Consider the following 72,089-nt stretch of genomic DNA (forward strand, 5'->3'; position numbering starts at 1 on the left):
TTTTATTGAAACCTATCCTTAACTTTTGATGTTTTCCCTATAATTTTCCCTAACCTGCATTAAAATGCCAAAAGTATACTGCGTCATAGTGCCTATTTTGTTAAGTCCTCTGTTTACCTCACCCCCTCTTCATATAAAATTCAATTCAAAACTCTTAATAGGCCTCCAGACATATGCCAGACTTATATAACTGCTTTGATCCTTATATCTGTATGTCCTTCTCCAGCCCACCTGCTGACTCAATTTACCTATGGTACTGTTCAATACACTACACAAACATGAATGATTTATGCTCTTCAGATGCAGAAATCTGGATGCTAGCCTCTGTCTCAGAGACCAATGCTTGACTACCTGTTCCAAAAGAGAAGGCCTTTGTTCTATATCCCCAGTTAGCTCTAGGAAGCCAGAGTCTCAACTTCAATGTACACTATCCCTTTGGGTCTCCTCCACTACGTGCCTTTCCTAGAAAATCTTTCCTCTAGTTTCCTTTTCATGTAAACAAAAAACTGGAAATATAAATTATGAACATTCATTCAAGATATTGGTCACTCTAGTGGCCAAATTGCACGGCCTGCAGAAACCAGGCACTGCCCCCTCCTAGACTCACAGACCCCTATTAGGAAGATTAAAACACACAAGTCTCCAAAGGAGAAACAAACCCAAGACAAAGGAGACTTAAACATGCCTCCCTTGAAGCCTATGACAGAGCAGAGCAAGCAAACATTTCTCCCTATCTTTGCAGTCAGTGAGCTCGAGTTGTGGTCAACCTAATACTTTTAGCCACACGTCCTACATACCCCAGTCATATTTTTTCTAAAGTGTTCACCTCCTGAGGCTATATTTTAAAAGTTAGCTCTTCCCTTTGTTTTCTGGGACTTTGAAGAGTACCTCAGGGCCCCCAATAGGAGTGCACAGGTAAATAAAGAAGCCATTCTCAATGCCAGCCTATTGAGCCAGGTCAGTGTTTGATGTGGGATTCCCCTCTGTATGCTGTGATTACCATTAGTTAATAAAGAAACTGCTTTTGAGCCTATAGCAGAGCAGGGCAGAACAGAGTTAGGCAGGGGGAAACTAAACTGAATGCTGGGAGAAGGAAGGCGGAGTCAGGGGAGAAGCCATGGAGCCACTGCCAAAGACAGACATACTGAAACCTTGCCGGTAGGCCATGAGCCTTGTGGTAAAATATAAAATAATGGAGATGGGCTAATTCTAGATGTAAGAACTAGCTAGCAATATGCTTAAGTAATTGGCCAAGCAATGGTTCAATTAATACAGTTTCTGTGTGGTTGTTTTGGGAGTCTGGGCAGCTGGGAAATGAACAAGCAGCCTCCTTACTACAAGTGTTGTCTGGATACTGCCATGACTACTGTGTTTTCCCTTTTAACATATAACATCTCCCCCAATGGGTAACTATGACCCTAAATAATTTTTAATGTCATAGCACAATTTTTGCCAGTTTTGTCAGTTTTCATGTTATGGTCATTGGTGATGCATAAATGCCAACACATGCCATATTATAGTTAAAATGTTAAAAATACAAAGCAAAGAAACAATATTAAAAGTTATAAGGCAAAATTACCAACTAACCTTCAAATTTCAGAAATGTCACATGAGCGTCAGCTCTCTCACCAGCAGCACTCAAAGCCAGGGTATCATGGAACAATATATTGCAAGTCCTAAAAGCAAATAACTGTCAACGAAGATTGCTATATCCATCAAAGCTGCTTTTAAAGTTGACAGAAAAATAAGGACATTTCAAGGCCAGCACAAACTAAACCAGTTCATGAACACCAAACTAGCACAGGAAAAATAATAACCTTAAAAGAATGCTGTACACATAGTAGCAAGAAAGACCAAATTGCAAAAGCACAGAAAAAGATATATTTCATGAAGGGAATAACTAAACAAATAAGAGCTAAAAAGAAATCCCTCATGCTCATCTATCATCAATGATGAACAGATCTCAATACTAATAGCAGAGAAGGTAAAGAACAAGCAATAATCCAACGAACAAGAAAAATCAACAAATTTAAACGAATCATTAAACATTTCTTAGTATCCATGGAGAGGTTCTTCTATGGATGGTGTTCCAACTGCCTCTTATGTTTGAATGTCTGTTTCTTTCTCAAGATTTGGAAATTTTTCTGCTATAATTTCATTGAATTGATTTTCTGTGCCTTAGTTTCTCCCATCCTATGGATTCTTTTGTTTGATCTTCTGGTTACATACCAGAGGGCTTGTGTTGGGGACTGAATTTGATACCAGAAACATAGGTAAAACTAAAGATAGGACGGGGCTGGAGAGATAGGTGTCTCAGTGAGTAAGTGCACTTGCTGCTCTTCCAGAGGACCCCAGGCTCAATTCTCAATGCCCACATGACAGTTAATAACTGCCTGTAACTCCAGTTCCAGGGGATCCAACACTCTTCTGGCCTCCATGCTAAGCTTATGTGGTGCACATACATGCATGCAGGTAAAACACTTATATCCATAAAATGAAATTAGTTAATTAAAAACCAATAAATGAGGTGGCACATGCTTGTAATCTCATCATTGAAGAGGCAGAGACAGATTCCCTGAGTTCTGTTCCCAGCACCCATGTTGGGAAGTTCGCAACTGCCTGGAACTCCAGCTCCAGTATATTCCTTTTTCATGGACACCTGCACACACACACACACACACACACACACACACACACACACACACATCATGCATACATATCAACAAAAATAAAATGAATCTCCTTTTCAAAAGGTGAATAGTACTTATGAAATGGCACCTATATGCATGTACATGCATGAACACAAATTTACCTACACACATGTGCACACACAAATAAAATGAAAACTAAAAGAACAACACATAGAACTGAAGAGTTGTCATGGGTGCTGGAGAAATGGGACAGTGGTTATGGACATTCACTGCTCTTTCAGAAGACCCGGGTTTGGGACCCAGCACCCACATGGTGATGCACAACCATTTGTAACTCCAGGTCCAGGGAATCCAACACTCTCTTCTGACCTCCCCAAACAACAAGCATGCATAGGGCATACATACATGCATCAGGCAAAACATACACATGAACTAAATTAATTTTAAAATGTTTCAAATAATCAAAGACTTGGCTTTCTGAAAAAAATAGACAAGATTTTCAAACCCTAGCCACATAGCTAAAAGAAAGAGAAAGAACACAAAAATTAATAAATTAGAGATGAAAAGGGGAGATCGCTGCAATGAAATTCAGAGAATTATTAGGGAGTACTTTGAATACTTATATTTAAAAAATACTGAAAGAGTTTAGAAGAAAAGATTAAATTTCTAGGTACATATGATCCTTCAAAATTAAAAGTCAAGAAGATGTGAATAACTTAAACAGATCCATAACCACTCACAGCATGAAACAGTAATAAAATTATCCCTAACAAAGAAAAGCCCAGAGCCAGGTCAGTTCATAGCCAAAGTCAAGCAATCTTGGAAGAACAGCTGGCACGGATGCATCTAGAAAGAGAACAGACACCACCAAAATCATTCTGTGAAGTCAACATTACTGGTTAAGGATGCAGCAAAGAATGAAAACCATAAGTCAGTTTCTTTCATGTGTGTGGACACAAAAACTCTCAATAAAATACTTGCAAATTAAGTTCAAGAACACATGGAGATTATACATCATAACCAAGGTGGTTTCATTCCAGGGATGCAAAGCCGGTTCAGTATAGACAAGTGAGTAAGGGTAATTCAGCACATGAATAGATGTAAGGATAGGAACTATGTGATCATCTTAACCAATGTAGAAAAGGCCTTAAACAAAGTTCACTATCCCTTCAAGTCCTGAAGAAAGGAAGAACATATCACAACGATTAAGGGCTACATATAACAAACATAAAGCTAACATTTCCGCCATTTACTTTAAAATCTGGGAAGATACAAAGTTGTCCACTCTCTCCTTCTGCTCATTGTACTGATAGAAATTTTAGCAAAAGCAATAAAACAAGAGAAAGGTAAAAATGAAAAAAGAAGTCAGTGTTCTGTTTACAGACACAGCCTATTCCATAATAAATAAACAAATAAAATAAAATACTCTTGAGAAATATCTTAGGTATGATAAACTTTTTTGTCAAATATCAGGATATGAATCAATTTACAAAATTCAGTAGCTTTTCTATATACTAATAACAAACTTGCTGATTAAGAAAAAAGAGAAATAATCACGTTCACCATAGCTTCAAAAGATACCTATGATATGGTTACTACCGAGGACCCTGTAGCCACCGCATAGGTAGACTACCATTGTAGACAGACTAAAAGGAGGTGCCTGAAGTAGGGAGAAGCAGAGAAGGAGAAGCTGGTTTGTGCCATCTGTGGTTGCACAGGTCCCATGGTAGAAAGCACCTCTACAATGAAAACTCTCTCTATCTCAGCCCTACATGCTACCATGGGCCCTGTGCAACTATAAAGGGCACAGACCAGCACTTTCCTTCCCTGCCACTCCACCCATTCAGCCATCTCCTCTCAATCTGTCTTTTGCCATTTGGGATATATACAATCCCAGATGGATTGTCTAGCCATCACATGTGACTCAGTCACAAAGTCCTGTTGTTCTCTGCATGGAATTCTCCATCACCAGGCATGAGGACACAGAACCAATTCATACTGCTAGAGGAAATTTCATCTGGGCTTCTTAACCAAAGTGATGAAGGCACCAGTTGGTAGCAGAAAAAGAAGAAACCTAGATGGAGGCTGTATCCATAATACCAGATAAAGAAGGAATCAAGACCCCAACCCTGCTATGAAGTGAACACAGCAATGAGTAGGAGCAGTGAGGGGTCATCACGACCTCCTTCCTGCTTTAGCGTAAATGCACTCAGCTTCCTCCACTTACAGCACCACTCTAAACTTCTTTCCTCCTGCTGTGCCCTAGCAAAAGTAACTTAAGAGAGAAAGGGGTTAATGGTTTACAATTCCAGGTTACAGTCTATCACTGCGTGAAGGTCAAGATGACATGTACTTGAAGAGCTAGTCTCCTGGCAACCACCATCCAGAGCAGAGAGCAATGAATTAGTGTGCATACAGCCAGGGCACAGCTCTCTGTCCCCTCCTTAGACAATTCTAAACCCCTGCCTGGAGAGTGGTGCCACCCCTGAAAGAAGGAAGAGTGTGCTTCTGGCTCACAATTGAAGGGAAGGAAAGCCATGTCGGTGGGACTGGCACACAGCTGGCCGCATGGTATGGGGAGGCAGAGACAGATGAGTATTTACACTTAGCTTGCTTTCTCCTTTTCACACAGTCCAGGCCCAGGGACTGGTGGGGATCATATTTAGGGTGTATCTTCCCACCTCAATTAATTAATCTACAAAAATCTTTCTCATTATTAGAGGTCACTGTGGTGGTTCTAGATTCTGTAAGGTTCAATATCGATATTAATATTATCTATCAGAGACAGATCTTCTTATTGAGAAACCTCCTTGAATGAGTTCGGTTTCTGTTTCTGAGATAAAACACTGTGAGCAAAGGTGACTTATAGAAGAGAGGGTTTGTTTGGCTTATGGCTCCAGGGGGTAAAGAGTTTATGAAGGCAGAGTGGGGGCATGGCATCAAGTAACAGGCACGGAGCAGAAACAGGGAGCAAAAACTCGAGTCTTGAACCACAGCACAAAGCAGCAAGTGATGCGGCGTAATAACCAGGCTAGCTTAATATGAAATAGTAAAATTTAATGAGGGAATAGCTTACAAAGTCAGAAATCCAGCGATGAACAGGAAATACAAAAGGGACCTGCAGTGCTCAGCCTGCCAGATCTATATGAAAACATTAGCCCTAGGCAAACATGCCCCCTTGGGCTGGGCTTCCCCTACAGGCAAGTGTAACTGGAAATGGTGGGGCTTTAATCTCAAGGCCTCCCCCAGCGACATAATTGCTCCAGCAAGGCTGCACCACCAAAACTTCCCTAGAAAGAGCTACCAACTGGAAAATAGGTGGACAAATGCCTAAAGCTCTGGGAACATCTCTCACTGAGATCACCACAGTACTGCCAAAGGCCCGCTTCCCTGGTAGCACTACACGAGGAGAAGGCAAACTCTTTAAAGGCAGAAAAAACAAAAACAAAGTATTTCCCAAAGAAAAGCATTCCGATAAATGCATAAAGGTGACTGTCACGATCAGGTGTGGAGACACTGAAGATGAATTTGAGATTCAAACACACCAGAGGATTCAAGGCCATGCTGCTCAAAGGCGCCTTCACTGGCATTCTGGGAAGCTTTTATGTGGCTAGCTCAGGGTCCAGAATAGGAACAGAGAAAGAGTAAAAACCACACCAAGTACTCTCATCCCTGTCAGCAAGGTGCTCAGGACACAGAAGGCTGTTTGCATAACGTCCTTGAAAGCTGGAAGCTGCTCTGCTAAGGAGAGCAGAGGAAGCTGGTAGTGCGAATAACAAAAACGCAGAGACAGCTATGGGGGTTAAACTGAAGATGAGGGAAGCAGAGCAGGAAGCCACTAGGGAGGGATTTGACTTCTACCAATGATCAGACCAAAGGGGCGATTCCTCAGACTGCCTTGACTGCACTGTGTCTCCACCAAACCTCAGACTCCACACTCCACTGAGTTCCTGTCTCTTCCCCTTTATATGCCTCTCTCCACCCAGCCTCATGGCTCCTGTCTCCACCTCCCTAGTGCTGGAATTCAAGGTGTGTGAAAGCTGTGAGCCACCAGAACCTGGATCTGTTTCTGGATCCATCTTGTTTAGCCCAAGGCAGCCATGAACTCACAGAGATCCACCTGGCTCTGTCTTCCAGGATTTGGGATTAAGGGTGTGCGCCACCACTCCCTGGCCACTGGTGGTGTAGCCCTGGACTCAGATCTTCAGGCAAACATTGTTTATTAAATACAAATAAAGCATCACTACAGAAACATCTTGTCAAAAGCAGCCCTGGGAGAAGTAGGGTTACCTTCCAGGAGATTAAGCAAAGTTCTCAGGAGACAGAGTGTAAAGAGTAGGAAGGGGGAAAATGTCCACTAATCCGCATGGCACCCCCTTCTCTGTGAATTCACCGAGAGCAATAGAAAGAGCATAGCAGTGAGTAAGATGATATATGGAGTTCACGAGGAATCGAAAACTGCAGGGTAAAAGTCAAATCAAAGTTGGAATCACTGCCAGTGGTCCCAGAAAGGGAAGAAGCCAAGAGAACCACTTAGGCCAGCCCCACGCAGGGAGGAGGCTGGGATTTCATTGATCTCCTCGAGGACTTGATCCAGCTGTACTTGGACTAGGAAAGCTTTCTGTATTATTGAAGCAATACATACCAGGCTATGTTCATAGAACACGTGACATTTTAGCAGCAAAACCTCAACAGCAGCAAGTTCCTTCTTGTCTGTATTTAGTTTTCCTAAGATAGTAGCTGGGGCACTGGTAGTGCTGCTGAAGACACAGGCTAGTTGGGAGATTTCCTGCTGAAGGCGCACTAGCTGTCCCAGAGACTGGAAGGCGGCCATGACGGCAGTTTGACTCTGACATAAGGAGTACAGTTTGTCATCACAAGACGATGTGTGGTCACTCTGGGTGTTAGCTACAGACAGAAAGTGTGGATGAGTTCTGCCGACAACAGAATTCCTAGCGAATGGGCAGGCCATGCATGAAAGGCTGTGTGATTATAGAAAAGGTACCAGAAGAAGATAGAGCATTGCCCAGAAGGACAAGGAGATATCTCTTTCCACAGTAGAGTGAGGGGTCCATAGTCAGTATTAGGACAGTCAGAGCATAAGCGGTGAACATGCACGAAAGGCAATGCATTGGGAAGGCTGGATGGCAGTCATGATTGGATCACCCTGTGAAGTGACATCCTCACCTGTGACATTCACAGAGTCCTCATAGCTTATTGACAACTCAACCAGATTTTTCTGAGAGTAGACGATGAACAGGTTGTCCCTCCTGAACACAAAATGGGGTTTTGTTCATGGTATCTAAGGCAAAATTTTGTTGGTTAGAGCAACAGTGGATGCTAATAAGAAGTCTACTTTTAAAGTTGCATTAGTATAAAAGTGTCCAGATTGCCCTTTTGGAACAAGCATAATTCCCTGTGTCAGACATAGAGGTACGGACTTTTAAAATATCAAAATAATGTTATTTTTTTCAACTGATATTTTTTCAAGGACGTCTTATGTAATTTTATCCAAAAGACTCTAACCTATCCTTGTACACCGTCATGGGGCCAACAACAGCGTCATTACATAGGACAGAACATTTTCACAGCAGTGGACAACAAATTCCAACTGAACCCACAATGGCAGCAGATGGCTGAGAGTCCCTCGTACAGTGCTTACATGAGCAATAACTAACATCATGTGGAACATGGCCAGAGGGTGACAACTTGTCTTGCTCTTTGGATAAAGCTGCTAGCCTCTTATGTGAGTTTGTAAATAGTCCCCAGTGTGCGGGATGCTTGCTGTGTATGAGGCGTGCTTTCTTTAGGGATGGTCATGTGCATCCATCTGAATGACATAACCAAAGTTAAGTTGTTTCATGATGATGTTTAATCTCAGTGCCAGCAGCCAAATGCTCTTTTCTCCTGTGGAAACACAAGCACATTCTTGACCCCTCCCCTCAGCAAGGGCAGGCTTCTGAGCATCATCAGCTTCCTCTTCGTATCAAATTGTCTGAGAGCAAATGGCAGCATTGGCTCCTCCCAACACTGCCGTTCTTCTGAGCTTGCATGCTCATCCAAAATCTTAAATGTATACAGTATAGAGTAAGAGATAAGAAAACGCTGGAGGGTGTAAGATATTCCCCTGTATGCTTTTCAGAAACCATTTTGATGATATGATGTTTGTGTTTAATTATGGCTTGGCCCTGTGGGTTCTAAGGGATTTCTGTTACATGTTTAATGTGACAATCAGCTGAGAATCAAGGTGAGCGCTGGCATATAAGGGTGGGTTCTCAGTCTTTATAGTACTACCTCAGCTACAATAGTAACAGCACAGCAACTTATCTACCTGATCGTTTCCCTTTCCATGGGGACCCATAGCCCCAGCATGAGATCTGGTAGGAGGAACATATGTAGGATAGATTTCTTGTCTTGTCTAATGTTGAACCTGAAAACATATCAGAGAGATAAGATTGGTTGGGGACTAGCCTTGACAAAAATACCTCTTGCCAGGGCAAGGGCGTGGAGATTTAGAAAATATAATAAAGAATATGAGAGCCTGAATGAACATAATAAACTGGAGAAACATAGAATAGTATCGGGAGTGAATTCCAGTGAGTACTGAAATTCACCCACGTGTAATTTCCAATTGCTTTAAATACACCTGACCCTAAAGGTAGGAATTAGACAAAAGACTGCCTTAGCATGATACAAGGAAATGAACATACCAACTAAAAGCCGCAGGCTACATTCATAGTTTAACATTCTGTTGCTAGAACAAAACAAGTCACGCTCACATACTAGACCAGCACATTCTGTAGGCAAATCACTACCGGGGTGGAATCGCAAGTTATCTCCTCAAGGGAACTGGAGCTTAGTTGGATCCTTAGACTCTTGTTTGAGGTGAAAATGTATCTACTTCTCTATTCCTGGAGCACAAGGTCTGGCTATTAGCCTCACCTGTTGACAATAACCGTGAGAGAGCAGAATTCTCTGAGCTACACCTAGGTAGGACCTTTGTTTGAGGTAGAAGCACAATGACCTTGAGGGAACTAGAGGTAAATCCCAACTCTCTGACCTTTGGTCAACAGGAAATAAGCTCATAATTGTGGGCTTCCACAGTTTCACTTTGGATAATGTAGCTGTTTGTAAAAGTGAGCAAGAAGCTGTACCATACTGAAAAGCAGGCAGATGACGTGAGGTGGAAACATCCTTAGCAGTATCTGCACAGCACAGAGAACATTCTGTTGTGTTGAATAAAGGAAAAGGTTGTCTGTAAACGCCTCATGATTGGTCGAGCCTTAGCTGCCTGTCCTAGACTGGTACCAACAGGAAAGTAGGTAGGACGCTCCCTCAATGAGAAAAGTGAGAGCAACTTTGGGAAGGGTCCAATAGTAGATTTGAAAAAGGAGACTACCTGGCTTTTACGATGATGACAAATAAGAAGACTTCCTAAAGTCAGATCAAACATCAATCAGTTAACAAACTAAGTTTTGTAGTGTGAGCTCAGAAAGGTCTTAGCTGTTGACAATTTCATTTTCAAATATTTGAAAATTAAATATGCATTATTTGTAACAATGCAAATGGGCAAAAGAGCAGTGTTAGCGTAACACGTTGTACTGCAAAAGGAAGGGTCCTCCGTGAATGGCATGGTCAGAATTTATTCTTCAGTTAACATTTTACACAGTTTTGCAACAAACACACATTGATGGGAGCGGAACCTTGGTTGCAATGTAAAAAGAATTCAAAACATAAATATTTTTAAAAAACACATCAACTGGGTTCTGTTTTCAAAATGCCCAGGTTATATAGTTTTTTGTTTTTGCCTCAGAAGTCCAAAAAATAACCCAGAAAAGAACAGTAATGGATTTTACTTTCTTTTTGTTTGTTTGGGTTTTTTGTTTGTTTATTTCCGTTTAGTTTTCCTGACAGCGTTTTCCTGTGTAACAATTCTAGGTACCATGGAACTCACTTCGTAGACCAGGATGGCCTCAAACTCACAAAGATATGCCTGCCTCTGACTCCCAAGTACTGTGTATAAAGGTGTGTGCCACCACCACCTGGCTGACTTTTATATTATTATACGATTAGCAGTCTATACAAAGGAAAACCTATGAAAACCCTTATTTTAGAAAAAAAAAAAGTTCAGGCCCTTGTTTAATGAGAAGAAAAGATAATACGATAAACGTTTTCACAGCTTAAACAGCAGCTAGATCAAGAACACAAGTAGTCAGAACAGCTTGGTTCATTACACTTCACTAGGGCGCTGGCTGAGGAGCACAAAGTAGGCTATCATCTTCCTCATGTAAGGCCTACACCCAAAAGGGGTTCACGCAAATCTCCAATCCATTACCACAGACAGGTGCGAAAACCTGGCTTTGGTAAAACCAGGATCTTAACCTGTGAGTCCCAAGAGAGCATATAGAAAACAAATTAATCAGGAAAAAGGGGCTGTGTCTATCGAAATGACTTAGCCCCAGGTCTAGTACAGGGAAAGAAATCACATAAGCTGCTAAACTCTGCAATTGAATTTATTTATTGAGAAAATTGTTTTCATGCCTAAAATCTTCAAAAAATTATTAAATGAGGAAAAAATAAGCAGTATGATTTAAACAGTTGCTTTTTTAAATTATAAACCCACAATTACCTCTGTTTTAATAGAACGAAGCATGGAAAAATAAGGAGGCAGATTTTATTAAAGGAGACTACTACCTAGGGACCAGAAAACTGCCTGATCAAATCCGAGCTGTCAGTAATGTTGAAGGCTACTTTGGACAACAGCACTTTGAACACAGTCATTCCCTTTCCTAACAAGCAAACAAACAAAGTGAAAACCACTCTCGTGAGCCATCCTTCAGATTGGGCAGGACAAAGCTAGTTTTCACAGTGAAGCAACTGACGTGGAAATGGGAGTGAACTTGAGAGCTGGAATAGCATTTATTCATTTTCCCCTTCGTTATACACGTGGATCTGTTGAAGTGCATTTCCCTCTCAACTTTTATGTGGTTGAACATACCCCCTTCACACGAGAATATTCAGATCAATCAAACAGCCTGTGGCTTTTACTCCAGGTAACCATGAGATTTGTAGCTGGTTCAGACACCAGATTGCTCAAGGAGAGGCCTGCGGACACGCGTGAGACATCACCCTAAGCATCCCCACTGGTTGGCATCCTACCTGGCTCAACTAGCAGATATTTTACTGCAGAATATCAAATTGAGGCTGAAATGAAATTGGCATGAAATGCTGCCCTTTGTTGATTTGGTGGATTCCAATAAACTATTTCTGTTGTAGGCAGACCCTAATTTCACCAACCATCCATTGCTAGGTCAAGAACAGCTTTGATGAGAAAATACAAATCTTCTCTTGCCTGAGGTCCTCTAAAGTTGTGCCTCAGGGACAGCAATCAGATTCCCATCTATAGCATGGGTAATGTATGCCTGAGGGAACAGCTTTTTCCACAGGAGCCAAAAGAAAGCCTACATATAACTAACATCTATTTGGGCTGTTTAATTATGCCTTGACTTAGCACTTTTTATTAATATCTTTTCACAGGTGAATCTAATATTAATATTTCTATGGCAAGGCAAGTCTTTTGCGTTCTTGTGAAGTTAGGGGATGGTGAAAAACTCATCTTTTAGATCTGCAGTTCTCCATTGCCAATTGTTAGAATAATAGTAGGAAAAACGAAGCCCGGTTTGAAGGCTTCCATACATTGTAACACCTCGTTAATGTCCTGCAAATCTGGCAATGTTCTCCATTACCCTTGCCAAAGACTAACGTTTTAGATAACAGGTCTCTGAGATTAGATGGGAAAGTCTTTTTCAGATTGTTATCTAACTAACTTACTTCCTAAGTCTGTCTAAGGGTCATTGGCCCTTTGTCTGGTTTGTGAAAAGTCTGGAGTAGCATTTTCAGGTATTTAAACCATTTTATAGTCCCTGACACAGCAATATCCCATTTAACTTACTGCTTAAGCATCATCATGCATAGGCTGTTCAATGGTGATCACCATAGGAAGATTAGCATTTGATCCTGTGCCCTTTGAACAACACCCCCTTCATGCCACCAAGTGCTGAAATGAAGGAATTCCATCGAGGAAATCCAAGCCAGCATGTTCCAATCTCAGTGTGTGTAGTGGTTTAAATAAGAATGGCTCCCCAGCCATACGCATACGTAGGCTCTAAGATTTAATGCGTAGTCATCAGGGAGGAGTACTTCTCAGAAGGATTAGGAGATGCTGCCTTGTTGGAGTCCTGGTGGTCTTCTTGGAGGAAGCAGCTCATTGGGAGTGGGCTTGGAGGTTTCAAATGCTCAAGCCAGGCCCAATGGCGCGCTCTCTCTCTCTCATTCTCTCTCTCTCTCCCTTCCTGCAGTGAGCAATTCTGGATGTAAAACTTTCAACTACTTCTCCAGCACCCTGTCTACCATCATGATGTCAGTAGACTAAACCCCTGAAACTGTAAGCATGCCCCAATTACATGCTTGCTCTCATGAAGGTTGCACGAGCATGGTCTGTCTGCACAGCAACAGAGCAGTGACTAAGCCACTAGCCAGCTGCACATTGCTGTGGCAGACATGCTTCTTCTGAGCCGAATATGGACTTTGGAGCAGGAACGCAATCAACCACTTTAAGCACAGATTAATAAACCATACTGCAAGAGTTTTGGAAGATTGTGATCCTGAGACCCACATAGGCGGTGAATGCCCAGATCAAGAGCTTTCAGGGGAGAAGAGTATCAGTAAATGTGGTCTTGTGATAATTCAAAAAGATTGCTGCTGCATATTGCCATGGTTCATAACATCTGCCCGATGCTAACACGAAGAATTTTAGATTAATAGCACTGGAAGGGGAGATTTCAAGACCCTCTAGTGTGGCCTGTATTGGGTAACAATTAGTGGTCACTCTTTAGTTCCAGGTGCACACAGGAAAGAAGAATACTGGAGAAGGAGAGATGCAAAATGTGAAGTGGGAGGAGAAAAGGAGCACCAGGAAGTTCATGAGAGCTAAGTCCAGTGCTCAAAGAGATTAAAAAGTTTAAAGAAAAGCCCAATGCTGCAGAACTAAAGGTAATAGTGGTCTCAGGACGAGATCCCATCAGGCTAAGCCTTGTCTACATAGGGAGTCCCAGGACAGCCTGAGCTATTTAAGAATGAGCCTTCTCAAAGAAACAAAACAAAACAAAACTGTCATATTGTAGAAACACAGCAAACTAATGTTGGAGGGGAGAATTAATTGAAGGAGGTATTTAGGTTAGGAGGGCTCTCCTATAGTGGGTGGAGCAAAAGGACCATGAAGAGGGTGGTCAGGATGCTAAGCAGGCTGAATGGGTACAGTGCTTGCCAGGCAAGCGGGATGAGCACAGTTAAGATTCAGCATCCATGTCAAACCACGTGGCTCTGGTGAGCTCTTGTAATGATGGAGGAAGGTCATTGGCTAATAAAGGAACTGCCTTGGCCCATTTTATTGGTTAGAACATAGGTAGGAGGAGTAAACAGAACAGAACACTGGGAGGAAGAGGAAGAGAGCTCAGACTCCACAGCTCTCCTCTCGGGAGCTGATGCCTGAGAGAGACGCCATGCCCTGCTCCCAGGAGCAGACGCACGCGATGAAGCAAGCCGCCAGGTTAGACATGCTGAATCTTTCCTGGTAAGACCGGTGCTCACAGATTATTAGAAATGGGTTGATCGGGATATCAGAATTAGCCAGTAAGGGCTAGAGCTAATGGGCCAAGCAGTGCTTAAATGAATACAGTGTCCGTGTAATTATTTCGGGTTAAGCTAGCCGAGCAGGCGGCTGGGGTGTTGGGGACGTAGCCCCACCGCCCTTATTACTACATTGTAATCCCTGCACTCTGGAGGAAGAGACAGGAAATCTCTGGCTAGTTCTGTGTTCAGTGAGAGAACAGGACTCAGCAAATAAAGTGGAGAGTGGACAAGAAAGACATCAGTGCCAAGATCTGGCCAAATGCTGGGATATAACACACACAAAAAGAAACACAAGAAAACAAACTAAACAAATTTTGTGAGTGTGTTTGCCTCTGAGCCCAGTGACTAAACAGTTCACGTCCACGTGCCTTGCTGCACTCAGCCATTGGAGGACATGCAAATGAGTCCCTACTAATGCAAGAGAAGACAGCTCCTCAGTGTTGTTCTTCCTGGACTCCAGAACTGTGAGAAGGGATGGGTCTGGAGGATGGATGGGGACACCTATCCATTTGTGCTGCATTATATAGAAGAGTTTGTCTCCATATTATAGAAAGGAATCTTCATGCTTCTGCTTAGTAGCTGAATATGTATGCATGGTTACTGGTTTGCTTGTTCTTTGCTAATCCTGCCACCACCCCAGCCCTGAAGCCCCTGGAGGACCACAACGTTGATATCAGCAGGAACTAACTAGACTCTGTATTATTTCAAAACAGGCCTGAAGCCAGACACCAAGAGCATGCAGGACAGACACCAAGAGCATGCCGGAAACATGAGGAGGATGTTAGCAAGAGGAGCAGAGACATCACCAGCCTCAGAAATGTGGCTAATCAGAGGGGCTAGACAGAGCTCCAGAAGGATTGCCTGATCTCATCAATCCCCCTGGTCTCCAGAACACTTAGGTCTGGAGATGAGATGTAAGGCAGCGTGGGGCGTTCTGTTGCTGTTTTGGGAAAGTTGTTCTGTCCCCTTCTCAGCTCTCCTAAGAGGAGCAGAACTTAAAACATTAGCTTCCCATCTCTGCTGGATGATTTCCTTAGTGAATGGCTCTATGGACCCTGATCTAGTTACAAAGGAACTTTCTGCTCTCATTATTTACCCAGTCCTGGCCATTTTATTCTAACAGTAAGAAATGAACTGGGAGTCAATGTCAGATGTTCCTCCATGATGAAATGATCACCAAGTCAGGACAAGGAAAACCCCCACAATTCCTCTCCTACCCTCACCATGGAGCCAGCTCAGCAAAAAATAGGGGAGGGGTAAACTGAGGGGAAAAAAAAGGCTGGCGGTAGGTTCAATGACTGACGGTAGCATAAGGAGCCTGGGTGGCCACAGACAGACGAAGAGTGTCTACAGGGCACAGGGGTTTGTGCGGGAGTCAGACAAAGGCTATTGTCTCTGGCTACCATTTCGCACCTCCAAAAACCCTCTGTGAAGCTGGAGTACTTATGCCTGCCCATGCGCAGTGGTGAGGATTCGACAGTGCATCATACAAACACGTGATCCATTGAAGCAGGAGGTGTCCAGAGGTTTCTGCACTTCACTCCCGTCATCAAAGAGGGGAACTGGAAAGGAGGGGCCGCTAGAAAGCAGACTGCACAGGCTTGTGTGCCAGCTTGGTTTCCTGCTCTCTGTGCGACCATACCTAGGTCCATAACAAGGAAGCAACACGGCATTAAAAACAAACACTTGTGAAAATGATGGCTCTATGAGAGAGGCTGGAAGAGGGAGTGTAGAAGAATACACAAAATATTGTCTTAGGCCTACTAAAGAAACTGCCAGTGTGCACTGCCATGTGCTAAACCATTCTGAATTCACCATTCTGAATTCAGGCCTGTGACTTCAACAAAGGAAAGCCCTCGTTTATTTTGCCTCTTCTCAGGAGTTGGCAGGTAATTCTGAAATGCTCGGTTAAATTCTGTACCATGGATATCAGCAAGTGCGGGAGCTGAGAATCTCACATGTTCTCAGGCTGCCTCTGTTGCCAGGAGACAGGTGGATTTTTGCAGCAAGGCAACACTGGGTTCTCTCCTGAAGGGCACACTGACACAAGGCACGGTTTGTTTTCAGTTCCCAGGAGTAGAGTGGTCTCTGACTGGGGCTACATCGCAGGATCCCTTATGGGGCAGTGTAAGTTTAAACATCCCGGTCTCTTGAATCGAAAAGAATGTGTCTAGATACTGACACAACTCTGAGATAATACAGTGGAGCTCTGTTTCTCATGCAGCACACACGGCTGCTGCCCATGTTCATTGGCACACACATACACACATACACACACACACACACACACACACACACACACACACACACACCTCTAAGGAACGGCCACTGCCCCCACAGCCAGTACATCAATGACAACTCACCCGAGCTGCAGCCAGGTCCCAATGACACTTGGGACTCTCTTCTGGGGACAAGAGCATCCGCTTCCAAGCTTACAGCCTGGCCGTTTTGGATGTTAGTCCCACGGAGTGCAGTGCTCCAAAGAGAACTGGACTGGATTTCCTTGTGCTGTCTTAGCTGCTTTTCTGTTACCATGAAGAAACACCACAACCAAGGCAACTTTTAAAGAAGCATTTAATTTTAGGCTCATATCTGCACAGCGTTTGATTCCCTTACCATCATGGCAGGGAGCAAGGCAGCATGCAGGTAGGCATGGTGCTGGGACAGTGGTGAGATCTTCCCTCAGATACACAAACAAGAGGCAGAGAGAGGGCTAACTGCGAATGGACTGAGCTTTGGAAACCTCAAAACTCACTCCCAGTGACACGCCTCCCCAACAGGGTCACATCCCCTAATCCTCCCCAAATATTCCAGTCAGGAACCCAGAATATGACCATATGAGCCAATGGGGGTCCGTCTCATTTAAACCACTACACCGTCCCGCTCCAGTCCCATGCAAGTCCACTCCACCCTGCTTTCCGAATCTCCATGGTGCTGAGATCCTCCTGTTGTATCTTGCCTACCAGTCAGGGATTTTACAGCTCTGACAATAAACAAAATACCAGCAACCTGAGTTCTAAGTCACTGTCCTTTCATAAGCATGGTTATTATTTGGTATTGACAATGAGGTACTCCATCAGAAATTCCAGTGTGGGAGAATAGTCCTCAACTGTTAAGAAACAGCTCCCCATGAACGTACAGCTAACTGTCACAGTCATATCTTCTTTATACAGAAGGTCAAATGGTGAGCCACCATGGTCCGATCCCATAGTCCCCTCACACTCTACAGCTGCAGATTCTTCCCCCTGGATCGAATGGCACAGAAGCACGTGGTCATTCACAAGGCCATAGACACCCTCACTCTACTAATAAGGAAGTAGGGAGGAAAGGCAGAGATCCAGGCAGGGAGTGTCAGCATGCATCACGGGAGCAGAGGAGAGGAGGTGAGGACCAGGGGTCTCTAGTCTCCTTTGCACTAGGACGCGGCACAGTACTCCACAGATAAGACGCCGGAAAGCTGAGGTCTTTCCTGGGAATGGGTCAGATCTCATGCCTGGAAGATGTTGGTCAGAACGTGCAGGTGTTGGGAGTCCCCGCAAAGGACAGCTGAGTTGTCTGTCCTACAAGGGAGCCTAAGCGCAAAGCTGGCAGTGAAGCTCTGTGTGAATCCTTTCAGGTCTCTGGATCCCCCGAAGACCTCAGTTTTCTTCAAACCACTCGTTGAACAGCCTCTGGAACCTGCCCTTGCTTTCCTGCTGGCACCTCCCCTCTGGCTCCTGATGGGCCAGCAGTGGGGGCTGCTGCTGCTGCTGAAGGTGCTGTTGCTGCATCTGAAGGTGCTGCTGCTGCTGCTGCGCCCCCTCTGGCAGGAGACCCGGCCTGTCAGCTCCCAGGTTGAGGGTAAGGCCACCTAGTCCCTGCACTAGAGTATCCCAGGAGGAAGGATTGGTGCTCCCATCCCTTTCCCCGGAAATACTTTGCCCACGGGTCTGGCAGTAGAGGCATTCACATCGGAACCAATTCTGAGTTTTGTTGCCTGAGCGGAAGATTCTGCTGTCCCTATCCACTGGGTAAGGTGACCTATGATCTCGGTGCCTGCGCCTCAGCTTGCCCAGGAAGGCTTTCTTCTGAGGGAAACCCAGCCTTCCCCAGCGATTCTCCAGTAAGCTCTTTGGCTCCACATACTGCTGCTGGAGCATCCCCTCTGCCAAAGATGTGGGGGTGCTGGAGCCAGGGGTGGGGGCCAGGCTGCGGAGGCCTATCCTCAGCTGTTCTAAGGCTATGAGATGAGCAGGTGCAGAGCCATTCTGGGAGGACTGCACAATGGTCACTTGAGAAGACGCGGAAGTTAATGCTGATTCCCATTTCGGGAGGGGATCCATGAGGAGCTAGTTTGAGCTGGAGGCCACAATAGTCCCGGGGTCTCAATAGGAAGGGGCAGGTGGTGGATTTAATGATAATGAGAAGGTAGTGGGGCTGAATATGTTCAGCCAGAAGCAGCCAGACTGTAACGAAAGGAGACAAGGGGAGAAAGAAAAGCCCAGGGTTAGTCATTGTATTTCAGCTTTCTGTTCGGCATCTTCCTAGAAGGAAAAAGCTAATTCTGTATAAATTCCCAGAACTAATGACAGAGTTTCCGAATAAACGACAGAGACAAGTGCGCTTGCTTGTTTGTTTGGGTTTTCTGTCCTGCCAGGTTCCCCACAACTGTTTAGCCACAAATAAAATCACACATAGGTCTCCATAAATTATAAAGCCGATTGGCCCATTAGCTCTAGCCTCTCACTGGCTAACTCTCACATCTTGATTAACCCATTTTTCTGATCTATGGTAGCCATGTGGCTCAGTACCTTTTTTTCAGCGGGGCAGATCTCATCCTGTTGCTTCCGTGCTCTGGGCAGGAGAGAGAGGAATCAGCTTCCTCCTTCTCAGAATTCTGTTCTCATTACATCATTTCTATTTCCTGTCTGGTTTTCCCACCTATATTTCCTGCCTGGCCAATCAGCGTTTATTTATAACATGATTGACAGAATACAGAGAGTTCTCCCGCACCAGACAAGGACAAGCCTGGAGTGATATCACACACCCGAGGATGGGGACCACAAATAGATGTTATCCAGGATAAAGGGATGGGGAGACTTTTTGGAAGGTGGCTCTGAGGTGAAGAGACCCCCACATGCACCAGCATGCTCACTGCACACATAAGTCACACACAGAAAAAGGAGCAAGAACGAGACAAAAATTAAGGCCTGCACATAAAAAATGACCAAGTAAACAGAATAAAACTAAATTTGAAAAATAACACAGATAACAAAAAATAACAGCTACACACATTATATATATATATATATATATATATATATATATGTCTATATGTCTATATATGTATGTATGTATTGTGAAGTAAGAAAAACATACCCAGGGTCTGGTGTATAGACCACTATCAAAACCGCTAATGAAAGAAGGCCTCATTAAACATAGCCAAATGCATGCTCTGGTTGAAAGTTTTACCAAGTTGAATTAATGTATTAATCCAAAGCCAATCAAAATCCTGGAACAATATTTTTCTTCAGAGAAAGATGAGCCTACATCCTATGTAGAATTTCCAAGGTTTGAAAAACAGGAATGAATTTGGATAAATCACGTCATTTACTTTTAAGCCTTATTGTAAGTGCCGTGTCTTTGTTGTGTTTTGTACTGCTATGATGGAATCACCATAACCACAAGGAGCTGGGGGTGAAAATGGCTTACTTCAGTTTACACTGCCATATCACAGTTTCCCAGTGAGGGAAGTCAGGGCAAGAACCCAGTGCAGGAACCTGCAAGCAAGAACAAACACAGAGGCCATGGAAGAATGCCGCTTACTGACTTGCTCCCTGAGAAATGCTCACCCTGCCCTCTTATACACCCCAGGACACCACTCACAATGGACTGGCCACCCCATCTCAATTACTAGTTAAGAAAACTACCACAGAGTAGTAAAAGATAAGATTTCCTGAGTAAATTGGGAGCATGGGGACCATGGAAAAGGGTAGAAGGGGGGAGGAAGGGAGGGAAGCAGAAAATATATATATAGAGAGAGAGCTCAATAAAACCAATTTAATAAAAGAAAACAACCACAGGCTTGCACATAGGCCATGGTGGTGGAAGTTTGTTCTCAGTTGATCTACTTCTTCAAAAATTATGCTTGCTTGTGTCATTTGACACAAAACCAGCCAGCAATCAGCGAGACTATTGTCATGGGAACTGATGGACACTCAGATGCACAAAAGGAAACAATCAACAAATGCCCCTTACAAATGAGTCTGGACACGGAAAGCACAAAGGGAATCAGAGAATGGTGAATCCTCAACAAACATAAATCCCTGCATAACCATATGCAAAGCTATGAACTCCAATCTCATAATTTATATATGCAGTAAATCAAAGATTTCAGAAAAAAGCGTTGGTGGTATAATAATATCCCTTCTAGAAGACAATGCACAAAAACGCCTTCTGGACCAAACAATAGGTATGAACAAGTCTTAAACCAAAAGCATGATGCACAAATCCACATGCACACAGATGTGCATAGCTTAATTCAAAATGGAATCAGTATTTAAAATGAGTAATTCAAAAGGAATATGTCAACTCACTCTATGCTAACTAAGAACTCCAAATGGTAGATATTAAATGGACATCTTTCCTTATTCTTTCAGTAAACCTGTACTGGATGAATCTCAAAACAACCCGTTTTCTCTCCGTCTCCACCTGCCTGCCCACCTCACTTTCCCTCTTTAAATTGCTAAATTAAATTGTAAGAATGATATCTCCGGCCCTGTTGTTTCAGCAAATTTGGAATCCTACACATCAGTAGTTTCTTCAATACACACCAAATACTTAGAATTTGTTATAAACATAGGAAACTCAGAACAATATTAGAAAGCTATCAAGCCATGTGACTTACTTTTTATAAGACATTAAAAACAAATGTCTTAGGAAGGGGGACTCTTAACAATTCCGTCCTTGAAAACTCTATTACCTCAGGCTCCTTCGGTTAAATCCTGAGAGCCATCACCACCCCCTCGCAAACCCTTCGGTGTGAAGCATGTAGAGCTGGATTATTTTTTTTATTATTTCTTTTTTCGAGACAAGGTTTCTCTGTGTACTTTAGACTATCCCAGAACTCACTCTGTAGACAAGGATGGCCTCAGGCTCACAAATATCTTCCTGCCTCTGGTTCCTGAGGGCTGAACTAAAGGTGTGCACCACCACTGCCCAGCTAGAGCAGGATCTTGAGATCGAGAACTCCCTATTGAGAATCAACTGTCACTAGAGATTCACACATCTGATCAGTTTTCCATGTCACAGAGACACTCCCAGTATATTTTTTCATTTAGAATGCTAATTCTCACAGGGAGAAAATAAGTCTCACAAGGACCTTTAATCAAGAAATTGCCTGGATTTCAATAACATCAAATCACAGAACAAACTAGCAATTAACCACACTTTGCTCTCCTTCTCTCCCACACTCCTGAGAACTATTTCCTGTCCTTTAGTGCCACAAAAAATGCTCATGAAGCTACTCATGAGCCTCTCTAGAGATTAAATACAAGGTGGCCCACAAATTTCCCCTATTTGGATACAGAGAGCAGCTAGGGAAATAGATATGACTTCCATCCTTCATCTGACTTCATCAACTGTCTCTTGCCTCAGAGGGATACAAATCATACATCAAACATCAGTTGAAATCAAGGCAACTTTCTGTTTCCTCCACCTCCATCATTCTTACCACCACCACCATCATCAAAACAATCAACATCATCACCAGCACCAACATCATCACCATTATTGTTTAAATAAGGCTACCTTCTGTTTCCTCCTCCTCCATCATCCTCACCACCTCCATAAGCATCATCACCAGTACCAGCATCATCAACATCCTCAACATTATCGCCACCATCATCATCACCATCATGGTCACCATCACCACAATCATCACCATCACCACCACCATCACCACTGCCACCACCACCATCACCATCACCATTGCTATAATCATCTCATATATCTTATGAAGAGTGGGAAGAAACAATGACTGGACAAGAAGAACAAACCCAAGATGTTTATTGGTCAAAGCTTCTGTTTGGAAGTGTAATGTTTCCCCAGAGTAGTGGTCAATATTATGTGTCACCACGGGTAGGTTGTGGTGCCTGGTTAATCAAACACTAGCCTAAATGTTTCTGTGAAGTTCTTTCCAGAGGGAGAAATTTTACTGCCAACAATCCCAGCCTACTACAATTAAACCTTAAGAGACACATGTTAGATTGTGTGAATGGACCTCATCAAGTCAGGCAAAGTCTGAAGCCCCTCCCAGGGTTGAGGTAATGCAGTTTCCTGTCCCCAGCACACAATCCCTGCCTGAGTTACAGCATTTCAGTTGGCCTGCCCAATTAAAGCTCAAAATTACAACATCACTTCTTCCATGAATCATATCCAGCCATGACACCAGCCCTCCAGAATCTGCACTTGCCAGAGTTCACATTCTAGTGCAGGCAATGCCTTGAAATGCAGGACTCTAGCACTAGACAGGGATATGCAGAAAGGCACAGAAATGACATAGATTTCTGATTGATATAGTTTCTCTACAGATCACTGATGGAGGAGGGTCATCTGTCTATATGTTCCTTTCATTGGTTAATAAAGAACCTGCCTTTGCCCTTTGATAGGACAAAAAATTAGGTAGGCAGAGTAAGCAGAACTGAATGCAGGGAGGAAGAAGGCAGTGAGGCAGATGCCTCAGGAATATGCCATGATTCTCCAACCAAAGACAAATGTAGGCTACAATTTTTCCTGGTAAGCCATCACCTCGTGGTGCTACACAGATTATTAGAAATGGGTTAAGCAAGGTATGAGAGTTATCCAGGAAGAGGCAAGATATAATGGGCCAGGCAGTGTTTAAAAAAATACAGTTTCCGTGTAATTATTTCGGCGCATAAGGTAGCCAGGCGGCCAGGAGCCGGGTAGCAGTAACGCAGTCCACTGCTCCTTCTACAAATGGCCCCCAGACGTGAATAACTGAATCAACAGAAAGCCTGAGAAAGCTTGGGGAAGAATAGAGTAAAGCATGTTTTCTTGGTAGTAGCAATTTCTTGGGTTTGCTCTGCTTGCTAGAGGCAAGCTCTCTCATCTAAGAGAGGCTTCCTGACTCAGCTTTAGCTACAAAATCCTGCAGCTCTTTTAAGAGGTCCTGCCATTAAACACTTAAATGGTGTTGACGAAAAGCTGAACACATGCTTTTTGGTTTTCAGACATAGCAGGAAAAAGCTGTGCCATTTTAAAATGCCGGCTTTCTGGGCTGTCTTGCCAGTGCAAAACTCTGACTCTTTCAGGAAGGCAGCCTGACTGAGTGTGGTCTATGAGCAGAATGCTGCAGCTTGCTTGCTGGCAGGGACCTTGAAATGCCATAGAGTTGTGGCAATAAACATGGTTACCGTAAGTACCTTAGCCATGAGGCTGGAAAGCTAAGGAATGGGCTGGATCCAGTCATCAAAGCCACAGCTTTAACCCTCTCCTTAAAGACTCATGTAGTCAGAAAAAGAGAGATATACAGTAAAGAGAGTTTCAAAAAAAACTTCTAAATGGTTTACAGTTTGTTAAAAATATATACAGGCTTTAAAAGGGGGTTAAAGTCCTTAAAGATAAAGAAAGAAAGACAGTTTGGGTGTGGTGGTACACATCTTTAATCCCAACACTTGGGAGGCAGAGGTAGATTGACCTCTGTGACTTCAAGGTGTGGTAGCACACACCTTAATCCCAGCACTGGGAAGGCAGAGATAGAGAGGATCTCTGAGAGTTCAAGGACAGCCTGGTCTACAGAGTTATTCCAGGACAAAGATATACAGAGAACCTTTCTCAAAAAATAAAAGTAAAAATATATGAAATAGATGTTAAAATAAAGCTGCACAAATTTGGAAAATACACAGAGAATCTTGATACTGTATGCTATTATGCTCTCTTTGAATTGTTTGAATGCTGAGGAAGGAGCAACAGCTGCTAAAAGATATTTGTTTATAAATGCTGCTGAACTCATCCAAGATAGATATTTTGAAAATACTTGGATCTAAGGTTATAATGCTTTGGAAAAGTCCTTTTGTTTTCACAGAGGATGAGACCCTGTGGATTGCTTCTATCCCAATATGGTATGATAGACCACACCCTCCTGAAAGGTTGCTGTGAACACCTTCAAAAAATTACTTCACTCAACTGCTGTTACACCATGGTTACACCATGAAAAATCTGGTTAACAGCACCCCCATTCAGCAGGAAGCAGTTTGGAGAGAAAAAGAAACTGCGCCCATCTTCCCAAACATTGTTTATAAATATTCTTTTACATTTAAAGGGGGATATGATATAGATATGAATAATTTGCATTGATATGCTTTAGTGATTTAAATTTAAGGTCAATTTTGTGATATGTATATGTATTTCTGATCTTGATTAAGGTATTGTGATTGTGTAGTTCATTTAAAATGCAATGTATAATTAGGAAATATAGGTTGTTAATAAATAATCATCAATAATAGACAAGCTTGTAGTCATGTTAGTTATATTTTCTAGATTTATAGAGATATATTTCAGTTAAATAGGCATTCTTCATATCTTTCAAAGACTACAGAATAAGGCATTTAATGTTTTAATAACTTAGGGCTTTCCATGACAATGAAACACGTCTGCTCCTGGCAGCACCAATCTACTTCAAGAGGAAGATGGGCATCAAAGAGGCTTCTTATGGAGTTGGTTAGCCATTTGGGCAAGAAACTGCTCTTTCCTGGATTGTTGCATAAACTGGACACAAAGAACCCCCAGAAAGAGGACTGCTGAACTTGCCTAAAGGAGAGATGATCTTTTGGGGTTCCTGATTCATGAAAGAGTCTGCGAGACATTCTGCAGGACACAGCAGATATTGACTGAACTGCCTTTGAAATTTCCTGCCTCATGGAAATGTCTGCTGGAAACTATGGGCCTGTAGGCCAAAGATAGAAGCCCCAACGGTATAGAGGAACTTTGGGTGACTGTCCAGGCAGTGAGATGTCTCTGTAATTTCTAGAGTTTTGAAAGTTGCTTACTTCTCATTTACTTAAGTAATATTATATCCTTCTGGAGTCTTTGATGGAGTTGAAGAATAGATAGATAGTTATAGTTTTCCTTAGTTATGATAAAAGATAAAATAGATATAAATATTGTAACTATAATTCTTATTTGATAACTGTTTTGTTATATGTAATTTTACTATGTTGAAGTGAAAGCCTTTCTTTTTTGTTTAAACAGAGAAAGGGGAAACAATGGAGGAGGGTCATCTGTCTATGTGTTATTTTCATTGGTTAATAAAGAAACTGCCAGGCAGGGTGATGGTGGCGCACGCATTTAATCCAAGCACTCGGGAGGCAGAGGCAGGCGGATCTCTCTGAGTTCGAGACCAGCCTGGTCTACAGAGCTAGTTCCAGGACAGGCTCCAAAGCCACAGAGAAACCCTGTCTCGAAAAACCAAAAACAAAAGATAAAAAAATAAAGAAACTGCCTCGGACTTTTGTTAAGGCAAAAAATTAGGTAGGCAGAGTAAACAGAACTGAATGCAGGGAGGAAGAAGGCAGTGAGGCAGACGCCTCGGGAAGACGCCATGATTCTCCGACCCAAGACAAATTAGGCTAGAATTTTTCCCAGTAGGCCACCACCTTGTGGTGCCACACAGATTATTAGAAATGGGTAAGCAAGGTATGAGGGTTAGCCAAGAAGAGGCTAGATATAATGGGCCAGGCAGTGTTTAAAATACAGTTTCCATGTAATTATGTCAAGGCATAAGCTACCCAGGCAGCCGGGAACCAGGTGGCAGTAACGCAGCCCACTTGCTCCTTCTACAGATCACAGCCACAACATGGCACACCTGCCTGCAGAACAGCTTGAAAACATTGGCTGAGCCATTGTGTTGCCAAATGTCAAATGATGTAGACTAGAAAACATGGGACAGACAACAGGTTCCATAACGTAGTACTGCCCCCCAAACACAAAATATGTGCTGGAGTCTCCCTTCATCCTTCACTAGGTTCACTCCAGAAACCTGAGGTAGGTAGAAAGACTGTCATTTCACAAATACAAAACTTGAATACTAAGTACAGAGAGACCAGTGGCTGGATCTGACCTGGCATCTGGTGTCAATGAAACCTGTTTAATAAGATGCGGAAGGGGACAGGTTTGGATAGTGGAGCAAGGCAACATCTCAGGCAGCTTCCAATGGCACAAAGGATCCAAACAAAGTCACCTGTCACCTGTCCTGTGGTATCCACCAACCAAGAAGAGACAACAACTGGCCTAAGGGGAGGCTAAAACTGAATTAGAAATTCCCATGCAATATAAAATGCATATGTGTAGTTGACAGAGGAGGAATCCACAGGAAAAGAGCCAGCATTCTGATCAAGGACCATCCATAAGGCTTGGTAAAGGGTAGAAACAGAAATGCCCCTGACCCATCAGAGCAGTCTAGAGTAACTCCTGTGTTCCGTGCTGAAGGCCACGAGGTGAGTGGGAAGTCTGTCTCCCAAATAACCCCCAGCAGCAACAGGCGAAGTCATGACAGGAAACGTGCCCCTTTCTTTCCTGCTTCCTTCCCCCCGCACATTTCCTTCCCATCTACTCAGAGAACACTCTGACGTGGCTATGCAATTCTACTCCTCCTTCACTCTTAAATTTCTGTAATAGGGTCTTTCTCTGTAGCTCAGACTCTTCTCAAACATGTCAATCCTCCTGCTTCACCCTTGTGAGTGTTTGGATTACACACATGAGCCATCATAGAACCCTACTTTGGTTCTTAATAACAAACTTATTTCACAGGTAAGACAGAACTTCTCTCAGGATGATATATAGGCACATGGCACATAGATGATAAATAAAGGCACAGAGATCTGTGCTATTTGGGAATTTGTCAAGAATTAGAGCTCTTGTCCTGAACTAACATACCACATTGCTCACTCAAATATATAAGCACAAAGATACACAGTGCTCATGATGTAAAAGTCTGCCCGTGGCCGTGAGTAAAGAGAACCCTTCCTCACGAAGGAAGAGCAATTTCCAGCTTCAGTAAACAGTCAGGAGGATGTAGGGAGGGTGCTGGATGCAGGTCAGGTACACTCTGTGATCTACTGACGCCATTGAGGGCCACCAGTCTTTTCCTGAAATCTACAGATGCCACAAGCCTAGTGTAGCAGAGAACTTTTTATTTCTGTATCTTTCTTGAGAGCAGATAGCCCCAAAGCCCCCAGCAGGTATTCTTTTCCACTCATGTTGGTCACCTATGGGTCACTCACCCATTCCTCTGGCAAATGGTGGCCAGTGGGATAGATGATGGCGGCAGCCTTTGAGGAAATGTTTGGCATAGGTGTTACAAGCCAAGAAAACTTTCACCTGTAATCCACGGTTTAGAGCTCAGCTTACACAGGACGTCTTCCACAAGGCCTTCTCCATTTTCCATCCCACCATTTGGTCTGGGGACCTTCCTAAGATTCCAACACCACCCTGTATTTTCACTACCCCAGCCACAGCCTATTCAGTGGTCAAGGCGTGGTTATCTGTACACCTAAATTACTAGTCCGGGAGCCAAGTGAGTGGCCAGTGAGAGTCCCTGGTCACCGTTCACAGGACCTTGACCCTAGTAAATGTACACTAGCCTCTATCACAAGAATTGTGGAGAACTCAGGTCTTTTTGATAAACATGTAAGACTGTCAGCCTCCTAGAATTGGTATTTTCCACATTGCAGTGGAGGAGAGCCCCAACACTGAGCGCCTGGGTAATGTGCCTAAAGATCACATAATCACAGAGAATGGAATCCCGGCCTGGGTCTGCCTGACTCGAGATGTCTGCTCTTTGGTGGTGGAGCAGAACCTATTCGGATTCTAAGTCTCCCCAGAGGTCTGAGTTAGAGATTCTCTTGGGACACAGTGTTCAGACAAGGAAGGCACGGAAGTTAGTGGGTGCCCAGAGCAGGTTAAGTGGTGTGGCACACACTTACCAACCTGCACTCTGGCCATGCTGTGCCCTCAGGATCTGGTGACTGCCAAACAAACCTTGCCAGTCTATGAAGCCCAAAGAAACCTGGCCAGGCTCCTTCTCTCCCTCATCTGCACCCCAGTGTGCACGAGGATTAATGAGTGGCTGAACAAGCAAATGCTTGCAATGTGGAGGCCATCAATGCTACCAGTAGAGGTTGTTCACTTTGAAAATTAAATGTTATCTTTCCCACCTTCCCATCTGTAATAAAGTACACTTAGGAAATGAATTTATTTCAGTTGAGGAAAATAGAATTTATTTAATCCATTTGTTTAAATAATATCAGGAAATTTTGCTAAAAATGTCAAAATCTCACATCTGTGCTAAGAAACGGGTGCTGAAGAGTGGCCACCTACCACGTGAAAGGGCAGCAGGGGAGAGCCTGGATTCCAGCAAGGAACACTGCACAGACAGGTGAGTTGTCCAGGTCCTGACTCACCGGAGTTCTCTGCTGTCTGTGCCTATCAGGATAGATCCTATCTCACCAGGCCTGGAAGAGAAGAAAGTCTTCTTAGCAGTGTCCCTAGAAAAGAACATCAAAGTCACTGGACGCTGAGTGAAGCCCAAGTATGAGCGTGAAAGACGAAACGAGCAGGACATTGAGCAGTTATCAGCTTGGGGAGCTCCTGCATTGGGGAGTAAAGACGTCGACATGAGATGTGAGCTGCCCTGGAAGTTGAAAAGAAGGACTCAGGGAAGAGCAGAGGACAGAGCAAAGCACCAGGGGGAAGAGAGTCATTGCTCACCAGTGACAAGCCCCCCTGGCCACCACAGCCACTAATCTCTGTGATTACAGCATAGATCCTGCCACCCACGGCCTGTGTGACACCGTCACGTCTCCTACAAGTCGACACCACCAGACTAGCCAGCGTACATTCGCCAGGCATGTATGCCTTCTTCTGGACACAGTGGATCCATCAATAACATGACCAGTGGATCCCAACCCTCAGAACAAGGCCAGTGTGGTGAAGCAAAGTTCTGTGAAACATAAAGGAAGACACTGGGGTCTGCACGGCTGCTAGACCCTCGGGAAGAGTAGGGAGAGAAGACACAATACTTGTCATCGCCCCAAAGGAACAGAAACTTAAGAATCAGATGTGCCATGGTCATTCAAAACAGAGGCGGTTCCACTAAAAACAGCTGGCATGATACCACTGCAGAACACGGAGGGTTGTGTAGCCGCTGCCCTGATAACACACACTTCTAGACGCTGGACACTGCAGGGATAAAAGGCGCAGGCTTTCTCTGGGTGAACGGAACGATAAGTTGTGACACTTCCTGTATTCACACACAAATCCTGCAAGATCACTTTGCTCAGAGACTCCTAAACTGCAGGGCAGGACCGGATGTGAGAATGCCAGCAAGACCTGTGATGGTGTCAGCAGAGAGGAATGAAACACAGAGGAGATCCTGGGGCTCCATGATCACGAAGGGCTTAGCCTGGGTGTGGAGGGCTTTGTTGTACAGGCTGGGTAGCCCTTCCCTGACACTGCGTTTTCTTTCTGAGTAGATGATATATGCATATATATCATGAGATATCTTAGGGCTATAAAAAGCAAAATTGATTTCCTCTTTATATACACAAAACCTACAGGTGATTTTATACAGTTTTATACTGATATAATTCATGCACATTTAAAGCATCCCGTGTGTTTCTGTCTTTCTATTTGTCTGTGTGCATGCTCAGACTGAACGCAGATCCCCAGGCATATAGAGCACACGCTGGACCACTTAGACACCTCCCCACCCTAGCTTCCATTGTAACAAGCTGCCAGGAGGAGGTCAGCTCTGGAATTTGTGTCTAGTTTCAAAGTGGTGCCGGGAAAGTCTCAGGACTTGGGGCATTTGGATTTGGCAGGCTCACATTAGGGCTGTTCAAACAGTGTTGCTATCCTCCCTGCAGATGAGGCAGCTGGCCATCAAAGAAGCTCAGTAACTCACTAGTGGTCACACAGCTAGGTTTTGATGGTGGCCACTTCTTTTCAGGCTGTCTTTACTAGTAGCATCAGTAATCTAAACTCTCAGGCCTGCCATCTAGGCTTGAATTTGCATCCACCATCTTCTAGTCACAGAGGTCTTTAATTCCTCACCATCTGGTAAATAAATTTTGGACACAGATTCTGTTTCAGTAAAGGACTATCACTTGAGAAGACAGCTGGTTCTCGCAATGCACAACTGGCTGCCCGTCCCAGCCCTGAGTGAGGATGTCGGGTTTCCTTTCCACCCTCAGGCAAACTAAAGAAAATGGGTAGCGGCCATTATCTTAACCTAGCTATCTCGTGCAATCCATGTACAAATTTCACAGTAACTGACAGGTGTTTCCTCACAAAAGCTACTGAGAAAACATTTTCTTAGATGCCAAAGTATTGTAGGTGAAGACACTGCCTCTTTGACAGAGAGCTGTTGAGCAATTAAAATATAGGAACCCTTCTCTATTGCTCGCGAGGTTCAGCCACAGAAGGACCCTCACTTGATCTTTTTGGACAAGACTAAGGAACCAGCGCCTACACAGAGGTCAGCACACACATCCATACTCTGCCAACAGTGTGAGTCAATCTAGAGAAACCATATCGGGAAGGCATGGAAACCTGTGCAATCATAACAAGCAACTTCCCATCCCACAGAGGTCTCCTGGCCAAAACCAGCTGTCCTCCAGAAGCCGGGACAACACTTGGGCCTTCTCAATGAGTATCTTCTGATGCAGCTGGCATCTGAGGACATCTGTCCAAGTACTTGCTGCTGACACAGGAATCACAGAGCTCAATTTTTTACCTGTCTATTTCTAAGTCACGTCCTGGTCCTCATGTTTGTCAGGAATCTCAAGGAGAGTTTCTCTGACGTTTCTATCTGGCTAATGTTGTCTCCATTGAAAACAGTAACTCTTCAGGGACTCTGTCTCACACTGTAGGGCGGCAGATAGATGGTGTGGGCGGCTGGCAATGCCAAGGAAACAAGTCATCTGTGAGCTTGAACACAGACTTGAGCCCCGCGACAGCCCACGGGCCTAATGGTAACTACAGGAAATGGTGGTCCCTTCTCCCTGTAAACTCCCAATCCCCGGGGAAAGAAAGAGAGATCCATCCCACAGAGATAGCTCAACCATGATTCTAACACTGAAGAGAAGTGCCTTCTGAGAAAAACAAGGATGCTTCTCAGAAAGCACCATGGTGGCGCGCTAAGGAGGGATCCTGGCCTAGACCCACAGGCACACAAGCCCCATTCTAGAAGCTTCTCTCTGGGTTTCACATCAACTTGGTCCATCCCAGGGAGCCTCCCTCCTCCTCTCCCACCCCCTCCCCGCACCGGTTCCCAATTCCCTCTTTTGCCTGTTGCTCCCACATCTCTCCCTCCCTCCATCTCCACAGAACCCTCATGCCCTCTTTCTGAACCTCTCACGAAGCCTTCACTGTTTCACTCTCTGGGTCTCTCTGGCTGTCTCCCTCCGGGTCTCTCTGGCTGTCTCCCGGAGGTTTCCTCTGAGAAACAGGTGCAGCAGTCTGGCGGCCAGAGTACCACTTCCTTTGCTGAACCCTGGAAATGCGGCTTGGCTCTCAGACAGCAAGGGTTAAGACCATCAAGAGGAGCGGTCCTCCAGAGGCTAGAGAGGCCTTGGCGCTGCAGGCAGGGAGTGCAGGCCCAGCTGGTGTCTCCCAGGCAAGGAAGACTTTAGAGAAAAGGCATCTTCCTTAGCTGCCTCTGCTGCAGCCCGAATCTCCGGGGAGACGGCAGCGATTTTCTCGCCAGCAGTGGTGCATAGGTCGTCGCGGCCCGCACTGTCCAGCTCAGGGACCTGCGGTCTCTATGGAGACCGCTCTCCCAACGAAGGGACAGTAGGCAGCAGCCGCCTCCAGGCACCTCCCCACCGTGGGGTGCTCCCTGGGGTCAGGGGAAGAGATTGTGGGCAGCGGAGGTGACATCACGTGGGGGCTCCAGGAAGTCTAGGAGCCTTCTTGAGAGCTGCCTGCCCTGGGATGCTCTGGTCAGCTGGGGTCCACAAAGTCAGGGGAAGATGAGTCTCTGCTCCTTGAGTTTACTGGTTGTCTTTGAGTGAGGGCCTGCGCTCATGGGGAAAGAAAAACCAATGAAGTAAATGAGTTGCACCAAGGCTGCCAGACATGGGGATCGAGTGTCTAGGTGAATTTGCTGTTTGGTTTGCAGTTTCATGATTGAGACGTTGGCTGTGGTGGCATATGGGGTTGGAGAGGAATCAGGGGAACTGAACTCTCAGGCTGTGTGCTGTGCGGGGATTTTTTTATCTCTGTGCCCAGGTAGTTTAGAAGGAGCCCCCCCCCCCCCCCCCTGAGTGCTTGAATTCCACAAGATTAATCCAAACATCAGCCATCAGCCCACACCTTCTGCACCACTCCCCCTCCCTCACTGCTCCCTGTCAGGCACCCACTTCTTCCCTGTTGTTTAGGCTAGAGCTGTGGTTCTCAACCAGAAGGTCGGGACCATTTGGGGGCCAAATATCAGATATCCTGCATATCAGATATTTACATTACAATTCATAACAGTAACAAAATTACAGTTAGGAAGTAGCAATAAAAATAATTTTATGATTGGTTATCAACACAACATGAGGAACCGTATTAAAGAGTCACAGCATTAGGAAGTTTGAGAACCACTAGTATATAGATTTGAAGCGATCCTTCATAGGTGCTTCTCTCCACAAGGCTGAAGACTAGCCAGGTCCACCCACCATATCTATCTGTGGGAGATCTTTACAAGTCTTTATACCTGCCACCACTATTGGTTCCCTAGTCCACAGCTACTGAATGTAGGAGCTGTACACATGTGGCAACAGAAAAAAAAATTGAACATTCAACAATGAAATTGAACTTGAAATCAAATGTGTAAGATATATAAGATAATTCTGGCAGCTTTTGCTCCAGGTGCACTGTGTGACATCACTACAGCTTTAGTTGTGAACACACAATCTGTGCCTTGTGCATGTACCACCGATCCATGCTGTGCTGCACCATCAGAAATACTTGGAACACCTCGGGCTATCAACACTCTCGTGAGTCATCATGTCATGAATTAAAGTGTTTTGCTGTGTGTACAGAGTTCTCTGCTCTTATAGAAACACACGGGAAACAAAGGCATTTCTTTCTCCTCCCATCATTACTCAGCACTAAAGGACCAGATGTCTTTTGATTGTGTTGGGTTAAAATGCTAGATTTGCCTCACCCAACCTTCAACTTGATATGCCATGTTTGGTTGATATCCATGGCCTGCCCTTCTCTAAACAGAAATGGAAGAGTGGAGGGGGTAGGGGTGGGTAGAAGGACTTGGTGGAGAGAAGGGGAAATAGCAGTCAGGTTGTAAGAAACAAATACATAATTATTTTGATATGATTGAGTTGCTGACTTGGGTTAATTTTTTAAATGGAATAATGAATTTTGATTTGGGATTCAGATAAAATTTTCAACAATTTGTGAAATGGTTCTAAGCATACTTCTGTTTTGCCATTTTATATTACATATGTACATGAAGCTGAATTCATTTATTATAAAATCAAATTGACACTGGGTGGTGGTGGTGCACACCTTTAATCTCAGCACTCGGGAGGCAGAGGCAGGCGGATCTCTGTGAGTTCAAGGCCAACCTGGTCTACAAGAGCTAGTTCCAGGACAGGCTCCAAAGCCACAGAGAAACCCTGTCTAGAAATCTAAAAAAAGAAAAAAAATCATAATGTCAGTCAACTCTGAGAAATGTTGAAAACGTTCTAAGTCTTGCAGATCAAGATTTAATTCTGTATGTAAAGATAAACAAGCACTTCCATCTCATTATTATGTGAATTTGCTTGCATCTTGAATAGATGGTGAAATTATCTGCCTACCGTGACGTCATGAACCCGCACTCCTAAGCTGCTGGACACTGTAAGTTAGTCAGATCTCACACCCTGAAGAAATCACCCCATGCCCTCGACCACTCTGTAACCAAGAGTTAAGAAACCAGTTGTGCTGTGGTTTTATGTTGTGGACACAGGTCCTTGTGTTCACAGGTGAGCACCAGAGAAACTAAAAATGTTAAACACACAGGGTTGTCTCTTCAAAGAGATGTGTAACCTATAACCTGTTTTCTACACAGAAAGCTGGGAATTGATGTGTGATATCCTTTTGTATATGTGTTGCTTTTATTGATTGATGAATAAAGCTGTTTGGATCAATGTCCCCAGCTAGGTCCCTGGGCAGTGGAGGAGAGGGTGCCAGAACTGGCCTTGTCCCTGTAGTCAGACTGATGACTATCTTGAATATCACCATAGAATCTTTGTCCAGTGACAGATGGAGATAGAGACAGAGACCCACATCGGAACACTGGACTGAGCTCCCAAGGTCCATTTAAGTGCAGGAGGGAGAATATGAGCAAGGAAGTTAGGACCGCAAGGGGTTGGTGCACCCACTGAGACAGTGTTCCTGATCTAATGGGAGCTCACCAAAGCCAGCTGGACTGGGACTGAATGAGCATGTGATCAAACTGGACTCTCTGAATGTGGCTGACAATTGGGGCAGACTGAGAAGCCAATGATAATGGCACTGGGATTTGTATCTACTGCAAGTACTGGCCTTTTGGGATCCTCATCTATTTGGATGTATACCTTCCTAAGCCTGGATGGAAGTGGGAGGACCTTAGACTTTCCACAGGGCAGGGTACCCTGCCCTCTCTTAGGACTGCAGGGGGATGGCAGAGGGTGAGTGAAGGAGCAGGAGGGAAATGGGAGGAGGGAAGGAAGTGGAAAGTTATAATGGTATTATTTATAAAACAATAAAAAATTTAAAAAAAGAGTAGGCAGAGTCAAGGAAACACCATGTAGCTGCCAAAGGAGGCTGATGCCATGTAGCTGCTGAAGGAAAAAGATGCCCAGAACCTTTACTAGTAAGCCACAGCCTCATGGCGATACACAGATTAATAGGAATGGGTTAATTTAAGAAATAAGATATAAGAGTTAGCCAGGAATATGCCTAAGCTTTTGTCCAAGCAGTGATGTAATAAATATAGTTTCTGTGTAATTATTAGGGTCAGGGCAGCCAGGAAACAAGTGAGCAGTCTCCATTTACAGGGAATGAATGTGGTTAATAGCCTGGTGACGTCTGTACTATATGTAGGGCCAGACCATATCTGGTTGTCCCAGAGTCTTACGAACAGGACCAGAGCTAGTTACTAGACTAGGTGACCTCTGCGCTGTCGTTATGACTGAGACCACATGAGATCCCCCAAAGTCTCTTAGGATGACACATGCAGTCCATCTATCAATCCCATCTTTAGGGAAAAAGTGACATGTACTTTGAAATGAGTTTCAATGTAATTATGCCTTAAGCTTTATTGTGCATATGAAATTGTGTTATAATGGGACACTTTCTTCCAAATTGCACTCTATTTAAATATGCCTAAATTAAACTGCCTAGTATCAAACTCTAGAAGTTTTAATCAACACTGGCTGAGTCATGTTGAACTGAACTTCCTTCCTGCCTCATTCAGCGTGACACTCTACTGGCCATGGTGATTGCAGAGGTCCCCCACACACCCACACACGCACAATTTTAAAGCTTCTAATTTATGCTTCTACTTGGCCCTACTCTGATCTTTGTCACATGGGCTACATTGAACAAAATCATGTGGTACATAACATCCTGCCATCCTCTGAAAGGGAATAAAATTCAGATATTTTCTCTTGTGGAGATTTCTCTGAAGCCTCATGTCCACTCTGGTATCTATCCATGATGGCTTTTTCTTTTATGTCTGCTTTAAGCTACCCATTTTAATGGATATTCTCTCCAGGTTTTGAAGGGAAACCTCTCTTTCCCTTTAAGGCCCCATTCATTGTGGCTGTAGTATAAGATAACATGTCTTTTTAATGCTTTCGCACTTTAAGATGCAATCATGGTCTCATGGCCCTTTTCCCCAATAAGGATAGTTTGTGTCATCTTCTTTCTGTAACCGACACATCTGCAGTCCTATTTTAGCGTGTATCAAAAGGGTTTATACAATAAATTTCTGTATGATTTCTTCTCAGTAAATGTTGCACTTCTATACTTCCATACGCAGAGTCACATAAAAGTCTCGGGCAAAGGTTAAGAGTCCATGCCTCCATTGCCCATGTCTACTCATCTTCCTGTCTGCCCTTCACAACCACCACTGTTTAACCAGTGTTTCATTGCTATGAAAAGATACCATGACCAAGCCAACTCTTCTAAAGCAAAGCACTTAATTGGGGCTTGCTTATAGTTTCAAAGGCTTAGTCCATTACATCATGGTGAGGAATATGGTGCCATGCATGTAGATGTGGCCCTGGAGCTGAAACTTTACTTATTGACCCACAGGCAGAGAGAAAGGGAGAGGGAAAGAGAATAGGCTCGGTATGGGCTTTAGAAATTTCAATGCTCATCCCCTATCCCATACTTCCTCCAACAGGGGTCACACTTCCTAATCCTCCTAATCCTTTTAATTAGTGTCACTCCCTGGTGACTAAGCATTCAACTATATGAGCCTATGTGGGTCCTTCTTATTCAAACCACCACAACCATCAATTCATAGCTTCTCTTCCTGCCAGCAGTCTTGGCGCCTTGCCACTCATTCTCTGATCTGACAGGAGGGACCACTCCACCTACTAATAAGGTCACATTGTCACAGCTGCCAGATTCTGGAGAAGCTGCCTGCTACACTTCGAATAATGCCCCTCCTCCTTGACAAGGCACATCTACCCTGCCTAACCCTCATCTGCAGGATACCCCTCTTGCGGCTGCACCCTTGTCTAAACTCTAACCAGTACACAGAGCTTGTCTGGTTGGTTTTAATCCTTCATATGGACTAAAGGCCCTGTACATCTCCCTATGATTTCCACAGCCTGACAGGTGACATTTCCTTTGTCATGCACCTCTTCACTTCTGCTGCCTGACTTCCAGTTAAACTCCTGGCTTTCCATCTTACGTAGGGTGTGGCTGGATAAGAAGGCAAACTCAAACGTTTTGATATTTCGACTGAGGGGCAAGTGATGGTGATTTGTTAAAATTCCCCAAATGGACTGACTAATTGGAGTAGAATCTCAGGGCAAGGTTTTCTGATTAACGCTTAAAGGAAGGTAGAATACAGAGAGGTAACAAAGAGAACTTTCTTGAATGGAGCCATTATTTCACTCTTTATTATGCAAAACACCACATTATGTAGTTTATACTAGAAAAATCAAAATCAGAATAAATAATGACACATAAAAAATAAACATACGCATTTAAAGGACTTTCAGAAAAGGAGTAGGATACATATAGCGTAGATCTTCCCTTAATTCTCATGGACCTGCTGCAGCCTTTGAATTTGGAGTGAGAATTCTGTCCCTAATCTTGTTTGCTATGGCGGTATCCAGGCTAAGGACATACCTCACTGGGAAGAGAGAGCAGCAGAAATGTAGATAGAATGTGCCCCTTCATGGCATCCCTGTACAAGGACTAAACAGATAGACATCCTAGACACAGAAGTTAGTTAGGTCAGCTTCCCAAGTCACTCCAGAATATCAAAACTATTTTCATATTCCATCTTACACCTGTCTGAATGGCTAAGATCATTAACATAAGGGACAGCTCAAGCTGCTGAAGATGTGGAACAGGAGGATTGCTCTTCTATTACCAGTTGGAGTGCGAACTAGTACAGCTATTATGGAAGTCAGTGTGATTGTTCCTCTGAAAAATTATAATCTATCTCAAGATCAACCTATACCACTCTTAGCTGTATGCCCAAAGTTAACTTCATCCTACCACAAGGATACTTTTTCCAACATGTTCATTGCCACTCTTTTCACAACAACCAGATATTGCAAACAACCTAGATGTTCTTCAACAGAAGAATGGATAAAGAAAATGTTCCTATTACAATGGAGTATCACTCAGATGTTAAAAAACATGACATCATGAAATTTGCAGGCAAATGGATGGAGCTAGAAGAAGAATCATTCTGAGTGAGGCAACCCAGATTCAGAAAGATAAATATGGCATCATTTTCTTCTTTGTGGATATTAGTTGTTAAGAAAATAGCAATCAAGCTCCAATTTCTAGGTTCAGAGAGATTGAGGAAGGGGCTAGATGGGTCTCCCTTGGAGGGAGAAATAGTATAGAGTCTATGAGTGGACTGGGAGTAGGGAATGGTGGGTACAGGAGGATCTGCTTGGGGAGAGGGAAAATGGGGCTTAGAGGGATATATTATATGAGAAAAATAATTTTTAATCGAAGGGAAAATTATGGTTAGGTTATATTTATTGATACATTAATTTTAGGATCATGGTAAAGGTTTTGGTTAGCATTAAGTTAATACTATGATTTGAATTAATGTTAGCATTAAGATTATGATTTTGATTGAGTTTGGATTGTGTTTATGTTCATGATAGGGCTAGTTTTCCTACTAATATTATGGTTAGTGTTCTGGTCAATTCCACTAACAATTCTAGTGTTTGATTTGGGTCAATTGTTTTTGATAGATTTTAATTGCCGTGAACTGGCCCATAAGCTTGTTTGTGGTCATGACCACACTTTGAGAATCACACAAGACATTCATAATATTTCTTTCAATGAGTTGAAGAAGGGAAAGTGTTCATGTACTTCCTAAATATTTGCTTTTTCTTAAACTACATCAGCCTACTTATCTCTCTGCCAATACTGTTTTGCTGTCTGGTAAGGGATGCACGCTTCTAGTTCACAATCCTTGTGCTGTTAAAACTTTGTCCACATTTCTTACTTTGAGAATGTGTCTATTAACATTGTTTCAGGTTAATTGAAGAGATACTTTAAAAAAAATCGTTGACATCAGGGCCTCTTTAAGCACAGTGAACAATGTATGGTCAATTGGAAAGAAACTGCTTATAACTCAGCCACCTATTTAGATACATGCAAGCACCTGAGGAAATGTTCTTCTCCCACCCAAAGAAGGGAATCCCATGCATTTGCTGAATGCTTTGTCAGTGACTATGAGAGGTTTCTTTGCCCTTTCACAGAACACGTTCCTTGTCCTACAGCAAAAATGTAGACACATTATTTAGAAACTGTTTTGCTAGCTCTTTTAACACCGCCTTCCTGACTTTTATTTCATAATTGAACACTCTTATTATCAGGCTTATGTGTCAATGTGTCACATAAACCTCTTGTTTTAGTGGTACATTTGGGATTAAGATAAGGATTGGGTTTATGTTTCGGGATAGTTTAATTGTTAGGGAAAGGATTAGGATTATGACTGGTATCAGGGTTAGGGTTCTGATAAGGGTTAGGATTAAGTTTGGGGTAATGGTTAGGGTTCAGGTAAGTGTTATAAGTAAGGGTAGGTTTGGGACTAGGGTTTTGATCAGGTTTTCTATTAGGGTTAGAATTAGAACTGGGTTAGAGTTAGGGTAGAGTTAGGTTTTTGTGTATGGTCGAGAGTTTTTTGTAGGGTTCGTATAGGATTATATTGGAGTGTTGGTCAGGTTTTCTGTTAGGGTTAAGGTTGAGTTGGTTTTTGTGTTTGGTCTTGAGTTTTTGGTAGAGTTAATGTAGGTTTATGGTTCTGATAGGTTTAACGTTAAGATTTAGTCAATGACAGATTTATGGTTACTCCTTTGTTTTCATTAGGGTTAGAGTTAGGTTTATGGTTATAATTAGGGCTAATGTTATGATTAGGGTTAAGGTTAATTTAGTTTTACAAATTTTAGGTTCATGTCATGTTAATTTTTTTCTTACAGTGTACAATATAGTGATTTGACAAGAAAGCTAATTTCTAAACATAATTATTATACTTCTCTTAATACATTCAAGAAAGAGATACATTTTCAATTGTTTCCTTAGGCTCGCTTTTTTTTTTTCCGAAACAGGATTTCTCTGTAGCTTTGGAGCCTGCCCCAGAACTGGCTCTTGTAGACCAGGCTGGCCTCGAATTCACAGAGATCCACCTGCCTCTGCCTCCCGAGTGCTGGGATTAAAGGCATGTGCTATCACCACCCGGCTTAGATTTGCTTTTTTAAAGCTACATTAAGCTTCTTATATCTTTGCTTCTTATGTGTTCCTGTATAATTAATTAAGTTTTCCTACTCCCAAGGCATTGGTACTGTTAAAACCTTTTCCACATTGCTTAACTGTTAAAATGTCTCTCATAACATCATGTTTATGGCTCATTAGAGAATTGCTTCTTGAGGTGGTCATCAAGGCCTCTTTAACTATAGTGACCAATTTATTTTCATCTTCAAGGAAACTGATTACAGCACAACCACCCATTAAATGCCTCCAGGAAACTAATGAAACTTCCTTTCGTCAAGGGATCAAAGATGATATCACATGCACTTGCTCTCTGTTTATTTTGTTGACGACTACAAGAGATTTATTTCCCTTGACAGGAACTTTTTCCTTTGCAACAAGAAATGAAGTCTTATTGCTCAGAAACTAGCTGTGCTAGTTCATAAAGCATCCTCCTCTTGATTTTCTTTGATAATTAAACAGATTAGTCTCAGGTTTATGAGATTATGTCTGTTTCAAGTTGTCACATAAGACTCATTAGTGTTAATGTTACAGCTAGGAATGGATTTAGGATTAGGATTGGGGATACTTTTGCTGTTAGTATAAGGATTGGGGTTCAACTGGTGTAAAGGTAAGGGTTGGAATTAGAATTAGGGTTAGGATTGGCTAAGTGAGGGTTGTGATTATTATTTTTTTAGGGCGCAGTTGGGATTAGGATGAGGTTTGGGATTAAGGTTAAGTTATAACATTCAGAGTAAGGTTAGGGTTAGGGTAAGATTAAGGTGATTGAGTTATGGTTCAGGTTAGGGTTAGGGTTTGCATTAGGCACAGGAGTATAGTTATAGGTAATGTTTGCAAATGGGTTGCTATTAGTGTCAGTATTAGCGTTAATGTTACAGCTAGGATTAGGGTTAGGTTTATATTTAGTGTTAGGGTTAGGTATTTTATTAGTTTTCTGTATGGCATATATTGCACAGTGAAGTTTCAGGAAACCTTGTTTCTAAACATGACCAGCCATTAACAATCATCCAGGAAATGAATGCGTTTTTAATTCTGTCAATGAATTCAGTAAAAAATAATTGCCTCTTTTTTCCTAAATTTTTGCTTTTTCTAAACCTGTATTAGGCCTCTTATCTATCTGTCAGTAGAGTGTTCCCGTACAAGTAATGAAAGTTTCTTACTCTCAAGCTCCTTCTGCAACTTTTAAGAGGTTTTTTTTACTTTACTTACTCTGAAGGTGTGAAAGTTGTTTGTGAAGTGTTTATTGAGGCCTCTTTAACACCCCTGAACAATGCATGGTGATTTTGAAGGAAACCGTTTATAACTGTTGCACTTTTAAATCCATCCATGAAACTAATGGCAATTACCTCTGTCAAGAAATGAAAGAAGTCATGTGTGCTTGCTGCCAAGCTATTTGCCAATGAACCTTCCAAGCATTATCACATGTGAGCGCATGCACAAATGTGTATACAAATGAGATGCCTCTAGGTCATCACGTGTCATCATGTTCACGCATCTTTACATGAATGAAGTTTCTAAGTGTTGTACCATGTCATCATGTGCAAACATATTCACATGTATGCATTTTGCAACAGCTGTCAAATATTGGTGTTTACATATGTTCACACATGAAGTTTCTGAGCATGGTTAGATGTCAGCATGGGACTTGATACCATGTCATAATGTGCGTATTTGTTCACACACATGCAATTTTCATGCCCAATCACATATTAGCATGTTCACGCATGTGAAAAGGCATACAGTTTGTATGAGTGGCCACATGTCAATGTGTACAATCATAATCTCATTTATGCAGTTCCAGAGGATGATGCATCACCTTAGTAGCAGTGCTTTTATTCAATTGATTTCTAGGAGCAGAAAATACCTCCACTGATAGACTTCCTCCAAACAGCCCACCAACTAGGGACCAAGTGTTTAAATATAGTAGTCAATGGAGGCTACTTCATTCAAATGACCACAATGAATATTTTCCTTATGTAGAAATATACACAACACAAACAACTTGCTATTTTGACTTTCACATTTTTGCAGTGCTTGCGATGGAACTCCAGGCCTTTTTCATGCTGGGAAAACACAGTACCTCTGAGTTCTACTGCCAACAATTTGACATTTTGAACTATGTAGTCATATGGACTTAAATACATTCCTACCTCTATGGGGTCATCACCAGGCACCCTCTTCAGATCCCCTTCATCTTCCCCAGATGTACTAGTAAACATGAACTCTACACCTTATCTCCCCCACAAGTCATTTCAAGGATTAATAGTTGTAAAGGTATTTAATATTATTTTATATATAAATGTGAATGACTGTGCACTGGCTGATTTTTATGTCACCAAGTCACAGGCTATAGTTATTTAAGGAGAGAGAACCTCAGTTGAGAAAATGCCTCCAGCACATTAGCCTGTAGGTAAACCTGTAGGGTATTTTCTTATTTAGTGATTGATGTGGGAGAAAAGCCCATTGTGGTCACCCAGAACCCCTGGGAAGGGCATCCTTGAGTATATAAGAAAGCAGGTTGACCTAGGTCTGAAAAAGCATGGGATAAATCCGGACTAGCTGAACATAGCGGACAATGAGGACTGCTGAGAACTCAAGAACAATGGCAATGGGTTTTTGATCCTACTGCACGTACTGGCTTTGTGGGAGCCTAGGCAGTTTGGATGCTCACCTTATGAGACCTGGATAGAGGTGGGCAGTCCTTGGGCTTCCCACAGGTCAGGGAACCCTGATTGCTCTTCGAGCAGATGAGGGAGGGGGACTTGATCGGGGGAGGGGGAGGGAAATGGGAAGCGGTTGCGGGGACGAGGCAGAAATCCTTAATAAATAAATAAATTTAAATAAAAAAAAAGAAAGCAGGTTGAGCATTCATTGGGGAGCAAGTCAGTAAGCAGCACTCCTCCACAGCCTCTGTATCAGCTCTTGCCTCCAGGCACCTGCCATGACTTCCTTTGCTGATGGAGTAAGATCTGAGACTTCTAAGCTGAAAAAAACCTTTCCTCACCAAGTTGCTTTTGGTCATGTGTTTTATCAACAGCAACAGAGAGCAAACTAAGAAAGCCTTCATGTAAGGAATTGCACTACCTGCTTATGGGACAGCCAGGGGAACTTAGGCCAATCCAGAAAACAAGAATGGACCCTTTAAGAGGGGCTGATTCTTACTTCCAGGGTGCTGCCACCTCTCTAGGACTTGGAAATTGTCACCAACTGCTAACCTTAAGGAAGTCTCTTGGTGGGAAGAGGATGCTATCTTGGGTGGGAAGAATTAGATAGAAGGGAGAGGAAGACCAGCAGGGGGAGCCCCAGGTCTGGTGTTCCTCTTTTGATGGGAACAGTTTGACTGTTCTGATAAAGTTTCTAGTTTTCACTCTTAGAAGCTGTTGCTTTCACATGTTCTGTACCTGTGGCCCCCCAGATCCCACATGTCTCTTTCACTTTCTTGGTGCCTACTCCTCTCAAGGTTGCTCCTTTCACATTCTAGTCTTTTCCCTTTCCTGGACATCCAATCCTTTGCTAATCTTACAGAACTAATTCAGTGAATTTCCTAGGATTCCCTAAGACACCTCTCTCCCTAAGGTTCCTATAACATTACTGGGGGCTCATCTGAAATTTGAGGCCTTTTACTGTGGGATTTGAATAGCCCTCACTGGGATTGGAAGACCACCACTTAAGGTAGAAAAACTGACTGCTAATTTTGATGGAGGACTCAGGGATAGTAATGATCTTTGGGGTTCTGAACAACTTCACAGAGCATATCACAGTAACAATCATCCCATTCCCACAGGCAAACAGATGGGAGAGCTCCCTAGAGGAAGATTGCCAAATGTAATTTGACCATTCTGCTAGAAGTGTGGATGGATACATTTGATGTATTGAAGCCTTCCCTCGCCAAACAAAGTACAGGAAGTGGTAAAGATCCTCTTAAATAAAATTGTTTCCATATTCAGAATACTTAGGAGCATTCAAAGTGGAAAGGGACAGATTTCAAAGCAAAATTCATTGATGGATTCTTTTGGGTCCTAGTAATATATTTTAACCTCTGTTGTTTCTAGCATCCCCAGTCTTATGGGAAACTAGAAAAAATAGTCTCTTCAAAGACATCTCACTAAACGGATGCTGGAGATCCAAAGTTCTTGCCACCACCTTGGTGTAGCTGAAGAATACAAAACGCCTTTTTGGACTGACTCATTTCGAAGCTTTGTATGGAAGGCCATTCCTTACAAGAGACCTGCCACATGACCCCAAAACTATCCATCTTGGTATCTTATATCACATATCTAGCCACGCTCTAGCTAATCATCTCAGACTTCAGTCAAAAACTTCTGAAGGGAAAGAGATCACCCTGCCCCATTCTGTTCTAGAGATCTAATATAGTCTTGATCTAATCCCTCAAGGATACTCCTTCCCTGAGCCCCAGTTGGAATGTTCTTATATTGCCCAATTCACCCTACCCCAGAGGTCTTCAAAGTAGCTGGAATAGATTCACGGATTAATTACACCAGGGCCAAGAATTATAACTCCACATAGCCCCCATCAAAGACAAATCAGAAAAACATCTCCCCAATGGCTGAAGCCTATACCTCTGAGCCAATGAAAGCCTTCAAATGATTCCAGTGACAGATATTTGGGTCATAAATGGACAAAACACTCCTATGTTCATAACTCTTCCACTCTTGTCTCTTCTTTATGGTTTCTCTGTCAGTGGGATGGTTTCTGTTGCTCTCTAAGCTGAATCTTGTGAAACTGACTGTCACTATGAGGATCTTACCCATGAACAAGTATCCTTTAGGATGTTTTTCTACTATAAGGACTTTTTTTTTTTTTTGGCAGAATCGACGGAGTCCTGTAGAACCCAATGTCCTTTCTGGCATCCAGAGCTATTTGAGCCAGACTCACAGGAATGGGCAGCTGAGAGTGATATCTATTGCATTCTGAGAATTTAGGTGCTGTTGAAATATGCACTCCAATACTTGTTGGAGGGCATATAGGGATTTTTCACTTCACCCCTCATTCTTTGGGAGGGGGGCTTCTTACTCAGAACTGGAAAGGGATCACCTTGGACCCGTAAAAAGGGAATATTTGGAATATTCAGGAATATTTGGACATATTGGCCCGAACCCCAATAAGAACATCTCTTTAGTCCTTTACTGCAAGACACCTGCTTTAAGAATCAAAATTTTCAGATTCATGCCTACATTACCATCTATATGATAAATGCTTCTGGCCAGGAATGACTGACAGATTGTAAGGCCCAGTTCTAGTCAGGAATATCTGCGTGAGAGGTTTATGAACATGGTTGGCTATATAAAGTTTTCTGTAAGCTAAAACTCTGTCCTCCAAAGTCTCTGCCCTGCACCTATGGTAATATTTGTGGAATCGCCTGCTAGAGAAACTGAAATTCTAGGAGTGACTGGTGGACCCACCAATGTTCCAACATCAATCTCACCTTATAGGCCAAACTGAGAAAGACCCAGGTTCTGGAACCCATTTGGACCAATTTCATTTTATGAGCTCTGGGATCTTACACTTGCCCTCCAGTGGGTTATGTCCTGGTTATAGGTTCATTGCTTGTACCTGAACACACTGAAGCTATGGTCTTCAACATACCTAATTTATATGGTGGCTATCTGTCTTAGTTAGGGTTTTATTGCTGTGGAGAGACAACATGACCATGGCAACTCTTATAAAGAAACCATTTAATTGAGGTGGCTGACTTACAGGAGTTCAGACTTACAGCTTCAAAGGCTCATTCTGTTACCATCATGACAGGGAGGGAGCATGGCAGCGTGCAGGCAGACATGGTGCTGGAACTGAGAGTCCTATATCTTGCAGGTGACAGCAAGTCAGCTGACATACTGGTTGGTAACTTGAGCATAGGGAATCTCAAAGTCCAGCCCCATGTTGACACACTTCCACTAACAAGGCCACACCCACTCCAGCAAAGCCACATTTTCTAATAGAACCACTCCCTATGAGATTATGAGGGCCAATTACATTCAAAATATCACACTTTCTAAGTCCTAGCCTAGGGAAATGGTGAGCCTGGAGTCTCTTGTGGTTGTAGGCTCTCATTGTAGTGGAGGGTCCTTACTAGGAGGAATCCAGACAGTCGTAGAGATTGCAGGACAGCTGAAGAAAAAGGTCTCTCTCTGTCAACTATACTCCAAAGCAGTCCCCATGATGAAGAGTTGTTGACTTTTTGCTTTGTTTTATGCTCTTAAATTAGCTTTTTACTTTGGTTTTTCCTTTTGCTGTTTTTTTTTTTTATTTTTAAGAAAAAACCACAGTAGCTGACCTCAGAACTTGAGCCGACTGGTGAGAAATTTCTTCATCTTCTAAGGAAAAAGTGCCTTCTCCATGGTGTCTACTTTGCAGTGGACAAAGGTGACAAGAAAGCAACAAGCCTTGCTGACTTGCTGGCACATGACAAAGCCTTCAGAGGGGTTTGTGCATGATTTCCTTGCCTCTTCCCCAATAAGGGCCAAGTGGTCCAATTTTATTTCAATAATGCCTTCAATATTTATAGTTATTCTCTGTAATTTGCACGTTATTTCGCACGTATACTACACTATTATTGAAGGGCTGTCTGTTGCCCAGAGTTTTAGTATGGCCTTTTATACCATCCCTAAACACTCAGTCTTGTGGGTTCTGTATGATTGACATGCCAAAACACTACTCCCACTGAGTATTAAGTAGCCAGGGAGATTATTGCAGAATTCTCCAAAGCAGTCAGTGTGGTCTCTGAGAAAGGGCCTGAGGGAGGGTGAGATGAATTTGGGGTGACGAGACAAACAAGGATAAACCCTTTCAGAGGGGCAGGATCTTGGTACCAAGACTCAACAGTTGTTAGAAATTGCCACAATGGTGACAAACTGCCAGGGGCAAGGAGGGAGGACAAGAGCTGGAAAGATAAGCTGGGTGGAACCAATCAGGGAGCAGAGAAAGCCAGGAAGGAGGAGGGCCACAAGAGCCAATAAAAAGTTTTAGCAAAGTCAGCTATAGGAACCCCACACCACAGTCCCTTAATGGGAGCTGTCTGGTTCTCTGATTCACTTTCTTATTTTCACTCTGTGTGGCAGTCCTGCTCCCAGTGGTCACTGTCCTAGTTCCTGCTCAAGGTGCCTACCTTCTTCTCCCTTTCTGTCCTTTGCCTTTTCTAGGGTGTTGGGTCCTCTGTTTGACTCACTGAGCAAGTTCGGTGGATCCCCTAGATGACCATCACTCACCCCATTACCCTCAGAATAAGAGTCATCAGATCCCCTGGAACTGGAGTTATAGACAGTTGTGAACTCAACTGTGTGTGCTCAAACCCAGGTCCCCCACAAGAGCAGCCAGTGGTCTTAATCGTGGTCCAGGCAAGGACTAACATTTATTTTATCTTCTTCTTCTCTCTTTGTGTGGTTAAAGTATTAAACCCAGGGCCGCTCCCATACCTCTACTACTTCTAAAACACTAATTTTCTCTCTCTTTACTTTCTTCCTCTGAGACAGGTTTTGACTATGTAGGAAGGCTTGTCTAGAAATTGTGTTCCTTCTGCTCCAGCATGACTGGTAGGAGTGTAGACACACATTACCTGCCACATGCTCAGCTCAAAGCATTTTGTCCAGAAGTACATGTATGTGAGATATATATATATATATATATATATATATATATATATATATATGTGTGTGTGTGTGTGTGTGTGTGTGTGTGTGTGTGTGTGTGTGTGTGTGGTGTATTTACATGTATGTGAAGTTCAGAGACTGACACCAGGTGACTTCTTTCAACACTTTCAATCTTATATATCAATGAAACATCTGTTACTCGAACTGGGATCTTGTCAAACTGGCTAATACACCAGTCAGCTTTTTGGGGGTTTCTCTATCACTGCCTCTGAGTGCTGGGAAGTTTTCCACATCCATCTAGCACAATCAGAGTGCTAACAATCTGAACCCCAGTCCCCAAGCTCGCATAGCAGGGTCTTTACCCACGGAGCCCTCTACTCAACTCCAAAGCATAAATTTTTAGAGAGAAAAGATAAACTAAATTATTATACTGTATGTGATGGTTCATGCCTGAATTCTTAGGACTAGGGTGGATGATGAAGGAGGATCATCACTTTGAAAGACCCTCCGGACACCCCCCCCCCCCCCAGGACCTGCAGCTAGCAGGCTCTCATGAGAACATCCCGTTTGCCTAGGGAAACAGGATGCCTATAACATGGGCCCAACTTAGAATATCAGCAATCCACAGAAGAAACAATTTCCCCTATGAAAGATCCCAGCTTAGCTGCTGTAACGTCATTTCACAAGGCTTTTGACGAACAATGTAAATGCAGAGTGAGGTCAGGGTTCCTGGCTGCAAAGCAGGATATCTATAGAATCAATTAACAGGAAGTCTGTTGCCATACATCTGTGCTGGGAAAGGAAGAACCAAAAGGAAAACAGGATATCTAATTCCATACATCTGTTCTGGGAAAGGAAAAACCACCTATGCCCCTTGCCCCATTCCAACTGACCACTAACCACGCATTTGCTTCTGTAATCTGCTTCTGCTGCCCTCTTTCCTATAAAAAGACCTTCCCCCAGTCTGCAGGCGCGCAAGTCCTTCGAAAGACTTGCTGCCCACAGGTACCTGTGTTTACTCAATAAACCTCTTGCTAATTGCATCCTGTGGCCTGGTCTCGGAGTGTCCTGGTTCTGGGGTCTTCATCAGAGGAAAAGGTCCTCTCTGAGGGTCTTTCATTTGGTGCATTGGCCGGGAATTGAAGACACCCCCAGGAACTACTGACCCACCACCGGGAGGTAAGCTGGCCAGCGCTGATCGTTAGTCTTTGTGTTTGTCTGTGTGACTGTTTGTGTTTCTGTGTTCGCGCCTGCGACCGTATAAGTACTAGTTAGCTAACTAGATCCGTATCTGGCGGACCTGCGGAGGAGCTGACGAGCTCGTACTCCTGACCGCAGCCCTGGGAGACGTCCCAGAGGTGTCTGGGGCCAGATTCTTGGCCCATCCGTATTCTGTGAGTCCTACCCAGGTAGGGCTGTTTGGGGTACCCCCGCAGTCCAAAGGGTACGTGATTCTTCTGGGAGAAGAGAGGTCCGGACTCTCGCTGTCTCCGTCTGAAATTTTGCTTTCGGCATTACGCCAAAACCGCACCGGTGCATCTGTATTGTCTGTGTATTTTTGTGCTTAATATGTTCTTTGTTTTGTATATCTGTTTGTACTTGAGTCTAAATCTGGTACCATGGGGCAGTAAATAACCATCTCTTTGACCCTAACTTTGTGAAAATCCAAAAGGAACGCTGACAGTCTGCCCCTCCTTTACTTCTCTAGGCTGTGCCTTGCTGAGGCTGTGCTGCTGAACTGCCCTGCTTGCTGTTGCAAGGGGGGAGGGAGCAGGGCTGTGATCTCCTGCGCCACAGCCTGGAGCCATGCCTAGGCAGGGCAATCAGCTCCAGCTCTGAGCAAACTTCTCAGCAGGACGCAGGGTGGGGCATGGCAGCAACCCTGGCTGGAGTCAGAGAAGGGGGCAGCTGTGGCCCCCACATCTGCATGTGAGTCCCCTCTCCGGCCCAGCAGCGGCCGCCTTAGCTGTTACCATGGGCGCCGATGCAGAGATGCTTGAACTCCTTAGCATCATTGCAGGAGCCCAGGGAGCATGACTCTCCCCTCAGTGCCAGGTCCTGGGATGACACTGAGCCTCTGCCACACCCCACACCAAAGGGGAGCTTGATGTGGGAGTAATTTCTTATTAATAAAGAAACTGCCTAGACCCATTTGATAGGCCAACCCTTAGGTAGGCGGAGTAAACAGAACGGAATGCTGGGAGAAAGAAGCTGAGTCAGGGAGTCGCCATGATTCTCCCACTCCAGACAGACGCAGGTTAAGATCATTCCTGGTAAGCCAGCTCTTGGGCTACACAGATTAATAGAAATGGGTTAGATCAATATGTAAAAGCTAGCCAATAAGAAACTGAAACTAATGGGTCAGGCAGTGTTTAAAAGAATATAGTTTCCGTGTAATTATTTCGGGTAAAGCTAGCCGGGTGGCGGGACACAGCCCACCGCTCGTATTTCAACAGAGTGGCTCCCAACGTGCTAATGAACTCCACGTAAAACCTGAGAGAGCTTAATTTTTATCACAAAAAAAAAAACAGAGTTTAGGAGCAGGAAGTGAAGAGAGAGAGAAGAGGGAAGTGGCCGCTGTTTTAAAGGGAGAGAAACCACGCCCCAGTGGGCTGGTACCTCAGCGGTGATAGGCTGGAGGAGTGGGAAGAATATAAATATAGAGAATAAAGCAAATGTCTTAAAAAAAGGGTAAAGTCTTTAAAGAGACAGAGTACAGATAGTTAAGAGATTAAAAGAAATAAAAAAAAATAAGCCACGTAAAAATGAAAAATTCACAGAGAGTCTGGATTATGTACATTATGTTTTCTTTAAAATTTTTGACTGTAAAGGAGCTAAGTACAGACAGACATTTCATTACATGGGCTGCCAAACTAAACCATAATGGATATAAAGGTATTACAATTTCAAAATTTGGGTCTAAGGATATGATACTTTGGAAAGGGTCTTCTTTTGTTTTCACAGAGGACCAGACCCTGTGGATTTCTTCTATCCCAATTTGGTATGATAGACCACGACCTCCCAAAAAGTTGCTGTGAACATCTTCACAAAATTACTTCACTCAACTGCCAACTGAGATGAACCTGACACACAGGTTACACCCTAAACGATCTGATTAACAGCGCCCCCATTCAGCAGAAAGCAGTTTGGAGAGAAAAAACTGCGCCCATGTTTCCAAAATATTGTTTATAAATGTTCTTTTACATTTAAAGGGGGATATGATATAGGTATGAATAATTTGCAATGGTATGGATTTTAAGGTCAATTTTGTTATATGTATATGTATTTTTGATCTTGAATAAGGTGTGATTGTGTAGTTCATTTTTAAAATGTAATGTATAATTAGGAAATATAGGTTGTTGATGGATAATCATAATAGTCAAGTTTGTAGTCATGCTACTTAGATTTTCTAGATATATAGAGATATATTTCAGATAGGCATTCTTCATATCTCTCAAAGGCTACAGAATATGGCATTTAAAATATTTTAATAACTTAGGACTTTTCATGACAATGAGACACGTCTGCTCCTGGCAGCACCAATCTACTTCGAGAGGAAGATGGGCATCGAAGAGGATCCTTATGGAGTTGGATAGCCATTTGGGCAAGAAACTGCTCTTGCCTGGACTGTTGCATAAAATGGACACAGAGAACCCGCAGAGAGAGGACTGCTGAACTTGCCTAAAGGTGAGACGGTCTTTTGGGGTTCATGACTCATGAAAGAGTCTGCGAGACATTCTGCAGGACACAGCAGATAGTGACTGAACTGTCTTTGAAATTTCCTGCTTCATGGAAATGTCTGCTGGATACTATGGGCCTGAAGGCTGAAGATGGATGCCCCAACCATACAAAATAACTTTGGGTGACTGTCCAGGCAGCAAGATGTCTCTGTCATTTCTAGAGTTTTCTTATTTCTTGTTTACTTAGGTAGTATTATATCCTTCTGGAGTCTTTGATGGAGTTGAAGAATGAATAGATAGTTATAGTTTTCCTTAGTTATGATAAAAGATAAAATAGATATAAATATTGTAACTGTAATTCTTGCTTGATAACTGTTTTGCTATATGTAATTTTACTATGTTAAAGTTAAAGCCTTTCTTTTTTGTTTAAACAGAAAAAGGGGAAATGATGTGGGAGTAATTTCTTATTAATAAAGAAACTGCCTAGACCCATTTGATAGGCCAACCCTTAGGTAGGCGGAGTAAACAGAACGGAATGCTGGGAGAAAGAAGCTGAGTCAGGGAGTCGCCATGATTCTCCCACTCCAGACAGACGCAGGTTAAGATCATTCCTGGTAAGCCAGCTCTTGGGCTACACAGATTAATAGAAATGGGTTAGATCAATATGTAAAAGCTAGCCAATAAGAAACTGAAACTAATGGGTCAGGCAGTGTTTAAAAGAATATAGTTTCCGTGTAATTATTTCGGGTAAAGCTAGCCGGGTGGCGGGACACAGCCCACCGCTCGTATTTCAACAGGAGCTCACTGACGGGAGAGCTCTCTTAGATGTGTCAAAACCAAACAAAACCAAACAAAGGCTTTAGCTCCGTTAGACGCTGCTCAGGAATAAGCCCAGCTGATGACTAGTTGGGCCGTGTAATCCTGCCCACCTCTGCTCACAATTAGCTCTCCCTGCTACATCAGGTAGAGACTGGGGTCGGAACATCCACGAGAAGGGAATGCTTGCCCCCCCCTGAAATCCCTGTGCTGAGAATGACATCCTCCCTTGCTGACCTGGAGTCTACCAGCACCGCACGGGAGGACTGGGGGAGGAGGGCTGCCTTAGACAGTCCAGGGTGTTCCCTCCCCCTACAGCCAATGCAAAAGTCTTCCCAGCTGCTACTGGCAGTGTGAGGGCTAAAGAGGAGCCTCAGTGGTGACCAATGTGGCATCCCCCAGGAACTGAGTTGAGGCTTCCAGACAACCGACCAAACCTGACCTGACGAGTTCCCTGGAGGGAATGCCTCCTGGGGCCTCTGGAATCCCATTCAGAGAAAAGCCGCTAGATTGCTGTGAGTACTGAGGTGTGGATGGGGGAAGCTTGTGCTATACAGCTAGGAGCTCACTGTGGACGGAGCTGAGGCTGAAGCGAGGTCCTGGGAGGATCCCCAATGGGGTTCCCTGTGGGGTCTTCTTTCCAAAGAGAAGGCTTGTTTTCCTTGGAAAATAAGGTGCTAGGGATTGAATGGCAGCCTCCCCTCTACAAATGCCGTGTAAAGCCTTGTGCCAAAGATCTGTGGCCCTTGCCCAGGGGAAATAGCTGATGCTAGCGCCAGGGTCACGGAACTAAGGCCTCCTGGACCTTTCCGTTTTGGCAGTGGGGCAAGAGATTGCAAGTAAATATCCCTGTGGCTGTTGGTAAATGGTGAATGTGGATTCAGGAGTGGCAGGTAGTGGAATAAGCTGACATTAAAAGGGCCTACCAGCCCTGATAGCATCTGTCTTCTGGGGATGCTCTGTTCCAGTCATCATGTGCTGCATCCAGGGTAAACGCCTCTGGTTTAAAAATTGGAAAAATTAAATTAAGTCACTTTAAAATAATGTGCTTATAAAAAAACTACAGATTGTTGGTTTCTATATTTCTTACTATGCAGTGTGTCCAGAGGAAAGTGAATCCCCAGCTCTGTTTAGAGGGGTGCAGGACTACACTGCCTTCAAGAACTATTGCTGTAAAAGCCCTGGCCCAGGGCCGGGGCCATATGAACAGCCCAGCTGAGCTTCTAAGGCAGCCCATGTTTAGATCTGAATTTAACACTTGTCTGCTCACAATGCTTGTGATAAGGTGGGGGCCCCGAGTTGCCCCACAAGGCAAAGATCTGCTAAAGCCTCTCACCCCACTACAATGGCAAAGGGGGTGTTACTAAATGATGAGGTTGAGTTAAAATGGCCCTTTCGACTCTTTATAATGTTTATGGCTATTTAAAAAAAAAAACATGGCGAAGATTCTCATTTATTATTAATATAAAAAAGGTACATTTTGGGTTGTTTTCAGATTCTGTCTATGATAATATAAAGGATGTCGCTAAGTTTTTAAGGTAATATGTTATCTAATTCTGAAAATCCACCATGCTAATGTTCAAAGTAGCTGTAAGCATAAATTGTCAAATGATATTTTTAATCTTGGTCAGTTTTACAGGAATAAGATAAAATCTCAAAATTGTTTAATTTGCATTTCCCTGATGATTAAGGATGTTATATTTAAGCAAATTTTAAATATCTTTCAGTCATTTCAAGTTCATTTGTTGAGAATTTACAATTTTGGTCTGTGATGTAATTGTACTGAAATATTTGTTTTTATGAGGATTAAGTTCCTAAGTTCCTTATATGTCTCATGATACCTCCCCATTATACAGGCTGATATTATGTTGTTAATTATATCCTTTGTTATACAAAAAGCTTCTCAGTTCTGGAGATTTCAATTACTGATTGTTTCCTTTAATGTCTACGCTACTGAGGCCATGTTCAAAATTCTATTTATATTGTTGCCCTTATGTTAAGGTCTTTAATTTATTTGGATTTCAGTTTTGTACATAGAGATAAATATGGATCTATTTTCATTCTTCTACATGATAATGTCTAATTAATTCTTAAAGGGAGAAACTGACAGTCAAAATGTTGGGCTCATGGCAAATCTCAGGGGGGGCTGCAAGGCACCCCACTAATTCGGCCAAGGTAAGAGAGGTTTTTCAGGGGCCAGTTAAAATCTGTGTTCCTTAAATGATTAATAAAAGTTTACAGGCATTTTACCCAACCTCTGAAGGTCAGCAGACAGCAGTAGCCATGGCCTACATAGGACAGGCAACATCAGATATAAGGAAAAGTTACAGCAAATAGATAGGTCACAAGATTATACCTAGTAAAATTTGGAGAGACCAAAAAAAAATTGTTAAACGAGGGACAGAGAAAGGGAAGCGAAAGAGAGAAAGGCGGGAAGCAAAAAAAGATAGGACTCAGACAGATTAGGAGCCTGGGCAACAGAAAATCAAAGACAAATAAAGAGGGACACTGGAACTGAGTAAAGAATACAAACTGGACACCTTACGAACTATAAATTTGGGAAAAAGACAAATAAATGACTCGTTCCTCCCTGGTCACTTCTGAATGTATGACCAAAGCCTTTTGTTGACCAGAAGAGGGACTTTTGCTTTCGCTGCTGTTTTCAGTTCTGCAGGAGACGCAGGCTGCTTGTCCGCCTCTGCCTCTACCACGCCCTCCTCACCAGGATGACCACCTCTCCCTGCCTTCACCGCTGAAGAAATCCTCACCTCCTAGCAACTGCCTTGATGCTGTGCTTGCTCTAAAGCCTGCATGAGCCCTGACTGCTCACTCTACAGTCTTGCTCCCCTCACCCATGTCAGACTGTGATACAGCAGTCACCATGCTACCACAGGTGCCCTCCTGTGCCAGACTACTGCTCCTGTGCTGGGCTGACGTCGATGGACTATGGATCCTATCAGCATCTGCATAAAGGACAGGCGAATGGCAAAATGGCAGACTAAGCTGTACCAGGCAGAGCCAAAAATGAGGGCGAAGCTTGCCAGGGGCACAAGGCTGGCGGTCCGAGCTAAGCAGGTACACAAGACTGAAGGTAAGCGGAAGGCGGGGGCAACATTGATGGACAGGAAGCAAATGATCTGGGCCAGTAGCCTCCCTTCAGGGATGGCGGCCTGACCAGAACGCTGAACTTGTGGCTTTGATACAAGCTCTACAGATGGCAGAGGGAACGTCTATACTAACAGCAGGTATGCTTCAAAGCAATATACAGACAAAAAGGACTGACATCTGCGGAAATTTTGAGCCTCCAGGAGGCCACGCATTTGCCAAAGAAAATAGCCATCATACATTAACCAAGATTGAGACACCCAATATGATGGCTAAAAAGATCAAAAAGAAATCATCCTAAGGTTTGGGATGCCCAAGATAATCATGTCCCATAATAGACCTGTCTTTGTTGCCCAGGTAAGTTAGGGAGGGGCCAAGACATTGGGGATCAATTGGAACTTAAGCTTACCAACCCCAAAACTCAGGTCAGATAGATAGGATAAATAAGATTCTAAAAAAACAAATTGACATAATTGGACCTGGAGACCAACAAAAATGACTGGACAGACCTCCCTCCCTCCTGTCCTGTCCTGGGTTCAAAACACCCCGGCAATCGCTGCCACTAGTTCTGTTGCCTGGCTAGTTAGCTGCTGCTCATGTATCCACTGACAGTGGCTGACCCTGGTGATGAAATCCTGAGCTCAAGGCTTACACAGGGCAGGCACATCTGCTATAAGGTGGGCTTATATCACTTTTAAAACACAATATCAGACAGCAGAAGCAAAAGGCAATTCTGTTCTGTTCCTCCACTGTGTGTCTGGGACCTATTGACAGGAATTATTTTGTACAGTTTGAGATTTTTCCGGATCAGTCCGTTTTGTGCAGATAAAAAGCTTCCTTACCTCTTGACAGGTTTTGTTTTTCTACAGGAAAATCTTACTTTATTCTGTGGGGTTCAATGGGATGTTAAAACTTTTTTTAATGCTGTACTTACAAATATAAAGCCTGAGTAAGGTCAGTCTCAAAAAGATATTTATGTCCTCATTGACTGTCCTCTGACTTTAGGGTTTTTTGTTTATTTTGAACATTTGTCATCCTGTATTGCATTTTCTCTCATTGTTTGTTAAAGTTCTCACAATGGACACAACCCTGTACATTTGGATAAAGCTGATGCTACAGGATGCAATGGAAACCCGTTAATGCCATGTGGTGCCAGCTGGACCGAAACTGACCTTTCCGGCACATTCTCTGGAGTTGAGGATCAACACTCCCGGTGTCTACAGCAAAAGAGATTTGTCTTCATAATACTGAACTTGTCTCTTATGAGAAGGCATCCATGTGTTTCTTAGGGCTGAGTTAAGCTCTTTGTAGTCAATAGACTATTATTGCCACAATGTTGGGTGCTATTCTTGGGTCTACAGTGGTTCACGATGTCTACCATGTAGTTACTTTCAAGCCTCATTCAGATAATTTTGCTAAGAGCTATTCTGCACACCCTAGAGACGTTCTACTATCTTCTCCCAATACTGCTCTGTAAAGTATGGGTTATTTTGTCCCATCAGTTGTACTAGTTTTCATGTGGCTATTGTCTGAGCAAATCTTTCAGAGGTGGTGCTCCATGACAGGAGGGGCCTGGTTCTGTTGTTATTAGATGCTGACCATACTGGATTGGTTAGAAGATCCATGATCAAACTTAGAGCAGAGACAAAAAGCTGTTTAAATCACAACAAGGATAATTTAAAGGATGATTTAATAAGTCGCCATGGTTAAAAACCTTAATTTCCACTATAGCTGGGCCCCCTACTTATTTTACTTCTCATCTTTACAATCGGCCCTTGCATTTTAAATCGCCTGGTGCAATTTATAAAAGACAGGCTTTCAGTTATCCAAACCATGGTACTCTCCCAACAATATCAGATATTAAAGCAGAATGACGTAGAGGTTTTTAAACACTTGGATTTATGATTAAATCCATGAAAAAGAAAAAGGGGGGAAAATGAAAGACCCTCCGGACACCCCCCCCCCCACCAGGACCTGCAGCTAGCGGGCTCTCATGAGAACATCCCGTTTGCCTAGGGAAACAGGATGCCTATAACATGGGCCCAACTTAGAATATCAGCAATCCACAGAAGAAACAATTTCCCCTATGAAAGATCCCAGCTTAGCTGCTGTAACGTCATTTCACAAGGCTTTTGACGAACAATGTAAATGCAGAGTGAGGTCAGGGTTCCTGGCTGCAAAGCAGGATATCTATAGAATCAATTAACAGGAAGTCTGTTGCCATACATCTGTGCTGGGAAAGGAAGAACCAAAAGGAAAACGGGATATCTAATTCCATACATCTGTTCTGGGAAAGGAAAAACCACCTATGCCCCTTGCCCCATTCCAACTGACCACTAACCACGCATTTGCTTCTGTAATCTGCTTCTGCTGCCCTCTTTCCTATAAAAAGACCTTCCCCCAGTCTGCAGGCACGCAAGTCCTTCGAAAGACTTGCTGCCCACAGGTACCTGTGTTTACTCAATAAACCTCTTGCTAATTGCATCCTGTGGCCTGGTCTCAGAGTGTCCTGGTTCTGGGGTCTTCATCAGAGGAAAAGGTCCTCTCTGAGGGTCTTTCAACTTGTTTGAGACAAGTCTGGGATTTATACATAGTACCATGCTTAGCATGGGTAGATAGTAATATCTTGTTTCAAAAAATAGAATAATAAAGCAGGAAGGAATTGTAGAATTGACTGTATAGTGCGTGCCTTGTAATCTTGGCAACTTGGGAAATTTAGGAAAGATGATTGGAAGTTCAAGGTCTGTGTGGCATTCAAGGCCAGGTTGAGATACATATCAAAACCTATTGACAATTCATAAATAAAGAAATGAAAACTGAAAGAAGGGCTGGAAGATTGCTCAGTGGATAAAGTGCTTGCTTTTTTTTGTCCTGAGGCAGGGCTTCTCTGTGCAGCTTTGGAGCCTGTCCTGGAACCAGGCTGGCCTCAGACTTACAGAGATCTGCCTGCCTCTGCCTCCCGAGTGCTGGGATTAAAGACATGTACCACCACTGCCCGGCAAAGTGCTTGCTTTATTAGCTTGAAGACCTATGCTTGGATGTATAGTACCCACATAAGAGCCAGACACGATGACATGGGAATGTAATACCAGCATTTGGGACATGGAAACAGGCATGGCCTTGGGTTCGCTGGTCGGGAAGTCTCACCAAAACAAGGACGTCTGGGCTCAGCAAAAGCCTATGTCTCAAAAATTCATATGGACAGCAATGAAAAAAGAAACACGAAGTTGTCCTGCAGCTTTTATATATGCAGGCACAGGCAAAGGTACTGGAAAATAAACACACTTGTATACATAAGCATGCACCACATACCATACATAGACATAAAATTATTCAAAGTTGAAAAGGGTATGCATCTGTAACTTAGAAGAGGAGTGCTTTCCTACAATGATTTTAGGCCCTAACTTCCATCCCAAAAAGTGAGCAAAAATGGTTAGGAAGAAAAGTCCCAGAACTGCTTTGGAAAGACATCACTGACACAATTTTCTCTCTCTGCTCTTGAATCAAACAGTGTTCTAGTCACCTGTGGTGCCTTCAGATCTCACTCCTGTACGTCGTCCATGCAGCAGGGCATACAGCAAATGCTCAGGGGCACACACCAAAAAAACGAGAACTTACCTCTTCTGAAGACGTATTCTAGTTGTAGACTTTGATCCCTAAGGGAACCAGCAGAGGTCAGCCCAGAGCAGGTATTCAGGAAGTTCAAGCTTGACAGCAAATCCTGCCCCCATTCTTCAGGATAGTATGCCCTAGGACAAAACAGGAGCAATAGCACCTCCTGCCTCAAGGACCAACAAGAAGAAGAGTAGAAGAAGGAGAGTGTCTTAAGTGCACAGCTCAGTACAGGGCAGCCAGTCACTACTCAGGAAAGAGGAGTTGCCACGAAGGTGCCGTGAATTGTAGCTGATGCGTGATTTCATCAGCCTCAGACTAGAAAAATCTACTCTTTCTATATCAATTTCAGACAGCTTTCATCAGGAGAATCATTGAAGTCCTGGTGTGGATGCTTCGTTATGTATCACCTGACTGCGCTAAATAAGTATTTGTCCCTAAGTGCTTTGAAAGACAGTCTTCACACCCATTTGTTTGTGTACATCGTCCCATCTATGTGTTTAGTGTGCGAGTGTGTCTGTCTCTGTCTGTGTAAATACCCATAAGTATTTGTGTATGCTCAAGACTACCCCCCTGGGGTCTGATTCTGATTTAGGATGATATTCTAGCCTGGCCTTCCTACAGATTAAACTCTAATCATGTTTGTGAACTCCTGGATCTCCTGCTCCTTAACTGGCAGGGTTCTTCTCCTAGGAGGACCACACGCAGTCTAAATTGCTCTGGGTTTTCTGTCTTAAGCTTTTACTATGTAGGATGCTGAGACTTTTTTTATGATTCAAACCAAAAACATGGTCCTAGATTTTATTTATCTGTTCATTTCATTGCAGTGCTGAGGAGCTTTGTGCACGGAAGGCACTAGCTCTACCGCTTAGCTACCCCCTTGTTTCTGCTCTTTTGTCTCTGTGTCTGGGAGCACATAGGAACACCTCTGTTGCGGGAAGACTGCTCAGATTAACTTGAAATGCCACAGTTGAGTAGGTGGCCACATTGTTCAGATACTCATCATTTGAAGGGAAACCACAAAACAGAAAATTAGTGGAGAACTTTCTATGTGTTTTTCAGACATGTCCTAACCCACATAAAGACTTTCCAGTAGTAAAGAGCCCTGCTGACAAAGAAGGACCTTCTTATGCAGTAACAGTGTTTTAGGGTAAGTGGAATCCACCCCTGGAGCAGGCTAACCACGCGTTCTACTGGTGATCTATACTTTAGCATCTCATGGTTGTCAGTCCAGGGCAAGGGAACCTGTAGAATGCAAAAAGGCCTCGTGTATACAGATAAGTACTGGAGAAGTCAGGAAAGTTAATCATACAGCTTACCTCTTCAGTGGAATGAGGGGCATAGCTGTTTGACCTGGAATTCCAGGAATGGATGCAGTTTACAGCCTAGTGATCTGTTAGTGTCTGATGAACCAGGCTTGGCCTGTATCTTTCAGAATTTATGTTTTACTTATTGCAGACTCCTTATGCCTAAAACCTTGAACATTATTTCAAGGCCATAAAACTCATCCTTACAGTGATAGATATCACTTGTACTTTGCAATAGCCTAAGTGACTTCTATGCTATGTTAGGGCCAGGCCAATCCTGACACCCACAGGCATTATGATTACCTCAGTCATTCTCTTCAGATCCTTATTTTGAGCATTGTTTCTGAGTCAAGAATTCATCTTACAGCAATATGTACTTTGTTTTTTTTTAATTTTATTTATTTATTAAGGATTTCTGCCTCCTCCCCGCCACCGCCTCCCATTTCCCTCCCCCTCCCCCGATCAAGTCCCCCTCCCTCATCAGCTCGAAGAGCAATCAGGGTTCCCTGACCTGTGGGACGCTATATGTACTTTGTAAAGAGCTTCAATGTAAACATGTCTTAAGCTTTGCTTATTCACGAGACTGAGTTAATTGATATCTGAATACTTTTTTCCAAAACTGTGCTTTGAGCCAGGTGGTGCTGGTGCATGCCTTTAATCCTAGCACTCAGGAGGCAGAGGCCGGCAGATCTTGGTGAGTTCGAGAACAGCCTGGTCTACCGAGTGAATTCCAGGACAGAATCCAAAGCTACAGAGAAACCTTGTTTTGAAAAACCAAAATTAAAACCAAAACAAAAAACTGTGCTGTGCTTAAATATGGTTTAAGTCAAATGATCTGGGTCAGACTCTAGAAGTCCTGACTCGGCACTAGTTATCAAAGTTGGACTGATCTGAGTTTCATTCTTACCTCACCCTGATTATTTTCTCTGCCAGCTGTAAAGCCTGAAGGGACCCTCCTTCAGAAACCTCTCTTCCAAATCCACCACAGCCAGGCGTGGCAACACACCCAGCAATCTTAGCACCTAGGTAACCAAGACAGGAGGATGTAGGTGACAGCAAGATCCTGTTTCAAAGAACATAAAACAAGTTATATCTCAGTTGGACTACTGTGAAACTAGTCACCCTGAAGGGACTCTAAATTCTTTAACTGAGGCTTCATGTGTCTTATACAAAATTTTATTAAAATATACCCTCATTTTATTTTAGATACTATTCCACCACATAGCACTGAATGGTCTGAAACTCACTATATAAGCAAGGGTGGCCTCAGACACATTACAATCTTCTTCATACTCCAGCCCCCCAAGGACTGGGACTGCAGGTGAAACCTTGCATAACTAGAAAATTTTATAATGTATGCCCTGAATGAATCACTAAGACTGATATAGAACAAGTGAGTTTATTGTATCCTGTAAGCCCAAGGCCCTACCTCTGATCCTCAGTGCCATAAGAAAATCAACACAAACATACGTCAAAAAGTTTTCAAACAGTTTAGGTAGCCTCCTCAGATGTTCCCAGCTGTGTGGTTGAGATTGAGTTGGACTATTAGGCAACCAGAGACCATTTGAGGGGTCTGATGGGCAAAAGGACTTGGCATCGGGTTCAGGAGGTACACTAAGACTTATTGTCCTTTGGGGTAAGAGAATTATTAGAAGACTTACTACTCTATAAAAAGAAATAATGGCAAGAGCTCTGAGGAGAATTCAGGTCCATGCGGATTTGAAAGGAAGGGGTGGTGTTCTGTACTGTTTGATGAGGAGCCCATAATATTCACTTGTAATAATGCTGGTTGATTTCTGTGTAGGAGGAGAAGAGGGAATCTTGCAGTTTAAGAAAGGTTTCATGATTATGAGGGTATGGAAAAAGTGGGGTAGAGGAACCTACTTTGTTACTGTATGTCAATTGGAAGAGTGTGTCATGAGTCCCTTCTGATAGCCTGGAGTCCAGTCGCCTATGGCCTATGCACAGAATCCACTATAAACTAGAAGAGAGATTCAACTACAGATAAGTATGACTTGGCCAATGAGTAGCGTGGGTTTTATCAAGTAGAGCAATTTGTGACCTCTGCACGGCCCTTCCACTTGGCTGGCGGACAGTGGGTGTTTGTGTCATATTTCCTGTGAGGAGGGACTCAGCAGTGTGAGTGGTAGGTGGAGAACTGTGTATCTCAGGGTTTCAGAGGGCATTCCATGTCTTAGAAGAAGCCAGCAGATGGTAAACAACAGCACAGTTGTGGACCAAAATTATGCATTTGGAGGACCTGGCAGGCAAAATATAGCTGCCTGTTTTGCAGAGTGTGCTAGGCAGGAGCAGATCAAGAGACTAAGCACACTGAAGAATGCCACTCCTCTTTTGGCATATCCACATAAAATGGGTCCAGCATTCCATGTAGAGCCCCAGTCCACATGGCACTCCTGCACTTGGCTCCAGGAAGGCCAAGGTAACAGACAGGCTGTTGTGGAGTGTTATTTTAAAGTGTGTTGCATTTGTTTGTGCTGTGTAACATTTTTTAGTGATGCAAAGTTGTGTTGCATTCTTTTGTGTTGCATATGTTTAACTCTGTGAAGCTGTGTTACTTTGACTGTCTAAAACGCCTGATTGGTGTAATAAAGAGCTGAATGGCCAAAAGCCATGCAGGAGAAAGAATAGGTGGGGTTGGTAGGCAGAGAGAATAAATAGGAGGAAATCTGGGAGGAAGAAGTCAAGGAGAGAGAAAAGAAGGGGCCAGCCATCCAGCTACACAGTCAACCAGGGAGTACGAGTGAAAATAAGATACACAGAAGTAAGAAAAGATAAACCCCCAGAGGTAAAAGGTAGACAGGATAATTAAGCAAAGCTGGCAGGGAACTAGCCATGCTAAGGCTGGACATTCATAAGTAAGAAAAGGCCTCTGTGTATTTATTTGGGATCTGGGTGGCAGCCTCCACCTGAAAGAACAAAGAGTAAAGAGTAAAAATAACCAACTACAAAAGTCATTACACAAAGTCGGAAAATCTGGCTGGGGAGATCCTAGGATGAGAGAAATCACTTGCATGAAGACCCAACCACTGTGGATCTGATGAAGCAGAAGGGGTCATGTGTTGTGGAAAGAGGCAGGATGGACAAAATGAAAGTGGTGGCAAGGAACAGGCTGATGTGGATGACCTGCTTGCCACCTGGGGCCAGGGTGACATCCAGGCTCAGGATGCTGCTAAGGATCCATGGCCCTACAGCAGACAGCGTCTGAGTTGGTGTCCATTTCTCCTGCTACCACCAAAGACTGCATAGATGCCTGGGGTCTGGTCAGTCACCCAAATCCATGTTGGTGTTGGAGAGCCATGCTGCTGCTGGAGTCATGCTGATCTGAGTGCCCTGTGTTGTCACCTGGGGCCAAGAAGACTTCTGGGCCTGAGCTGAAGCATAGGGTCATGTCTGGGTCTGTGGCCCTACTGCAGCTGGAGTCTGTGTTGTTGTCTGTGGCTCCCGTTACCACTGAAGGTCATGCAAATACATGGGGTCAGGGCACCACCTGAGGCCATGTTGATGTCTGAGGGTCATTGTAGTGATGAGGTGAGCAGGCCTGCTTTTCATTCCTCCTGGCTCCTGCACGGCTAGATTTACACCCAAAATAACAGCACACAAATTGTATTCATTTAAACACTGCCTGGCCCATTCGCTCTAGCTTCTTACTGGCTAACTCTCACATCTTGGTTAACCCATATCTAGTAATCTGTGTATCACCATGGGGTCATGGCTTACTGGGAAGATTCTAACTTATGTCCATCTCAGGCCGGAGCTTCATAGCGTCTGCCTGACTCTGCTTCTTTCTCCCAGCATTCTGTTTGGTCTACTCCACCTATCTAAATCCTGCCCTATCAAAAAGCTAAGGCAGTTTCTTTATTAACCAATGAAAGTAACACGTAGACAGAAGACTCTCCCACATCAGGTCATGCTGAAGCTGAGGTCTGTGTTACCACGGAGGGGTGGTGCAGAGAAATCATGCTTTTTGACATCTGAGGGCCATGCAGAGCCAGCTTGCCCTTTACTATCCCTGGGTTAGCTGGTCCTGCCCCTTGCTGGTCACTGCATCAGGAGAACTGGCCCTGCTCTTTATGGGAGAGCTAATCCCATACTTGGGAGAGATGGTTTTACCCCTCACCACAGGCATGGGAGAGCTAGCCCTGATGGCATGGACATAGGAGATCTGATCCTGCCCCTCACCTGTGGGGGTTGTCCCAGTGGCCAAGACTGATCAGCACAGCTGCCAACCAGGCCCACATCCTGGGCCTTGGATTGGCCCACCCCGTTTATGAACTGTTGCAGTGTGTGAAGGGACTGGTCCTGCAGAATGATACCAGCAGGATCTCCATGACCTGGGGTAACAACAGGATATCTAAGAAGAGTTTCAGTGAGGGTCCTGTGATGATGGTATGCCAGAAGCCAGAGGCCAGAGACCTTGAACCAGACCAATGACCCATTGTGTGAACATTTGTGGGTGGGGCTGATTGGACAAAAGGGTATACTGTGTGACACAATGTAGCTCCCAATGCCACTAGAACAAATGAAAAGGTGTTGAAGGAGCAAAAAAGATGGGAGATTGAGGTGGTTTTTGTTTTGTTTTTAATTAATTTTTTTGCAGAGGAATGCTGTAAGGATGAAGGGTGGATATGAAGGGACTTGGAGGTGAGGAGGATTGGAGTGCATGATGTGAAATTCCCAAGAATCAATAAAGAATTATATTATGTATAAAGATGTAGTGGGATCCTTGGTGTAGTCCCCATCAGTGGACCAGCAGGTGAGAGACCCAAATACAGGCTACACCAATGCCACCCACTTGATTCTGTTCCCCCAAGACCTCCTCTGCCTCCCAACTCTACCCCCTCATCATTTAGCCCCCTGCCTCTGGATTGACTGCTAGGGAGGGAGCCTGCATGGGACCGTCCTAGGCCCTCTGCATGTCTGTATCATGTATATCCTGATCAGTTTGTGGGGCTCCTAGCAGTGGGATATTGACCTGACCCTGGCACTTGAGCTGGCTTTGGGGAACATATTTCCCATGCATGCTGCGTTGTGTTGTCCACACTTGATACAGGGGGAGAAACTTGGTCCTGCCTCAACTTGATGTGCCATGTTTTATTGACACCCATGGGAGGCCTGTCCCTTCCTGCACAGAAACAGAGGAAGAGTAGATAGGGTGGGTAGAAGGGAGGAATGGATGGTGGTAGGAAGGCAATGGGAGGAGAGGAGGGAGAGGAAACTGCCATCAGGATGTAAAATAAATAAAAAATTTTAATTTATAAAAATAAAATATGTAAAGATAAAATGATTCCTAGTGATATTGTGCTATCCTCAAAGATCAGTGCCTTATTCAGCCATCATTAGGGAAGATTTGTCTTGCAGCAGATGGGAAAAATAGAGAGATCCACAGCCAGACATTATTTGTGTGTGTGGGGGGGGGAGATAGAGAGAGACACTTTGTAATGCTCAGCCCTAAATGGGATGTCTCAATCAAATCCTTTCTAATGGAAGAGGAGGCTGAAAGAATGTAAGATTCCGAGGGTATAGAGAACACCAGGAGAACAAGGCCTTCTAAATCAACATGAGCAAAGCTCATATGAACTCACAAAGACTGAAGCAGTATGCACAGGACTTGCATAGGTCTGTACCACATGGTCTGCATATATATTATAATTTTTGGTTCACTAGTTTTTAGGACTCCTGAGTGTGTGAACAGATGGGTCTCTGATTCTTATACTTTCTCTTGGGGCCCCTATTCCTCTGTTGGTTTGTCTTATCCAACTGCAATGTGATGGTTATTATTTTATCTTAATATATTTTATTTTGTTATGTTTTATTGTTATCTCTAAGTCTAACAATTCTGTTCTTTTCTCATGAGAGACAGAAAAGGATTGGATCCAGATGGGAGGGTAAGTGTGGAGGAACTGGGAAAAGTAGAGGGAGAGGAAACCATAATCAGGATATACTGTATGAGAAAAGAATCCATTTTCCATAAAAGGTGAAATTAAGAAAAAGAAAAATGGGTTTAAAGGATTGAAGGAAGGAGAGAGAAAGGAAACATGGGCAAATCTTCAAAGTCTCATAACATAGAGGGAGACTCCTCACAACAATCTGTCACTAAGACATTTGTGCAAACTTCATAGGCTGGAGAGATCCTAACATCATGTCATAGAAAATAGACACACCTTTGTTTTAAAACTTGGATTTAGAGTTATATGTAAGAGGTTAGTGTATTTTGACACTCATTTTAATATATACTAGGTTTATTGACAATTTGTCTCCCTTAAAAGTACTTAGAAACCCAGATATTTCATTTAATATAAGCCTATAATCTAACAAGCTAATTAATGTACCAAATAAACTAGAAAAGAAGCTGGGTGGAGTCAGATATCTATTTTCTGTCCCAGACTGCCCTGGCCAGTTAAGTCCTTTGAAACCTTATATAGACATTTCAGTAATACTGACAACCACACCTGGGAATTTTAGATTTGCTATGAAAACTGTAAATTAATTTTAACTTCATGATATACTTGTGTTTTTTTTCATGATATACTTATATATCTGGAAAAGTATTATAAAAATGTCAATCATGTCACTTAATAAAAACAGGATGGACACTACCTTTGTCACTCCAATTTTCCGAGTATACATATAGAAAAGCTCAGGAAAGATGGTGGGAAGACAGTCTCTTTTTTAGGACAAATGCTAACTTTCTCAAGCATAACTGATTCTTCCTTCCCAATTCTGCTGCCCCAGGGAATAATAGTCTCCCAGGCCCAAGGATTCCCACCCTAGTGCTGCCTGGTATTTGTTTACATTGCCCATGTTCATTGTCACCAGGCCCTTGCTCACAACAAAACCACCAGTTACACTTTGGCAGCTTTCACTTTGGCCACTGTTAGAAACGAGTCTGGGATGAACCTATCCCATGAGAGCCACTGAACAAATCTCAGTATTTCAACAAGGTGAAAAGCTTTGTGTCTCCAGGATTCAAAAGAATGTCCAATCAACAATCAAGCACAACCAGTGGGATCCCATTGGCTTTTTATGACTTGATGTTTGTGGCCAAACATCATTGTGTGTCTAGACCAACAGTGGGTCTATATGTTATGTCATGCGTGTGATGAGGATTGCCTTCCCATCATCTTTCAGAATGCATTTGAATCCTGTGCCTCACTCCTAGTGGTCAGAGCTGGGCCTCACACTCTTACACAGCTGGCTAACTCAAAACAGCACAGCTGGTAGTCAAAGTAGAACCTTTTAGAAGAGGATGTAATTTGGGGCACATATCTTGATTGCAAGAAGTGGTGAGTCTGGAGGACTTTGAATTTCTGCCAAGTGGAATATTTATATTTTTTATATAATGGAATTTTGTTTGATTTAATTCTTGTTAGAAAAGACAGTACGTTTTGTTTACATTTCCCACAGCCTCCACAACATGGATCCTTTTTAGTACCTCCATGGGCCTCCCAACAGTAGCGAGTGTGGTACTTTCAAGAATCCACTCTTCTACCTCAGCATGGCCTCTGTGGTGCAAGCAGAGAGTGTGCCTTCTTTCCTCCGCTATCGCTGCTTGGATTTCCCTCTTTGCTATATTCTGTCCTGCCATAATAGAAATCAGGCAATAATGGTACACTCCTGGTTTCTATGGCAAGCTAGTGTGTCTACTGGGATTAAAGGTGTGTGTTATTGCTGTCTGGCCTGAAAGGCTGGCCATTGTGGCTGTTTTACTTTTCTTATCCTCAGGAAAGTTTTATTTATTAAAATACAAGTGAAATGCCATTACACTGTGGGAATATGGAGAACCTGCATTTACCACTGTAACAGAAACTCCATCAATATCACAGTGTGTCACAGATACACCTACCATGACAGTCTGGCCCCTTAGAAAATTGTGTTGCTCAACACCTACAGCTGGACACCCACATTCTCAGGATAGTCTCTAATGTGTGGGACTTAAGAGCATTTACAAGGAGAGACTATGGAAGAATGTGACACAGAATTCACCTATCTGTTACAGTGGAGGAGCGGTGGGCTACATTCCTAGCATGTGGCCGCCCCAGCTCCCGCATGGCTAGCTTGTGCCCAGAAATAATTACACGGAATCTGTATTTTTTTAAACACTGCCTGGCCCATTAGTTCTAGCCTCTTATTGGCCAGCTCTTACATATTGATCTAACCCATTTTTAATAATCTGTGTAGCCCACGAGGTGGCTTACCAGGGAAGATCTTAACCTGCGGCTGTGTTGGGTGGGAGAATCATGGCGACTGACCTAACTCAGCTTCTTTCTCCCAGCATTTTGTTCTGTTTACTCTGCCTATCTAAATTCTACCCTATCAGAGGGCCAAGCAGTTTTTTTTTATTACTTAACCAATGAAAGCAACAGATAAGATACAACACCCACCTCCATCATTTCCCCTTTTTCTGTTTAAACAAAAAAGAAGGCTTTTATTTTAACATAGTAAAATTACATATAGCAAAACAGTTATCAAGCAAGAATTACAGTTACAATATTTATATCTATTTTATCTTTTATTATAACTAAGGAAAACTATAACTATCCATTTTTTAACTCCATCAAAGACTCCAGAAGGATATAATATTACCTAAGCAAACAAGAAATATGAAACTTCAAACTCTAGAAATGACAGAGACATCTCACTGCCTGGACAGTCACCCAAAGTTTCTCTGTACCATTGGGGCATCCAACTTTGGCCTTCAGGCCCATAGTATCCAGAGACATTTCCATGAAGCAGGAAAATTTCAAAGGCAGTTCAGTCACTATCTGCTGTGTCCTGCAGAATGTCTCGCAGACTCTTTCATGAGTCATGAACCCCGAAAGACCATCTCACCTTTAGGCAAGTTTAGCAGTCCTCTCTGCGGGTTTTTTTTTGTGTCCAGTTTATGCAACAGTCCAGGCAAGAGCAGTTTCTTGCCCAAATGGCTATCAAACTCCATAAGGAGCCTCTTCGATGCCCATCGTCCTCTTGAAGTAGATTGGTGCTGCCAGGAGGGCCAAGCAGTTTTTTTTTATTACTTAACCAATAAAAGCAACAGATAAGATACAACACCCACCTCCATCACCTATCCTTTCAAGGATTGTGCACATGATCATTAGTCCTTGTGTGTTACTGTTCTGTGCAGTTACCACCTAGTTATTAGTGTGATGAGGATTGCCTTTCCATCATCTTCCCATATGCCCTTCAAGTCAGATACTTAGAAAGTTGGAGGTGCCAGGGTAGTGGCTAGCTATTAGCCTGTTTTTGTTAGATAATATGAATTTCACTTCTATAATATTTCTATGAATGTTCAAATGTATGTAGAGATTTTAAAATGAATTTATAGCTTGCATGGCTTACAAATACAAAATTCCTCAGGAAGTGAGCAGTGTTATTGATATGTCTACCTAAACTTTCTCAGGACTTAAGATTGACCAATGTGGTCTGTAACTGAAAACAATTCCATGTCTCCATCCATCATCTTTTCTGGTTTATTTGATACTTTATTCATTCGTTGGATTATGGGCTTTCATTTTTAAAAATATTTCCTATTTGCCAGTATGTATAATGCTATCTGAGCTTTAATTCCTGTTTGTGAATGGAAACAATCATAAGCCTGGTGTGCATTGAAATTAGTGTCTGAGTATATTAAATTTCTACATCACATTCTGAATCCAAAGCTAAAAACTAATGAAGCATGACAGTAGCATCTCTCAACTCTATGAAATGTCAAAATATGTTAAAGTTGACAGATTTCTATAAGGAATCTCTCCAGTGCATCATGAGACTCATCTGTACCGTCATTCATTTCTTTTGGAGTTTTTCTTTTTGTTTAGAGACAGGATCTCATGATGTTACCCAAGTTTTCCTCGACCTTCTGCTCTTTCTACCCTAGCCTCTTTTGTACAGGGATTACAGACTTTCAGCACCATGGCTGACAATATTTTTTAAATTTACCTAAGCATACAGTGTTAAAATTTCGTTGGTTGAGTATTATATGTTCTTATATACTTGCTTTTTAAAAGCACATAGAGAAACTATGTGCAATTGATAGTGTCTGGAAGACAGGAAATCAGTTTTCTTAAGCAGAGTGACACTGGTCATATCAGCCATAATTTAGGGCAGGCCCCATGCTCAGGAGTAGTTGGGAGATACAAAACACCTTTCTCTCTGTCTGTCTTTGTGCCTCTGCATCTCTCTGCCTGCTTATGTGTGTTTATGTGTCTGTCTGTGTATCTGTCTATCTGTCTCTCTCTGTGTGTATGTGTTTGTGCTGTTTTTATTTTGGTTTGGTTTAGGCTTTAAGTGTTTTATTTATTTATTTATTTTTGAACTTTAAAACCTTGAAACTTTTTATTAAAATTGTTCTATATTATGTTTGAATTTAGAAACATTGACTTGGAAGTTTTTTAAATGTATACAATATTAATAACTAATTGTTTTTGAATACAGTCAAGTCATCAAAATAATTTGGAAAAGAATATAATGGTAGAATTTATTAATGCAGATGAGTTTATTCATCTTAATTGAATGCTTCTTTCTCTGTCACAGCTACTGTGGCTTTCTTGTTTGTATGGTTGTGATGTTCACCAGAATGAACCACAATGGAATGGCCATCTGTGGTTCATTTTGTATGTGATCAGTGAACTGATAAACCAAAATTCTGAAAGTAACACATCTTCACAGAGTTATACTACTAGAAGAACAGAAGAGGTACAGACAATCATTCTTGAAGTTGGCCATTGTTCAGAACATGAAATTTGGTGGGTACAGAGGGAGGAATAAGTTGGGGAAATTTGGGGAAAGAATACAATGAAGAAAAGTTGTAGTAAAAATAAGTAAGTAAAAATAAAAGCACAGAGAAATCAAAATTAAAGCTTAATTATAGATGCCACATAAAACCTCTTGACCCAGAAAGATCCTGAACATCCTTGTACAGGGTTTCGTGCAGTGAGTCTGCCTGAATACTCCCCCCTCTACACAGCTTCTCCAAACGTCCAGAACTAGCTCAGTTTCCAAATCCAGTGCCTAGTCTGGAACCCTTGCCTGTGCCCCAACCAAGTTATAGGCTTCCAAAGGGCCTGTCCCACATGCTTCCAATGTATAGGCACCTCTCACACCAAATTCAACCCTTCTACATAGCCAGATATACCCCATATTCCAGGCTTGGTCCAGGATGCAAATCCTGACCATGAGCTCTAGTTTCCTCTGCCCACCTGACTTCATTCTTCCCAAGACATTTCCGACCTCCAGACACAGCCTGCTCATACATCCTCACTTCTGCCCCAACCTGCTCTGTCCATATCTGAAAAAGGAAAAAAAAGTCCACATGTTAAGATATAATTTTTAAAATGCCAAAAATATGAAGGCACAAGCCAGTATCTTCCTTTCAAAACCTACCAGTCCTATAGAAAAATTTGCCAATGAGAAGTACCTAGATGAATACCAAAATACAGATTTCAAAGAACAATCATAGACGTCATCAAATAATGCAAGAATTTTAGAAAAGACAAAGAAATAGTTTGATGAAATTAGAAAAAAAGCAGAATATTATTAGGAATCATTTCATTGAATTTTTTCCAGTCTCATTTGGTTCCATACTAGATCTCTGGGCTA

The 72,089-nt window shown here is 43.1% G+C and overlaps 1 protein-coding gene across 6 annotated transcripts; it reads right to left on the reverse strand.

The window, feature by feature from the left end:
• Positions 1-16,907: 16,907 nt before the first annotated feature.
• LOC121436932 (protein FAM156A/FAM156B-like) lies at positions 16,908-32,244 on the reverse strand. Of its 6 annotated transcripts, XM_041636830.1 has the most exons (4): positions 31,752-32,244; positions 28,719-28,852; positions 20,034-20,101; positions 16,908-18,787 (listed from the first exon to the last, which is right to left on the reverse strand). In XM_041636830.1, exon 4 carries the CDS (start codon positions 18,662-18,664, stop codon positions 17,981-17,983), a length of 684 nt encoding a protein of 227 aa, XP_041492764.1. In that variant the 5' UTR covers positions 18,665-18,787; positions 20,034-20,101; positions 28,719-28,852; positions 31,752-32,244; the 3' UTR covers positions 16,908-17,980. The 6 variants fall into 6 exon arrangements, with proteins under 6 accessions (XP_041492764.1, XP_041492765.1, XP_041492762.1 ...); XM_041636831.1 differs by lacking the exon at positions 28,719-28,852; XM_041636828.1 differs by lacking the exon at positions 20,034-20,101 and having other exon boundaries at positions 31,752-32,243.
• Between the last annotated feature and the right edge of the window lie 39,845 nt (positions 32,245-72,089).

Source organism: Microtus oregoni, unplaced genomic scaffold (assembly GCF_018167655.1).
Source record: "Microtus oregoni isolate MIOR12 unplaced genomic scaffold, Mior012 000050F_008, whole genome shotgun sequence".
Classification (NCBI taxonomy): Eukaryota; Metazoa; Chordata; class Mammalia; order Rodentia; family Cricetidae; genus Microtus; species Microtus oregoni.

Bases quoted from the DNA above. Each gene is read 5' to 3' on its own strand.
- LOC121436932 (XM_041636833.1), bottom strand. From the start codon at position 18,664: ATGGATCCCCTCCCGAAATGGGAATCAGCATTAACTTCCGCGTCTTCT.